This window comes from Lipotes vexillifer, unplaced genomic scaffold (genome assembly GCF_000442215.2).
Source record: "Lipotes vexillifer unplaced genomic scaffold, Lipotes_vexillifer_v1.1 scaffold756, whole genome shotgun sequence".
Classification (NCBI taxonomy): Eukaryota; Metazoa; Chordata; class Mammalia; order Artiodactyla; family Lipotidae; genus Lipotes; species Lipotes vexillifer.
This window is the reverse complement of record NW_006773042.1, coordinates 246,341-299,240: the sequence shown is the minus strand read 5'-3', so window position 1 is coordinate 299,240 and position 52,900 is coordinate 246,341. Positions and strand designations below refer to the sequence as shown.

At 38.6% G+C, this 52,900-nt stretch overlaps 1 protein-coding gene across 1 annotated transcript; it reads right to left on the bottom strand.

Annotated features, from left to right (window-relative positions):
- Positions 1-8,241: 8,241 nt before the first annotated feature.
- ECHDC1 (ethylmalonyl-CoA decarboxylase 1) lies at positions 8,242-24,900 on the bottom strand. The gene is made up of 3 exons (XM_007447964.1): positions 24,681-24,900; positions 21,580-21,722; positions 8,242-8,316 (listed from the first exon to the last, which is right to left on the bottom strand). Exons 1-3 carry the CDS (start codon positions 24,898-24,900, stop codon positions 8,242-8,244), a joined length of 438 nt encoding a protein of 145 aa, XP_007448026.1.
- Between the last annotated feature and the right edge of the window lie 28,000 nt (positions 24,901-52,900).

Below are 52,900 nucleotides of genomic sequence, written 5' to 3'. Positions count from 1 at the left end.
CCTGCCGATGCAGGGTACATGGGTTCGTGCTCCGGTCCGGGAGGATCCCGCACGCCGCGGAGCGGCTGGGCCCGTGAGCCATGGCCGCTGAGCCTGCGCGTCCGGAGCCTGTGCTCCGCAGCGAGAGAGGCCACAACAGTGGGGGGCCCGCGGCCCGGAAAAAAAAAAAAAAAAAAAAAAAAAAAAAATCTGTGAAAATTTCTGTCTGAGCCACATCTATAGAACACAGTATTATTTATACTTTTACTTGGAATATAAAAATTGTATGTATTTTGTAGCCTCACAGTGTACATATTTATGTGTATGCATACTGAACTAAGTTTTTATTATTATCAAGTTGGTTACATTAATAGATAAGTTAATAGATAATAGATAAGTCACTACAAATACAGCAGTGTTTCTGCTAGAAAGACATTATAAAGTTGTTTCCTGGACGAAACTCACTCAGTCCCTAAAGTAAGAGCTATACTCGCACTGGAAGCCCAGCAAATAATGATACACTACCTTTCCTCAATATCTGTTAATGGAGAATACAAAATATATACAATTTTTCATTTCCAAATAAAGGTAGAAATAAAACTGTGTTCTGTTATAGATATGGCTGAAGCAGAAGATTCCAAGTTGATTTAAAAAAAGAAAAATAGACATATATTTCTCTAAGACTAACTTAAGGAATATCGTGCAATATAAGTAAAAGCTGAAATATTTAAAAATTTTAAAGAAGGCAGTCCTGTTACAAAATTAAATCACATGATATAAAGTCTGAAATCATTGATTTAAATAAACTTTAGGGCCAGAAATTGCTGGTCCTTTTACATGGTATTAAGAACGAACCAGGCTTCCCTGGTGGCGCAGTGGTTGAGAATCTGCCTGCCAATGCAGGGGACACGGGTTTGAGCTCTGGTCTGGGAAGATCCCAAATGCTGTGAAGCAACTAGGCCCATGTGCCACAACTACTGAGCCTGCGCATCTCGAGCCTGTGCTCCGCAGCGAGAGGCTGCGACAGTGAGAGGCCCGCGCACTGCGATGAAGAGTGGCCCCTGCTCGCCGAAACTAGAGAAAGCCCTCGCACAGAAACGAAGACCCAAATACAACAAAGCAAACTGGTGATATGGGGAAATATGGCACATAAAATTATATAATAGCAACAACATATCTGACCACAAACAATACTTTAAAATCATGCTTTGAACACAGACACTTATTTGTGCATGTACTTTCCTGGCACCTCCTTCCTCATGTTTTCTACCTGCCATCACAACATAAGACAAATTATGGAAAACAGGAGGAAAGACTCCAAAGATTCTCCGCATAGCTCACTGTTCTGATTTCCTGCTCTCAGCTGCTTGTTCTCATGAGGCTCCGTGTATTTTATGCAAAGAGACTGCTTGACTAAGAGAGTATGGGGCTGAATGAGTGAATATTGTGTGTGTGTGTGCGTGCGTGTGTGTGTGTGGTGGTACAGTGAGATAGAAACAGTAAATGTTTGGGGAATATAGTCTGATTTTAATACTCAGTAATCCTAGCATGCTCAGAGGTGCATTTTCTTGATATCACAGGCTCTAAAATAAGTCTTTCCGCATAATATGGTGATAACTACAAAACAAAGCAACATGCGTGGGCAGCATGACTGCTTCCTAAGATGGACATCTCATATTTAGAGAACAGGCACTGCCGCAGCAAAAACGGAATTTGTTTTCTAATGACTCTGGGATGTGCTGGTTGGTGTGTGTGTGCACGTGCACATGTGTGTAAGTGTGTATATTATATTTTGTGTTTTACTTATTTAGTATTTTAAGAAAAGAGCTACCTACAGTAGCTCCCTTGGGACAAGGCTGTTTATAGCTCCCTTTGTAATATACTTTGAACTAATGGGTAGCAGCTGGAAATGCTAATACCTTTGGCTGAGGGTTATTTATATTCATGAAAGCAATGTTAGAGATTGAAAACAAATTAGATAGGCAGGCTCTAAACTGCATAATTGAGAATCTTATTTCTCTAGGGAGATGGAGGAATAAAAATGTTTTTCATCCAGTGTATAAACAGCTAAATCTTGGATACACCAAAGAAGAGCAAAAAGAAAATGCAGACAATTCACACACACACACACACACACACACACACACACACACACAGAGATACACATCAATGAACATGTGAAAATTTATGCCTCACTGAAACCTTTAAAAATTGCAAATTAAAATAAAATTTAATTTTTGATTATCAAAATTAGAAAAGATCTTTTAAAAGAGTAATACTCATTGTAAGAAAGGATGCTCTCAGACACTCATATACTGCTGGTAGTTGTATAAATTGGCAGAATCTTTCCTGGAGGATAACTTGGCATCATATATCAAACACCTTAAACATTTTCACATCCCTTGACTAAGTACTTGAACTACTTAATAAGTACTAGGATTTATTCTAAGGAAATAATCCAAAAGGACAAAGCCTTATTTATAAGGCAGTTATCACAGCATTAATCATAATAGAGAAAAATTAGGAACAACCAAAGGAGGATATTTTAGTAATCCAAACTGATGGAATATTTTAAATTTATTAAATTCATGTTTTCCAAGTACATTAAACTATATGTCATATGATCCTAATTTTTAAAGAATAGACAGTTATACGTCTGTTTTAAAAAGATGTGAAGAAAGCACACCACAGTGCTAATGCTAATTATCTTTGAATGGCAACAACTTTGATTTTTAGTCTATAACTAACTGTACATTAAAAAAACTTTTTTAATGTACAGTAAGGTATATTTTACAATATGTAAAATATTTTTGAAATAAGTATTTTCAAAATAATCTCGAACCTTGTTATTCAATGTGTGGTCTGTGGACCAGCAACATCAGCACCACCTCAGGCTTCACCCCTGAGATGAAATCACAACTGCATATTAATAAAATCCCCAGGTGATTCGTATTCACCAGAATGCACACATATCCTTTTACAACCAGAAAGCACAATAAACATTTTAAAACTATCATCACCTGTATTATTTACTACTGATGTTATAACACAAACTTATTGGCTTAAAAATAAATTATCTCAGTTTTGAATGTGAAGAACTCTGACAACTAAGTGCAGTACATGATCTCGCAGTGCAGGAAAAGTCCAGGAGTGCTATACTGGATATTACTGCTGAATCGACACAACTGGAATATGGATAGTATGTTAGATAAGAGTATGGCATTGATGTTAAATTTCCTGCATTTGACAACTGTGCTGGGGTTAAATAAGGAAATACTCTAGTTCTTAAAAAATAATATATATTTATGTGAGTACGTGTGTGTTTAAAGGAGTAAAAGGGCAAGACGTTTGCAACCTACTCAAATTTCTCAGAAAAAAATTATTATATATATATAAAACATATGTATACACACACACACACACACACAAGGTGAAAAACAAAACAGCAAAATGTTAAAAATCGGTAAATTTAAGTGATAATATGTTATAGGAAAATTCTCTGTCCATTCCACGATTGGTTCCGGGACTCCCCACATATATCAAATCCTCAGATGCTCAATTTCTTCATATAAAATAGTGTAGTATTTTTATGTAACCTACACACATCCTCCCATATACTTTAAATCATCTCTAGATTATTTATAGCTAATACAATGTAAATGCTATGTCAACAGCTGCAAGCACATGGCGAATTGAAGTGTTGCTTTTTGAAACTTTCTGGAATTGTTTCTCCAGAATATTTTCAATCCTTGGTTGAATCCTTGAATTTGGAACTCGCAGATACAGAGGGCTGACTATATTTCCAAACAAAAAATGCAATTCCAGTTTCTCTCTTATACCAAATTAAGTAGCAAAAACTAAATATCAGACATGTAATTAAACTGTTTACATGCTTTTGATTGCCAAAAGTTGATGCTGAAAAGCCAAGCAGTCTGAGTTGGTCATTTTCTATTTTCTAGGGTAGTTCTGAGAGATTTTCTTTTCTCTCTCCTTTGTCCCACCCCGACCCCCTTTTTTTGAATGATATGGAATAAGACAGAAAGCAGAATCAAGGAATGAGTGTTCTAAGTACCTCCTAAAACACATTCTGGAAACTTGAGCTTGAAACCAATCTAAGAAACCATACTACAGTTACACTTAAAATAATGTTTATATCAACGAACCTTTATAAATTTGGTGTATATAGGAACTCTTATTAATGTTTTCTAAAAAGTACCTAAATAAAAGTTTAAAAAGAGTTACAAAGGTAGCTTAGAGTAACAAAGTTACCAATTTTAAGTGGCGATCAAATAGGAATATAAAGGCAAAAAATCTGGCAATATTCTCTATGCCAAGCCCATATGATGTAGGTAGAATGGTCCCACAAAGATGTCCGGGGCCCTAATCCCTAGAAGCTGTGAATAGTAAACATAGTAAAAGGGACTGTGCAAATGTGATTAAAGTTATATACATCAAAATAGGGGCATTATCCTTGATTACCTGAGTGGGCCTAATCCAACCACATGAGCTCTTAAAAGCAGAAAACTTTCTCCAGCTGGAGTCAGAGCGATGCAGCAGAGGGGAAAGTGAGAAAGATTCAAAGTACGAAAGGAACTTATTAACCCACCACTGCTGAAGGGGGGCCACATGGAAAACATGAGAAGGAATGCAGGCATCCTCCAAGAGCAAAGACTGGCCCCTGGCTGACAGGCTGACAGAAAAACAGGGACCTCAGTCTTACAAGTGCAAGGGGCTGAATTCTGCCAGCTGTAACCACGATGAACCTGGAAGTAGATGATCCCTCAGAGCCCAGTCCAGCCAACATATTGATTTGGGCCTTGTGTGACCAGGTTTAGAGAACCCAGTTGAGCCCAGCCAGATTTCCAACCTATACATCTGTGAGATAAACTGATGTTGTTATAAGCCACTAAATTTGTGGTAATTTGTTACGGCTGCAATAGAAAACTAATACTCAAATAAATATTTTCTTAATTTATATTTCATTCTAGATATTTTAATTAATCAAGACAAATTTAAAAATTTGAAGCAAATGATTTTAATACAGTTCTAGCTTTTTATTTCCTCATCAATTTTGTCACTAAAGGGAAAGATAATGTTAGAGTGATGAGATTGTGAGCACTGTAGAATATCATTTTTAAATTCATAAGTTAATGTTTTGCTTTAGAAAATGTTTTTAAAAAGCCATTTTCTCTAAGAAAGTTTAAATGAAAATTATGACTCAATTGAAGGCAATTTAGTATGAGGGTCTATATATGCCATGTAGACCTGTTTCTGACATATTAATTCATTACATGTATTATCAGCTGGTGCTTAAAGGGTTTTGGGGCAGGGAGTAGGATAATGCTAGAATGGTGCATGAGCTCAATTCTTTGGAATATTCATATTAAGATTATTTCTCTTCTTATTCTGTCAGTGAGTGAATTCCAGGCAATTCTCCAAGGTAAGAAAGTTAAGCTAAAAAGAGCCAACCTAAGGAAGGAACTTATCTTTTTAGCAGAATGCTATGAAAGCTTTTGGTGTTTTTTTTATAACAAGCAGGTATTTTTATAATATAATTTGTCATAGAAGATAACTGACAGGGTACTGATCAAGTTGGGGGAAAATCAGCTAGAGTAATTTGTATTGATTTATCACTACCTTGTAACTGTGGCTAGTAATGTATTTCAGTATACAACCCTCTCTATTAGCCTTTATCTTTTAAGAACTCTTGCATTTAGTATAAAGATTTAAAAGGGCTGAATAGTCTAGGACAGTGCTTTTCACACTTCTATTGTGAAGGATCAGTTTCTATTTTTTTTAAATTTCTTATCAGTTGTGAATCAGAAATTTTATAAAATGTAATAAAACTATATTACTAGAAAAACTAAACAAAAACCCAAGACATACAAGTTTCTTAAATGGCAGTGCCTAGACAGCCATGGTGCTAAACTATGTTTAATGAATGACTCTACTGAATGCAATTTAATATGAGGGTCTGTATATGCCAAGTAGTTGGTCCACAAATGAATATGTCTTCATTGGAAAAGTGACTGTATCTGGTTATGTTACTGAATATATCTGATGAGGGCAGTACCCTCAGACAACTCATAATCAAAAAAACTAAATATTTTATGAGGCTCTAGGAACACATGACACTTCATTTAGAGAATAACATAGCAAGGTAAATTAGCAGTATTAAAGGACTAAATAATCTCTATTTTTTCTGTGATTTTGCCTTTTGGCCTAAACCCTAACTACACCCAAACACATGAATAAAAAGGATGATGCAAAAGTCTAATAAATGCTTAAAGATGAACACCAGACTCTTATGTTAGAGGGTACACTTTCTCCAGAGTGCATCTATAAAGTTTTAACTTGCACTTTTTTTTTTTTTGCGGTACATGGGCCTCTCACTGTTGTGGCCTCTCCCGTTGCGGAGCACAGGCTCCGGATGCGCAGGCTCAGCGGCCATGGCTCACGGGCCCAGCCGCTCCGCGGCATGTGGGATCTTCCCGGACTGGGGCACGAACCCATATCCCCTGCATCGGCAGGTGGACTCTCAACCACTGCGCCACCAGGGAAGCCCTGCACTTACTTTTATGCAAAGAATGTTTTTTTATGTAGAGAATTTTTAAGTGTAATAATGTATACTCACATATACCTTAGGATTCTTTAAATATATTAAATTATACTTAAATATATACTTTATATCTTATATATATTATATAATTATATATTTAAATTATATATTCCACAAGTACCTCTGTTTCAGGGTAAAGTGAGAAAGCATTTAATCCTTTCACACACAGAGCATTTATATTTAGTCTCATACTGTCCATGAAGCCAATAACTGCTTCCTCCTCACAGAATGAAATGTAGCCTCCTGATGCAATCTGCACTGATGACAGCAGAGGTCACTGTCATGTGAAATCACCATTTTTCATTGTATACAAGAATCCTCCCCAGTTAGTAAGTACTAGTTTTCAGAGAGACTGCAATCTTTGTAAATTGTCTTATACACCAAAACTATTTTAAAATCCTGATTTATGTGAATACAAAGTGATATATTTCAACTTATAAATTGAAACCTATCATAAATTTTAAAAAGAAAAATTAATATATTAATAAAATGTTACTACTTTGCATGAATTAGCTTACTGAATCTTTCCTCATAGTATTTCTATTAGTATATGATGCCATTTATATTAAGTTCAAAAAGAAAAAAAAACAGAATATATTGGTTACAGAATAGTTAACTTATAAAACTATACAGGAAAGTTAAGAATGTAATTATCATAAAATACAGGGTAATAGTTTCCTATAGATGGAAATGAAGGGTCTATGACTTAGAAGGTGCATGTATGGGGGTTCAGGAGTGCTGGTAATCTTTCAATTCTTTTTTTTTTTTGCAGTACGCAGGCCTCTCACTGTTGTGGCCTCTCCTGTTGCGGAGCACAGGCTCTGGACTCGCAGGCTCAGTGGCCATGGCTCACGGGCCCAGCCGCTCTGCGGCATGTGGGATCTTCCCGGACCAGGGCACGAACCCGTGTCTCCTGCATCGGCAGGCAGACTCTCAACCACTGCGCCACCAGGGAAGCCCCAATCTTTCAATTCTTGACCTATAATATGGTTACATAGGTTCCTATTTTGTAGCAAGTTATTAAACTGAACATTTATGTTTTATACACACAAAACCAAAATATAGAAGGCCTTATCAAAATTGTTTCATTCCTATAAAGTACAGCTAGCCAATACTAAAAAGAATTCTAGGGATTGAATGGTTAATTGGTCCCAAATAATTTTCTCTAATTGAATTCCCTAATCAGCCCAAAATCTCCACCAAGTTACTACAAATCACTGTAAAGATAGGAAATAGTTCTCAGAAAACCTCTTGTTATTTGTAAGAGGAAGACTTAAGCAGTCTCTTTCTCTATACTTTATTTTTCTGGGTTTTTTTAGTTCTTTTCTTTTCTTGTATAATTCTTGGGAATCTTAAAGTTTCATATATTTTCTTGGTTTCCTTCCCCAGGGACTTTGCTAATATGGATTTGATTCATTCAAATCCTTTTGTTAACTTTTTGAAATGCACAGTAATGAAATAATTATGGAGTTATACTAGACTGACTAAAATTATCTACTTTAATGATTGGCAAAAAGAAAATATTCACTAACTGATTATCCTGTTTAAGAATAAATAAAATATTGATATTCAGGCAAAAGATGAATTTGAGCATGTTAATTACACCTGTGCAAGGAGTCATACAATTCTTACCCTACCTGAAATCACACGCTGTAGTAACCTCTGCTCCTCCACCCAGGGCCCGACCTTGAACTAGTGCAACACTTATTAGAGGAAGTCTGTATATTGAAGGAAAAAGGAAAAAGGGATGTTAATATTTTTAATTTTGATATTAATTTACAAATACTTTTAAAACTTAAGATGCAGTAGCAACAAAATTACTGAACTATGTTTATAAAAATAATCACACCTCAAAGTATAGAACTATTAGCCAATGTATCATGAGCAAAACAGTATAATAATGAAGATAAAATAATTCACACTAAATGCTATGTAAGCTTATCAAAATACCTCCCCAAATCATTATATATTTTTAAACTACAGACATATCAACTTTCTTCCAAATAAATGGATGTTTTTGTATAATGCAGGCACACCTCATTTCATTGTGCTTCGCTTTATTGCGTTGGATTAGGCTTTGGCTAACAGCCAAACTGTGAATACAGAGGAAAAGTTCTTGAAGGAAATTAAAAGGGCTACTCCAGTGAATATATGAATAATAAGAAAGCAAAACAACCTTACTGCTGATAGGAAGAAAGTTTTATTGGTCTAGATAGAAGATCAAATCAGCCACATTTCCTTAAGTCAAAGCCTAATCCAGAGCAAGGTCCTCACTCTGTTCAATTCTATGAAGACTGAGAGAGGTGAGGCAGATACAGAAGAAAAGTGTGATGCTAGCAGAGGTTGGTTCATGAGAATTCAGGAAAGAAGCCATTTCCGTAACAAAAATGTGCCAGATAAAACAGCAAGTGCTGATACAGAAGCTGCAGCAAGTTATCCAGAAGATCTACCTAAGATAATTCATGAAGGTGGCTACACCAAACAACAGATTTTTCAATGTAGACAAAACAACCTTATATTAGAAGAAGATGCCATCTAGGACATTCATGGCTAGAGAGGTGTCAATGCCTGGCTTCAAAGTTTCAAAGGACAGGCTGACTCTCTTGTCAGGGGCTAATGCAGCTGGTGACTACTAGTTGAAGCTAATGCTTATTTACCATTCTGAAAATCTTAGGGCTTTTAAGAATTATGCTCAATTTACTCTGTGCTCTATAAATGGAACAACAAAGCCTGGGTGACAGCACATCTGTTTACAACACGTTTTACTGAATATTTTAAGCCCACTGCTGATCTACTGCTCAGAAAAAAAAGATCCTTTCAAACTATTACTGCCCAGGGCTTCCCTGGTGGCGCAGTGGTTAAGAACCCACCTACCAATGCAGGGGACATGGGTTCAAGCCCTGATCTGGGAAGATCCCACATGCCGGAGAGCAACTAAGCCGGTGCGCCACAATTACTGAGCCTGCGCTCTAGAACCCGCAAGCCACAACTACTGAGCCCACGTGCCACAACTACTGAAGCCTGTGCACCTAGAGCCTGTGCTCCGCAACAAGAGAAGCCACTGCAATGAGAAGACAGCGTACCACAACAGAGTAGCCCCTGCTCACTGCAACTACAGAAAGCCCGCACACAGCAACGAAGACCCAATGCAGCCAAAAATAAATAAATAAATAAAATAAATTTATAAAAACCAAAAAAACAAACTACTACTGCCCACTGACAATGCACCTGGTCGCCCAAGAGCTCTGATGAAAGTGAACAATGAAATTAATGCTGTTTTCATGCCTGCTAACACAACATCCACTTTGCAGTCTGTGGATCAAGTAGTAATTTTGACTTTCAAGTCTCATTATTTAATGAAATACATTTCATAAGGCTATAGCCTTATGTATGTATTTAATGAAATACATTTCATAAGGCTATAGCTGCCATAGATAGTGATTCCTCTGATGGATCTGGGCAAAGTCACTTGAAAGGATTCACCATTCTAGATGCCATTAAGAACATTTGCGATTTATGGGAAGAGGCCAAAATGTCAACATTAACATGAGTTTGAAGAAGTTGATTCCAAATCTCTTGGATGACTTTGAGGGGTTTAAGACATCAGTGGAGGAAGTAACTGCAGATGTGGTGGAAACAGCAAGAGAACTAGAACTGAAGCCTGAAAATGTGACTGAGTTGCTGCAATCTCATGATAAACTTTAACAGATGAGGAGTTACTTCTCAAGGATGAGCAAAGAAGGTGGTTTCTTGAGATGGAATCTACCCTGGTGAAGACTGTTGAAATGACAAAAAGGATTTAAAATGTTAAATAAACTTATTTGATAAAGAGTGGCAGGGTTTGAGAGGACTGACTCCAATTTTGAAAGAAGTTTCTCTGTGGGTAAAATGCTATCAAACAGCACTGTATGTTACAGAGAAATCATTCAAGAAAGGAAGAGTCAACTGATGCAGGAAACTTCCCTGGTGTCTTGTTTTAAGAAATTACCACAGCCATCCCAGCTCTCAGCAGCCACCACCCTGATCAGTAAGCCGCCGTCAACACTGAGACAAGACCTTCCACCAGCAAAAAGTTTACGATTCACTGAAGGCTCAGATGATGGTTAGCATTTTTTAGCAATAAAGTATTTTAAAATTAAGGTATGTACATTTTTTAAGACATAATGCTATTGCATACTTAATAGACTATGGTAGAGTGTAAACATAACTTTTATATGCACTGGGAAACCAAAAAATTCTTGTGACTTGCTTTATTTCGATATCGCTTTATGCAGTGGTCTGGAACCTAACCTGCAATATCTCTGAGGTAGGCCTGTATACAGCTCCTGGAACTTTTCAGCAGTTGGCAATCAGGAATAATTCAATGTGATATTGTCTTAGTACATTTTTATTGGTATCAAATTATGGATGGGAAAATTAAGGCTGTATCCAAAAGAAAGAATTGTGGTATAGAAGATTGAGCTCCAGAACTGTTATTGAAGGTTCCTATCAAAAACGTTTTCAGAGCTTCCCTGGTGGCGCAGTGGTTGAGAGTCTGCCTGCCGATACAGGGGACACGGGTTCGTGCCCCGGTCCAGGAAGATCCCACATGCCGCAGAGCAGCTAGGCCCGTGAGCCATGGCCACTGAGCCTGCGCGTCCAGAGCCTGTGCTCCGCAATGGGAGAGGCCACAACAGTGAGAGGCCCGCGGACCGCAAAAAAAAAAAATAATAATAATAAGTCAACCTTTTGTGTTTGCAAAGACCCACTTTGCAAAGTGTGTATTTAAAAGGTGAATTTAAAATGTTTTGAAGGTACAGAATTTTTTGTAGGTCTAACCAAAATGAAAAGGTGCAGGTCTAAAGTAATCGCAAATTTCTTAACACACACTGCTTCCAAATAAAAAGGATTTTTTTGGGCTTCCCTGGTGGCGCAGTGGTTGAGAGTCTGCCTGCCGATGCAGGGGACACAAGTTCGTGCCCCGGTCTAGGAAGATCCCACATGCCGCGGAGCAGCTGGGCCCATGAGCCATGGCCACTGAGCCTGCGTGTCCACAGCCTGTGCTCTGCAATGGGAAACGCCACAACAGTGAGAGGACCACATACCGCAAAAAAAAAAAAAAGGATTTTCTTTTTTTTTTTTTGGCTGTATCAGGTCTTAGTTGCAGCACACAGGATCTTCATTGAGGCATGAAGGATCTTTCGTTGCAGCATGCGGGCTCTTCCTGGCAGGGCACGGGCTTCTCTCTATTTGTGGCATGTGGGTATTTTTCTCTCTCTAGTTGTGGCACACAGGCTCCACAGCACGTGGGCTCTGTAGTTTGCGGCATGCAGGCTCTCTAGTTGAGGTGCGCGAACTCAGTAGTTGTGGCACATGGGCTTAGTTACCCTGCAGCATGTGAGATCTTAGTTCCCTGACCAGGGATCGAACCCACGTCGTCTGCATTGTAAGGTGGATTCTTTACCACTGGACCACCAGGGAAGTCCCTAAAAAGGATTATTTAAAAACAAAAAAACCCAAGTTTTAAGATTTATTTAAGAAAAAGTCAAATGTAATAGGGAGAAGTAGGTGAATAGGAGCTAAGACAATGAAGAAGGTATTTTAAACAGTAATGCTGATTCCACTTTTCTTTCTAGACTAACATACAAAGAGTACCAAAAATACAGTGATGTCCAATTAACAAGTATGCTAAATAAATATGAATTTCCTTAGTTTTAATTATATTTAAATTGTTTACATTCAGAATATAGAAGTAGAAAGCTAATCAGTCCAATCATTTCACAGTTTGTAACCCCAAATGCAAAATGACAGGCCCAAAATTTTCTTTTTCTTCCTCATCTAGGTGCAAAGTGAATCCATCTTCCTCAGAAATCTGTAAAGGCCTTCTCCAATTGGTAACTCTTTTTCTATCTCCTTGCGGATACAGACCACTTCACTATACATTCTACCAATTTTGAATATTAGGTAATCTTTATGTGTCATCTCTTGACCAGTGTCTATTCTGCTCTGGTAACAGTATTTAACTTTCCCGTGTCTATACCTAAGTATAGCCAGATTATACCTAAATATTAGCTCTTTAGGGGAAAGTGCTATGTCTTTAATTCTTTTTATCTCTCATCTCTTATTTTTTAAGAGACATACTTGTATGTCCTTCAGTAACATTTAATTATATGACAATCCTTGATGGCACAAATAGTTCATCATTAGAATAAATATGATTAGAAAATCAGTGACTACTTTTTAACTACTGCAAATCACAGAATGAAGAGCTATTTTTGGTCTATTAGAAATTATATTTTAAAAACAAAGATACATTACCTCATAAATCTTGTTAAGGTGTTTTGCATGAACATGCATACGGCCATTCCATCCTTTAAATAAGAATAAGCACAAAGATACAATGCAAATGTATTATATAAGAAATTATTAAAAAACACTTTCAGGATTTAGAAAGTAATAAAGCCAAAAATATACCAAACTTTATAAAATGAGGTTATCATTTAAAACTCTTTGAAGCTGTCTGAAATGCAAATGATGCAGTATTTAATTGTGTGGATCTTCTAGGGTTCCTTGAGCTCAGCTTTGCATGAGCTATTAGTAAAGACTTAGGTGTGAGAGAGAGTAAATCTCACACCTAAGTCATATACCCCAGAAAAGAGGGGAGTTCTACTCAGGGTAATTTGGAGGAAAGAGGCATAAGACAAACCCACCTATTATCCCAAACTCTGATCCCCCAAGAATATAAACATAAAAAACAAGTTTCCTAATAGTAGTATAAACTCATTGCCTCTTCTTTTTTCCCTCATATACTTTCTTCAACCTAGTATAATGTAGTCTTCAGCCTTCTCTCAAAAGACTCTCCTCAAAGGTTTCTAATAATCTCCTATTTGTTAAATTAAATGGCTTTTCCTTATCCTTATCTTCCTCTGTGTCTCCATAATATATATAGCATCTTGCTTTGACCAGTTTCTGCATTTTGATATTCTCAGTTTCCAGCAACATCTTCACTCCTGATCCCCTTCCTGTTTCTTTGATTGTTATTTTCCAGTTCCGTTCTTTCTCTCTTTTTATTCAGCTAAATGCTATTACCAAAAATCCAATCCATGATTCTCTTTCTCTCCTTTATCTACAATTTCTCCCTTGGAAGTCTCAACCATTCCCATTGCTTCAACTACTGTTTTCATGTAGAGTCCCAAAACCTGCTAGAAATTTCACATTCTACTCATACTTCAAATTCAGCATGGCAAAACCAACTGGTTGTGAAAAAGCTGGGTTTTAATCCTAGCACTGTCACATAATAATAACATAAACTTGAGCAGGTCATATCTACGAACTTCGGTTTTCTCATCCATAAGGAAGGAATGAAAATTGTAAAAACCTATTCTATTTGACTTAAAGAATGGTTGGAAAGATGAAAATGTACCTAGATACTCTGTAAAAGATCACAGAGTGAGTTCTGAGTTAATAGGAAAGGTTTTCTGGTCCAAAAGGCTCAGAGTTTTGGTATTATCTTTAACTCTTCCATTTCACAGTTCTCCCATGCTCCATGAGTTAACAAGCATGTCCCCTCAATCGTTCCTTTGAAATATTTCCAATGCAAATCCCTTCTTTTTCTATTTTCTCTGCCACAACACTAGTTCAGACCTGTGTTACTCATGCTTAGATTATTACCAACAGCCTTGCTTCCTAACTGGTCTCTCTATATTTAATTTCTGTTTCCTCTGTGATATATCTTGCGTACTGCCTGAAAAACCTCCCTGTAGATGATAATTTCATATCACCAATAAAATGAAGTCTAAATTCCTCGGGAAGGACTGATCCCAAACTATTTTACCAACTTTATTGACTACTGCACCCCTCATCCAAGCATCTGAACTTCTGCAACGACAAACTATTTGTCATTCTTTTAACACTTTACAGTTATGGTTGTTCCTACGTCTTTGCTCACATCATTCCCACTATTTGGAACAGCCTGTCCTTTTCTCTGCCTATTTCAAGGAATGCCCAGATCAAATATTTTTCCATCAAGAGTTTCTAAATCCCACAGTAATAGTTTTCTCCTTCATGTTTCTGCAGTATTTTTATGTTTCTAACTTAACTACAGAATTTATAGATTGTATACACTGTGTTTGGATTTATTATCAGTCACATCATCTATACAAAATAAGGATAGGGGACATAATCAGTAGAATGTGGTCCCAGTTCCCAGTCCTCAAAAATCTTGTGAGAAATAAAGAAATGCAACATGCATCAAGGTATACAGTATAATAAGTATTTTAAGAAATGCTTGAACAAGCTGAGAACAGTGGCAAATAAGAAACAATTCATTTCAACTGGGTTGGGGTAGTTGAGAAGGCTTTATAGAGGAGAAGTGGAGATGGCATTTGCTAGGCCTAGATAATAAAGTCTTTGAGGCTAACAAAATGCCTTCTTTATCCTCAGAAGCTAGTAATACAATGTTCTGCATATAGTATGTGCTTGCTGAAGTTAACTGACTCAGATGAATTTGAGATGGAGAACTATGTTGATTCATAAAACAAAGGCAGTCAATTAGTGGTAAAAACCAGTATGATACAAATTTCCTAACTGAAAGCCTTTATCAGGAAGGTCAGTCTATACAATAAAGTGATGAGAAAATTAACACAAGCACAAAGAGCTAGAAGGTTTAAAACTAGAATAGTTTATGTTCTATTAAAAATCTGTCCTATAAAGCCTGTTAAATTATCTCAACAAAGTAATTTTAATAGGCTTATTTTCTATTACTAGATTTTAGAGTACTTAAAATACTGATGGAATTATTTAGAATTGGTAGAAATGAAAGTGAAGCGGGTATTAACCTATGTACTATTATGCTTCTCATTCAAAAGATAAAAGTCACACTAAAAATGTTTAAAAGCAATATGGAATAATGGACAACAACACAGGCTCTAGATCTAAACTGCCTAGGTTTGAATCTGGGCTCTACCACTTAATAGCTAGTTTGAATTTTGGCAAGATACTTAACATCTCTGTGCCTCAGTCTCCTCACCTGTAAAATGGTGCTAGTAATAGTACCTATATCTCATTAGGGGAATTAGTAATAAATAAGTTATAACACAGAAGAGCTTAGAACAGTGCCTGACATACAGTACTAGAATAAGAATGTTATCTATCATCATAATTAATATCAGTAATAGCAATCAGATAATAAGTTATGCTTTGGCTTTAAATGTATCATAAAGTAGAGATTACACTGCACTAGCCAACATGACCTAGGAAGAAGAAATATTTAATTTATTAAATTTATTCCCCAAAGCTATTGAGCCAACAATGACTAAATGTTCAGGCCTCTTCCTAGGCTACAGGATGAAAATAAGCCAGTGACAGAGAAACCCTGACTTGTGATAGAATAAACTGAAAGAAAGGAACCAATGGAAATCTAGACCTACTCTAACGAATGAAAGTTGGGAGCTCGGGAACTTAAACTTAATAAAGGTTTTCAGAGCTGCTGCAAAAGGGGATACTTCCATCCTATCTGGATGATAGCCTGAGACCCAACCCTCCTCTTCCAGCTCCTCCTAGAATAACAAAGATGAGACACACGATGCCCAGCCTAAGTGCCAAAGGGAACTATCAACATCATATTTACTCTAAGCCACATGTATCCTGAGTGGAAAAATGCCCAGCCTGTAAACATATCTTATCCTAGAACTGTTAGGGAACCACTGACAGAAATCATCTGCCCTGGCCAGGCAGGGTAATAACTGCTTGAATGAATTATCTCACAACAGGAGGTCCCGATAAGGAAAACAGAACTAACAAGCTACCACCAGCCGGAAGAGGGGCCAAAATGAGGGAGGAGACTCCAGCCCATAGTATGTCCTGCCAACCTCCCAGAAATCCTTACGCTGGAAACCATCTTGACTGAGATGTATGCGCTGCCAGGAAGTGAACCAAATATGGGCACAAGCAAGACGATTATCCAGAGACAACCTGGAAAGCTAACTCCATTACCATAAAACCTGAGACTGCAAGCCATGTGGCAGAGCAGTTTCCTGGGTTCCTTATACCCGGCTGTTCTCTGCCCAGGCACCCCTTCCTAGTAGTCTTTTGCTTTGTCAGTACAGGTGTCTCCTTGGACAATTCAATTCCGAGTGTTAGACAAGAGTCCACTCTTGGGCCCTGGAAGGGGTCCCCCTTACAGTAACATAACCATAAATGAGCCTCTTTTTTTTCCCTAAGTGCTTCTATGAATTTATTAATTTCCTCAAAATACATGGAAGGGTTTCAAGAAAATTATAATAGCTTGTCTACAAATTAATAAGGCTACAATGGAACTGTACAATAGTCATAGCGAAAGCAAAGAAGTTAGACAAGAACTTTGAGGTCGCTGTGGAAAGTTAAGCAACAGAGAAAAAGGGGGCAACAGATTGGTAGAAAAGTAACAAGGGAGGTCAGCGGACAAAGGAGGATATTATCTTCCAGTTAGATTAAGAGTATAAAGGTTTCTAAAATGCCAGACTTTTCCTTGAGGCATTAAACCCATTCACTGCAGAGTAAAGCAGGTTTTTATTACCCCAAATCTTGAAGCTTCTAATTGGATTTTGATTATTTCTGCCCTCTGAAAAAAAACTTTTAGTCTGCAGAACACTGGTAGTATCAATTCAAACCTTATAGATGGGTGAATACTTACACTAGATTTTTTCCTATTTTATTCTTTTTTTCTGTCCCATAACTTTTCAGGGCTAATGCTTGTGTTATGCTAATTCATCTCCCTGCCTGGACCTTCTCAACCAAGGATTAACTGCCTAATAGGAACAATTAGAGCTCTTTTCCTGCTCATTAAACAAAGGGTACCAATATGAAACCAACCTCTTAGGAGACCACGTACATAAAGAAAAAAAAAACTAGAATGACAGATAAGCAAATATAATGTTGATGACCGTTGATACTATTATGAGTACATGAGGGTTTCAACGTATTAGTCTGAGAAGAAAAATATTGCCTGTCATATCAGTAAACAAAGGATGTCACAGCCATCAGTCACAGCAGCCACCGCCGATGGTGAGCCCTGAGGGAACTCGGGATGGAAACAAGGAATGCCCCCCATCTAGCAGTCATTAGACTGCAGCCACCCCAACAGTGCAGATTTAAGGAAACTCAGGATGAGAAAACACAGGACACTGGCCCCAGATAGCTGAAGTGCCTATCTAAGGAATGATTTCAGTGAGCCCAGACTCTTGCACCTCCCTATACACAGAAAAGCAGTAAATTCCTTAACTTGAGATATCTGGTTTTCTTTAATTAACAATAATCTTTTGACATTCCGACTACCTGCCCTTTGTTGCAAATACTCCTATATATTCTGGTTCCCCCTCACCTCCTCAGAGCAGTTTCTCAGGGTTATATGAGATGCTATCTCCAGGCTTGAAGTCCTAAGAATGTCTGCCGAAAAAAACGTAACTCTCAACTTTTAGGTCATGCGCTTTTTTTTTCAGTGGACATGTCTACTTTCGTTTATATTTGGTAATTTTCATTAATAAAATATTTTTTCAAAACTGAAAACATACAGTGGCAAAAACATCAACATAATTATCTTTTTAAAAAAAGCCATTTAATAATCACTTTCATGTATCTTATTATAATGAGAAGGGAAAGTAACCCAATTACTAAAATCATCTATTCTACTCATCTCATCATTCTAAGAGCAAATTCACCAAATAAGCAGATGCAATGACACATTTGCAACAACAAAGAGTAAGTATATTGGATAAAGAAGAGCTTTGTTGAGAGAAAGGCTGTTTATACTTAAAGTCATGTTAAGCGTCTCAGAATCTCTCAGCTGTGAGGGACAGATGCGTTTATATGTGCAGCTGCAATTCATAAACATGTATGAGCCTCAAAAGTCCCAAGGCCATTGAAAATTTCAGTTTTACACATATTTATAGTTACTTCTCAGGCATACAGGAATATGTGCTATATGAGAAATGGAAATAGTTAACAGGAACTTTATGTAAACTGTTTCCAGTTCTTATTAATTTTAAAAATCATCATGTGACAAATACACCATACTTTATAAATATGACTGTGTTTCTTAATATTATCCATAAAGAGAATTTACTCAAATTGTTTATTCCTATGCTATACACTTCCTATAATTATGACTAAGAACATTTCATAAAAGTACAATAAAGGATCCACCTACACAAAAAAATGCTTTAAATAAAATAAGGTATTTTAAATACCAATCTGGGCTTGAAGCATACACACTGTAAAGCAGAATCACAATTCCATATTTTTTTTTCTTATGAGACTGGCAGATGTGCATAACTACAAGGGACGAACACCAGCAGTGTTATTTAAGCATTGGGGTAACACCACCCGAGTTCTCAGCTGTTGATCAAAAGTCAATCTTACTCTACTGCAGGCATTCAAGACAGAAGATTACTTGGAGAATGTCCTTACTGGAAAGAATAAACTTTATTTAGTGATCCCTTACCTGAAGTCTGAATAAAAATGATACATATTTTCCTACATGATTTACATCAGACTGGCTACATATATGTGAAACAATTAGCATGTCTCTACTTTTAGTTTTTACATTTATAGGGAAAAAATTCCTGGCCACGTGATCTAGTTAGACAGCAACAACCTTCTAACTAGAAGAAAGCAAAATAACCTTTCACATTTTTAGGGGTGTTTTCCTATCTGACTGTAAGGTCAGGCCACTCAAGATGGGTGTTCTCTGGCTCTCTATACATTCCCTGCTCCACCAGTGCCTGCTTTACCTACACCCTACTCACATGACTGACCTTCCTACATACCTGCCCCAGGCCCCAGCTAGTGACAGTTCTTAACAAAGGGGTGGTGAGGGGTGTGCCCCTCTGCTAGTTTCCCTGGTAACCAATGAGCCAACCTGAGGTTAATTCCCCTTAAAACTGGCAATCTCCCATCTCCCCTTGCCCTTGGAGTGAAGACTGTCCTGCCCTATCCCACCCGCCATCTGCTGCAGATGGTGGGGTGTTGCACCAGGACCTTGCTTCAGACGCTCCCCCTATCCACTGAACCACTGATGTCTCTGTCACTGACTCCGGGCTCTTTCTTAGGTCTTAAAGCTGGGCAAATACAGGCCTTGCAGGCCTGCAGGGTGCAGCCCAACGCTGACAACACACCAGACCCACAGTAATCTATTATCTCATTCTACAATATCTTTATAGTATCTTTTGTGAACAAAGTAAAGAGCTTAGCAATACAATTATTCTAGAAATGAAAAATTATAATCAAATGACTTGCAGGTCACATAGTTAATTATCAGTAAAGCTTGGGCAAGAATCCATATATTCAGATCCCCAGCTTAGTGCTCTTGATAGGGACAGATTAAAGGGACAAAGTAGGTGATTAAATAGTTAGTCCCACTAGGGGATTGTAAGTAAAGACAAAGTATGGGAGACCCTGTAAGTTAATGATCACTCAAGAAAGCAGGTTTGCTTCACCACAAAACCAAGCAGGCTTGCTTAGCAGCAAAATCATGCAACTGAAGCATGAGACATGCCCCAAACAATAAAATAATGGTGGATTGAGACCCATATCCTGTCCAGTGAGGTCAGTAAATTAATGATTTCTAGGACATGCTTCTCTGCATACACTGAAAATAAAAATATAAGGAAAAGGTGACATTATACTGAAAGCTGAGATGATTTACCATATTTTAGCATATGTTACCACCTTTTTGCTCATTTCCATTACACCATGACAGCCCCAGTTTGACCATGCAGGGACAAGAAAAATCCCCCGCCCAACATGGAGGAGGAACCAATGTTGGAAGCATGATGTCTCCTCAAGAATGAGGAAGAAAAAAAAAAAAAGAATGAGGAAGAAGGTGGTCTTCTCCCCCTCCCCACTTTTCCTTTGATTATAAAACTGTAGCCCACTAAGTTCTCAGGGCAGCACCCTCCTGCCTGCCTGCTTGTAAACCTATAAGCATCCTATTCTAATAAATCATTTCTTATCTATCACTTTGCCTCTTGCTGAATTCTTTCCGATCTGAGACATAAAGAACCAGAGCTCCTCGGAGCCCCCGGCCCTGAGATGCATTTCTGCAGTTTCACTCTAACCATTCAGAGGCATTACAAATTTAAGGCTAGTGCTGCTACAAATTACGGATCATCATGGATGATGATCTTTGAAATAAAAATAATAGCTACCTTATTCAGACACCATGCTAGTAGGCACTTTATATATATATCTTGAATCCTCACAGTAGCTCTGTGAAATATACAATTCTTATTTATAGATTAAGAAAATAAGACTTAGAAAGAATAAGTGATTTACCCAATCACTTAGCCAGAAAATGCTGAAACCAGCATTCAAATACAAACCTATCAAAACTTCCAAAAGAGAGATCCTTCCTCATATATTATGCAAATGAGAGATCATTATACTACATAGAGTGGTATGAGAGTTGTGCAATAACATTAAAACATTATTACCTACGTACAGCTCACATCTATAATTAAATGGCAACAGATACCTTTTTTTCTTTTTCTTCTCTCTCTCTCCTCTCTCTCTCCCTATCTCTCTCTCTCTCTTTTTTTTTTCTGCCTAGGGGATGTTAGTGGACAGCTGAATTCAAGAAAAACAGGTTGCTTGGAGGACAGATAATGAGAGATGATTCGGATTCCTTTTCTGTAATCATAATTAAAAAGAAAATTTTTTAACTGTTAGCATTTTTTGAAGTCTACCATGTGCCAAAGCTATGCTAGGTACCTCATGGAAAACTCCTTATCATGAGATGCTAAGGGACTTCCACTTAAAAAATTAAAATCCTTGCTGGCTTTAATAATGAACTTTTTATTGCTAGTCTTCCTGTCCTTCGTTTTATTCCTCATTACTTCACACTATTACAAGCTAATCTTTACTTTAAGGAGCAAAACAAAAACTCTGATCCTTGGAAAGCTATTAAAGAAAAGCCCAGATGTCCGACAAACATGTAGAACCTATTGCATAATTCATACAATACTTGCCTCTGGAGTTCCTAGTGCTTTCACAGCATTCAGATCAGATCCTGAGGAGAAAGTATTTTTTGCTCCGTGGACAATGAGACCTTTCCCCTCTGTCCAATTTTCCAACTCAATCACTTTTTCCAGAAGTTGTAGCATCATAACACCTGCCAGAGGGGAGGGGGAATCAAAAACACATAAAATATTGGACAAATAGAAATAATTTAGAAACTGTAAGGTGTCAAACAAGACTCTTAGGTCACAAATTTTACAAATATTTACTGAATGTCTATCAAATGCCTATCATGTTGGTACTAAGGAGTATATACAAAAGAGGCAAGCATAACAGTCTCTGCTTTAAAAGTTTACAACTTGATAGTGACCTCTTTCTCTCTCTCTCTCTCTCCCTTAATTAAGAAGTCACATAAATATGTGGTTAGGTAGAAAAAATAATGCTGGCCCTAAGTATGAGAAATCTGTACCAGTAGTTAAAATAATCTTTTTGACTTTGTAAAATAAACATAAGAGTTGAAACAGACCTTAAAGAGTATCTGTTTGGCTGATTTTCAAACAAGGGCCTTGAGAGTTGTGTGGTGTGGGGCTCATTCATCATCTCACAACCCAACCCAACCCAACCACCATCATCCAAATCAAAGCAGCTCTGCTTGTATTAGTTTTAAATATTAGGCATCAAATTAATACTTGTTTCCATTTGAATAAAAAGTTTTACTAATATAAATTATAAATTGTAGCTATTCAGTAGTAAGTTAAAACAAGGATTTATCTAGTCTAAATCTCTAGAGCAGTCTTACCTTTCTAATTTTATTTTTCCTAGGCTAATATAAAAATTGGCTTTTATTCTCTGAACCAGTTGAAGGTATGCAGCTGCACTGTCCAGTAAAGTAGCCACCACGCACATGCAGTCATTGAGCACTTGAAATATGGCTAGCCTAAACTGAGATGTGCAGTAGTGTGAACAGCTTTTGGCAGGAAAGGCCTCTTTGCAGGAAAGAGCTCTCTACAGGAGGCCCCTTTTGTCTTGTCACTAACCTTAAGCCAGGCACCCCCATCCTCTACTCATCTCTGGCCCTAGCACAACTTTCAGATCTTTTGATCACACAATATGTTGCCTAACCTGCTGGCTCTTTCCGTAGATCAAAGAAGTAGAAATGAAGAATAAGTAATTAAGAGATGACCAGATCTCTTCCCTAGCTTCCCCTTCAGAAATCTCGAGAACAAATCTGTGTGGACAAGATCGCATCTAAAGAAAAATCACAAGAAGTCAACAAGCCTGCATACACTGGGGGATGGCGACGATTCTGACCCCTTGTCTCAACGACTGAGATTACTTCCCCTTTTCCCTTTAAAGCTTTCATGGCTGAGCAGAATCTTCAGAGATGGTTTTTGGGGGACAACTGAGTCCAACATCTCCCCAGATTGCCAGCATTCTGATTAAAAGCTACTTTCCTTTCTACCAACATCTGTCTCTTGGGTATTGATTTTTGAGTGGCAAGCAACCAGACCTGATTTGGTAACAGTAGTGTAAAATACATACCAGATTTCAGAGAACTGGTATGAAAAAAGAAAAGAGGAAAATACCTCATTAATAATTTTTGTATCAGTCATTTGTTGAAATATTTTGAGTATACTGGGTTAAATAAAATGTTATTAAAATTAATTTTACCTTTCTTTTTCCTTTTTAAAAATATGGCTACTAGAAAATTTTAAATTACATATGTAGCTGACACTTGTGTCCTGCATTATACTTCTATTGGTTAACATTAATAGAGACATCTCTGAATTCTGCTGAATGTAAAGAAAAGTCATCTTGTGTTTAAAGACCCACCACTAATAATTTACAAAGTTTACAGTCTACTGAATTATGTGTATAAGTATGATTATATATAGACACAAGAAACTTTACTGGGATATTTTTGAACCCAATATTGCAAATGCTACTATAAAATATAATTTGCTCCCCCCACAATAAGTATGTAACTAACAAATAGAGATTGCCAAAACCACCTGGAAACACGAGTGCTGGGTAGTCAGGAAGGTAACTCATGAGCTCTTGTATAACATCATGGTAGAATAATTCAAATTTGAGCTTTGGCAAAAAATTACAAATTATCACAGGTCCTGGACCTTGAGGTCTCTTAAATATAAAATTCTTATATGCCAAGAGTGCTGCCTAGTAAATAGAAGGTATTTACCTGTATCTCAGAGTTAGAAAGGGGCAACAAGTAGGCAAGTGCAGTGTTTTCAGTGATTATTGGAACTACATGGTTAAAATGACAGACTTATTTCAGTTCATAGAAAAGAAAATTTAAGCTAAATAATTCTTTTTTCATTTTAGGCTTTACTCTTTAGGTTTTAAAATCTTTGAAACATCCTTCCCTTTGTCTCCCAGTGACATTAGCTGAACACAAACAAATGAAGCTATTAAGCAGTCAAAATTTCAATGGAAAAAATAATCAAGATTAATTTGATGGTTTCCTTTTTTTTTGCGGAGCACAGGCTCCGGACGCGCAGGCTCAGTGGCCGTGGCTCACGGGCCCAGCCGCTCCACGGCATGTGGGATCCTCCCGGACCGGGGCACGAACCCATGTCCCCCGCTTCGGCAGGCGGACTCTCAACCACTGCGCCACCAGGGAAGCCCGATGGTTTCCTTTTTACCAACATCCATACTCACGGATTTTTTAAAAACATTAAAATAATCACAATTAGTAAAAGAGTTCCTGGTTCAGGTGATAGTTTTGTTTTGTTTTCTCATGTTCTACAAAGAGTACCATGACTTTCAAGAATTCTTCAACAGATTTAAGGATAAAAGCATGGGATAGCAGGTTAGATTTAGTGTCATTTTTTTTTTTTTTTTTTTTGGCTGCACCACGTGGCATGTCCGTTCCGACCAGGGATCGAGCCCCTGCCCCCTGTGTTGCAAGTGAGGAGTCTTAACCACTGGACCGCCAGGCAAGTCCCCTCCTACAGCGTCATAAGCAACAGGGGAAGCAGGAAACGGGGCACGAACCCGCGTCTCCTGCATCGGCAGGCGGACTCTCAAGCACTGCGCCACCAGGGAAGCCCTAGTGTCATTTTTTTAACTAACAAAAGAAAGCTCTCTATACCTGAGAAGGCATTCATTTTACTTGGATTGTTCAGAGTAAGAATGCCAATGCCACTGTCTTCCTTCTGAAGGTCAATGGATCCACCAGGAAACTGCTCAAGTTTTCTTTTCACTTCTTCCTCATGGAAGCCATGAGAGGTGTTATAAAGTGACAATCCTATTTGATGTAGCAATTTTGTCTTCATAGGGATAGGTGATGTCTTCAAAACATGTCTTGCCATTTCTGGAAAAGAGAGATAAGTATGCAGTAGTCTGGATAAACACTTTTAGAATATTATACATTAATAGGCTTTAGTGAGAGACCTTTCTGTTTATTGCGAGGACTTCCCTACTTCTCAAAACACTCTCTGAGAAGTGTATAGGATTGCTTCCCTTCCCCCCCGCTTCTCAAACCAAAGGATATAAGTTACATTATTTCAGTATATCATCAGGAGATGATGACGTAGTTATAGGGCATTTACTGAGATCCAACACGCTAGGAGGATTTAGAAAAATGTTGCTGTTCTGTGGTTAGCACCATCTCCTGCCTTCAGGGAGTCTTCCTCATGACAGCAGTTCTTCTTCCTCTAACTCTAAATCTAAGAATAAATTCAGTCCAGAAGTCCCCTTGGAAACAATGTCTATGCAGAAATGCTACAGAGCAGTTCCAGTCTCTAACAGAAAATTTATTTTTAGCATTATCCTTACCTTATGTAATGCTTTATAGAAAAAGCTGGAAGGGGTCCTGAGGAAAGTGGGCAAAGAAATAGGAATGTATGTGTGTGATTTCTGTGTTCCCCAAAGTTCTGTCACTCTTCTCACTTTATATATCTCATCTCTGGGTCATCTCCTATCTGCCCAAATGCTTTTTTGCCCTATGTAAGTACTTTTGTTCACATAAAAAATACATTCAGAAAATTATACAAACCATAAGTTACAGTTCAATGAATTTTCACAAGGTAAATACATTCAAGTAAATAGCATTCAGATCAAGAAACTGAACATGACTCCAAATAAAATTAACAACTATCTTGACTTCTAATACCCAAGATTAGCTTGCCTGCTACTGAACTTTATATAAATTGAAAAATATAGTAAATATTCTTTTGTGTCTGGTTTCAACTACGTTTGTGACACCCATTACTATTATTATGTGTAATTAGATTCTAAATATCCATTATTTTCATTGTTGTATTTTATTATATGAATATACCACAATTCATCTATTCTAATGTAAATAGTCATCTGGGTTGTTTCTGGTTTTTGGCATTACAAGCAGAGCTGCTGTGAACATTTTAGTATCTGTCTTTTGGGTCAACAAGTATGCATTTCTGCTGGCTATATCTAGAAATGGAATTAGTGGATCAGGCAGCAGCTGGCTAAAACTGCTTGTTAAACACTGAAGAATTTTGCAAGTTGCTTTTTAAACCATAGGTAGCTTGAAATTAACCATGGTGAGAGTATTATCAAACTCTACATATCAATCTCTCCCCGCCACCACCCCCACAGCCATTTTCTGGGTACACCACTGGTCATAATGATCACATCTGTTCATTTATTTCACTTTAAAAGATAATGCCCAAGAGTTTTCACATCCACAGCTAGTGAACGTTCCAGTTGTTCCACAACCTTGTTATCACTTGCCAATGTCTTTTTTTCTCTTTCTTTCCATTTTAGGCATTCTAGAGAGTGGTATATCATTGTGGTATCACTTTGCATTTCTATGACGTCTAATGAAGTCAAGCTCCATTTTCATATGCTTGTTATTTGCATATCATCTTTTATAAAGTGCCTCTTCAAGTTTTTTTGCTCATTTTTTTGCCTTTTTAGTACTAATTTGTTGGAATTCTTTTACTCATTTGCCTACAGTTTTTATTAAAACTCATAAGACAACAAATTCTACATTTCCATCTCTAGTTGAGACCTTATGCCCAAGTACTCCTAAATCAAACAAAAATCTACTTCCTTACTCCTCATCTCTAGATGTACCACAGGTTTCTCAAAATCACTGTTTAAACCTAACTCACACTTTTAAAACCTGTAACTACTTTATTCCTTCCCTTAACTATCCACAGTATCCTCAATCCAGAAAGCCACAGCAGAAAACCCAATCTCCTTCCCCACCTTCATTTCTCATATGCAACCTTTTTTATTTTTCCCATCCTTTACTTCTTCTATGACTAACATAGTTCAAACCTATGTACCTGGATGAATACAGTGGTCACCAATTAGTTGTATACTGCACCTTAAAATCAGAGCTATCTTTCTACTGTATGCCCCGAGAAGTACAAATCTTCATATACATTTTCAAAGAAATTGAAAAGATTTAAAATTAGTCCTTCTCAGGACTTGAGCATGAACCTAAAAAATGAACCTGTAGGGGAAATAAAATGATAAAGGTGGGAAAATTTAGGTCTATGGGAAATGAAAGGGATGGGGGGGGGGGAAATACAATGTTTTTACTAATTAAAAAGTACGAAATAGTTATGAAAAAATACAAGGATTTTGGAGGCTTCCTAAATTATCAACTAAATATAAGTATCAAGTTCTCTCAAGATTCTTAGCTAGCAGAGGAAATCGACACTCAAAATTTCAGGAGTTATTGAGAAATTACAAGCAATGAGGCTAGAAATAAATTAAATTAGCAAAACTTATATTCTCAGGACAAGATATATATGTATATTTATATGTATGCTCACAACTCCAGCAATGTGCAAGAAAGCCCTCTCATCCCCAACCACTGTTCTTTCTTTTTCATCTCCCCTTTCACTATCCCTAGGTTCAAGTTCAGTGATCAAAGTCTGTGGGAAAAATAAGGTCAAAATATATCATTCAAAATGAGTTTGGAAGGCTTCTTTGCTTTTTAAAAGACAAATTCCAAGAAACATACATAATAACTAGATTAGCAATTAAGATAAATCTTTTAAAACAGGACAGTATTCTTTCTTGGATTATTTAAAGTAGATAATAGCTTCATTCTAAGAATAAAAAATGGTTGAATAGTTTCTTTGCATAAAAGCCATTAAGTAAATTACACCATGTGTATATAGGTTTTTATAGCCAAGAAGTTCAAAGGACTGGGATCCTAGTATATAAACATACATGCATATGATAAGAGCATTTGGTAAGATATAATTGGTAACAATTCAATTGGTATTTATTGAGTTCCTATTTAGTGATCTCCCCTTTGCTAACTAGCTATTTCAGAGAGAAAAAAAAAAGTATTTTTAGTTTTATCAAAGAAACAAAATACATACACACTCAGCAATAATATTCAACTCTCTAGTTGAAAATAGAACAAAATCCCTCCTTTTATTAAGCTCTATTAGAGACTTGCATCAAATTTAAAATATAGCCATAACTTCATAAAAGGATTTTTTCCTCTTCACCAATAAACTTTTATCATGAAGTCTAAGAATTTTCTATAGGCAGAAATGGATCCAAAGACATTAAATCAGTGCATGGGATTATACTTTATTTCCCTTCATTCTTTCGAAGTTTTAACATTCTAAGCAGAAGTAGAACAAAAATCAAGCAACATCCTAGTTCTGCTGGGGAGTCACCAAAGAAAGAAGTAAACTCAGATCAGCTCTTTTTTTGCAGTGCTGTGGCCAAAATATTGGCAGAGGGCTCTACTTTCAAAATACTCTCATCTTACATATTTCCAGAGTATCAGTTCTTCACCTGATTACATTAGCACTAATCTATTAGAATGAAAATTCTATAGTCCCACTACCCTCCCAAAACAAATCTAGAAAACAGACAAACAGAAAATAGGGCCCACATTTCCATTTTACAAGTAATGAAAGCGTACCTTTATGTGAAGCTTTCCTCTAGAGAGTGACCTGCTTACTGTCAAATTCTGAAACAACAGGAAAGCTCTCGAAGTTCTCACTCTGCTTTTTCTCCAAATAAATACATGTAATTTTTTAAAACAAATTATCAATTTATAAAAACCTTTAAAACTTGAGACACTATTTTAGGTAACTAAATAGCTGCCTAGAATCACAAGTCTTTTGAATAGACAAGAACATACTTTACATAAAGGCTATTGGATGAAATCAAAACATTTATGAGGTTATATGAAACTGTGCGACACTACTATTCATGTATTACTTCTATAAAAGATTGCTTTCATTTACTTACTTTGAAATCAGGTTGTATTACAGTTAGCCAGAATGAAAATAAATGTAGACATGAAGAATGAAGAAAGCTAACCTAACATACTTTTGAAAGTTAGGTTTCAGAATGAATGTGTTGTAGTTCTTAACCTAAGTAATGGATACACAGGTATTTCTTTTTGTTGTTGCCTTTCTTTAAACTCTTCTTATGCTCTTTTTACTATATGCATGTATGCTACATTTCTCACTAAACATGTTTTTAACTGAAGGACATCATTCCAAATTTAGGGGGGATGGTCTCTACCTTTGCCAGTAATCTCTCCCAACCTTCTAAACTGCCAATTTCAAAACTAGTTTTCTAAGTACTCTGTTTTTTGCATAGAAGGTATTTAATAAAGAACACAAATATTGCCATTGGTGGCCACATAGGTGTCTGAAGGTTCTGGCAGGTCTGACAACTGAGCAAGTGTCCTTATTAAAGGTAATGATATTTCTTTAAAATTGATGTACAACCAGAAACCAGATAAGAAAGAATTAGAGATGAAGCTCCTGCCTCCAGTAAATTCAAAAACTCTTATGGGTAGGGACCACATCTTATTCATGGCTTTAGCATACAGAGCTTTACACTTAATATTTGCAGTACTAAATGATACCTAATGTGGTTATTACCATACAGGGATTACTGTACCTAACCATCATTTCCCAAACTAAATAAAAGATCTCTATTTGCCAGATAGAAAAAGTTTATTTCATTGTTGGAATTCTAGGAAATGCAAGTCCAGGATATGTAGCTCCAAGTGCTCAAGGGTATTACAGTCAGCCAAAGAAGGAGATCTCCTTTTCACTGGCCCCTGGTCAGTTTGATCCAGGACCACCACTCCACCGTCAGTCCTAGCTTAGGAGCCCCTGCTCCTTTTCACAAAAAAGACAAGAGCTGTGGGTCTGATATTTTTTTTCTTTTCATGTTTACAAATTGGGTTTGCATACAACACAATCTCTATTGGATCATTAATGAAAATACTAACACTTTTTAAGAAACGATGGTAAGTAACAGATAACAAAGCATCGCTCTACCTATTTATAATGTCTGTAGTTGGTAATACATATTTTACAAGGGTCTGGTTAGTAGTATTCTTCATACTTTAACTATATAACCAGATTTCCCTCACAAGGGTTAGGACTAGCCTGTTACATTCTCTAACTTTCTAAGAATGAGAGGCTATTTACCCAGTGAGTACTGAGGTTAAGACCATGTCACAACTAAGACCCGGCGCAACCAAAATAAATAAAAATTAATTAATTATAAAAAAGACCTAGTAACTGTTCGTGGCAAATTTAAATGGGGAACCCATGACTTGCCCTATTTTGCCCTACCTTCCCCACTCCTCCTTCAAAGGAAGATACTATCGGTTTTGAGCCAACGACATTCAAAGTACTACAGCTTTCTGTAGAAGGCAACAGAGTGAAACTGTTTCCATTGGCACTGCTGCCACTTTGGATTTCTTTGTTCTCATCTCCCTCCTTTCCTCCTTTTCCTCTCTACTAGGTTCTCTCTCTCTCTCCTCTCTTTCTTTTTCAGCTTGTGTGGTACATGGAAGCAGGAGCTGCCTTATCTTCGGAAGGCATCTGAAGAAGGTTAAAGGCAGTAGGGCTCAGGGCTCCTTAGGCCTGCTTCTAGTCTAAGAAAAATAAGCTCTCAAGGTCACCTGCCAGGTCAGTTCACAAAACTGAGAGGTCTACATAGAGGGTCAGAGCCAAACACAATATGACCAAGCTTGCTTTTGCCTAGAATATGCTCTAGGCATGTTTTGCCCCTGGGGATAAGTCATATATAGAAGAGACCACTCAATGGAAAATTCAGTTGGGGCAGAGGTCTTTTCCACATTGACCATGACTTCAGTATAAAAGAATTGTGCCAAAGAAACTTGATGAGAACTTAAATGGCTATTTAAAAAAATAAATAAATTTCCCTATGTTTTCCACAGTATTCTGTTTAGGAAGAAGAATAAGGAGTTAAACTAGAAAATAAGAAGGGGTAAGGCTTATAAAATCATTAGCATTTTTAAGTATTATGAAGGGATAATAGAATCAATAAACGTTATCTTCTCTCATTGTAAGGAGTCTGTCTGTTCCGTCTTCATACACTTCCCCACCTCCAATAACCAAAACAAGGGCAATTAGTATAGACATCATCAGATCTGTATCTCCTCATACTTAAATCATTACAAATTTAAATATTCATGTTACTAATAGTTTTGCCTCATTGGACAACTTTGATATGCTGATTTTTCCATGGAAGCCTTATAATAAAAACCTCATTATCCTTTTTCTCTATTGATTCCATATTTTTTTTCTTTTCCCCCCCTCACTCTTGTCCCCCTTCCACCAACTCTCCTTTCTTTTCTCTCCTCCCCTCATATCCCCTTGTCTGTGCCACACACTAGTACCAGAGAAACTCAAGGGCACTGCTTAAGCCTATTAGATTTGCTGATCTCAAGTTTAGGGATCCAATTCTTGACATTTGAAATAGCCTATTATGGATACTTTCATCCCAATTCTAAACTCAGAGATTAAATTAGACAATAGTTCAGTACTTAGAAGATGACAAGGTGTAAACCACTATTAAACTACCATATTATCTGAAAGTATAAGTGAACAAACAAGGGCTGAGATTCTGGTCTTTTATAAGCATGTAGTTAAGCAACTGGCATTTTGGATTTGTTCCAGGATCAGAGGCAACGAAAAGGTTCGGAGGCATTTTTGATTTTATAAATTTTCTTCAGCACAAAAAGTATGTTTAAGGGCTTCCCTAGTGGCGCAGTGGTTGAGAGTCCCCCTGCCGATGCAGGGGACACGGGTTCGTGCCCCGGTCTGGGAAAATCCCACGTGCCGCGGAGCGGCTGGGCCCGTGAGCCATGGCCGCTGAGCCTGCGCGTCCGGAGCCTGTGCTCCGCAACGGGAGAGACCACAACAGTGAGAGGCCCGCAAACCGCAAAAAAAAAAAAAAAAAAAAAAAAAGTATGTTTAAAACTCATCCTGCAGGATGCTTTGCTGTCCTACCACAAGCAGACTCAGCCTAGCTGAACAAGCTCACAACCATACCATGGGAAAAGGAAAAGAGAAGAGAGCCCTGTGTACATCTCAGATCAAAGGTTTCACTTTCTCCACTTTGTTTTAAAGTTCTTCAAAGGTGATCAAATAGCTCCCCTCCCTGCACAGGATCTAAGCTAGCTGTTCTCTTAGAAGCCATAACCCGTTTTACCAAGTGCTGAAACTGCTAAATCTAGACAATAAACACAAACGCATACTTAGTAAGAAAACAATTAGCTTAACGCAGGGAGTAAACAAAAAATCAAAACTATTCTACTTTAGACTGTCAGTATATGATCTGTTTTTCGTATTTTAGTTTGGTTTTAGGCTGTCATTTATTATCCTACCTTTCAAGTTTCATTATGTGCCACACATACCCTTCTTCCTCTCAGCTGACATGAACTTCTTTCAGTTTTTCAAATCCTTCAGGTGTTCTCTTCATTCCAAGCCTCTGAATATGTGCTTCCCCCACCCATTACACTTTTTTCTTCCTCAGAGTAACTCCAAGTCATCTCCTTTAATACTCTACACTATACAAAATATTTTTACTATCTGTTCTCACAATATTTATATCCTTTATTAACCCTCACTCACGCTTTCCTGTAATTACTTCTTTAACCAAATCTTCCCACTAGATTTAGCTGCAAGAGGGCATTTGCACTGCCTAGTACAGTACGTGACAAATAATATTCACCAGTAATAATTTGGCACACAGTGCTTGAGAATCCATAATGCCATACAAGGCTTAAGAAGCTGTCCACAAACCAACTCTACCTACCCTGTTTATTATTCCCACCACTCACCCTGTTTCGGTTCCATTCTTCCTTGCAAGCTGGTCTCTCTTCTTGGAATGCTGATCACTGCCTGTGCCCCAACTAATTGAAATCTGCTCATCTTTCAGATCAGACCAATAAAATATCAAGAAAAGATCCTCTGTTTTATTACCATGCTCCTCCCTCCCCCAGCAGATTTCGCAGTTTTATGTGTTGTTAAGAAAACGTATCTTTGTAACAAAGGTTAAAACATTTATTTTTTTTCTCCCGTCCTGATCCCTCCAGAATTCAAAAACTTAAGTATGTTTTTCATGACAATATGTGTACTTGCATAAATTCAGTGAGAATCTGTTCTCCTCATAACAAGACACAACTGGAAATACTGGCTATATTACCAAGGCTTTGGCTGGATTATCATATTCAAGAAAGACATACACAGACAGATATGACCAGACAGCTTTAAGAAACTTATGAAAAATAATAAATAAATCAGCCTGGTACCTTGCTTACAAGATTCCAGCAAAACAATTTTGAAAAAGAGCTTATATGGTCAATCACTATTCTTGCTGCATTTACGTAAATAATCAAACCAAGTTTAATACCAACAAATTAGTTTTACTATGATTATCTTTGATAAAAGTGAAGACAATCATAGAGAGAAAAATCATGTTTGCACTTATGTAGCTATTAAGTTCTAGTCCTATCAATTATCTCCAAGGTTTTGTCATATACCTGCACACTGGACTGGATCCTAAATTCTTCTAGTCTCCAATAATGTCTGGCTACTCCTCTCCAGACTAATGTTTTCAATTTTCTTCCACTCTTCTGATTTGAAATCAGTAAGAACAAAGACTGCCTTGAATCCTCCTGGAAAGGACTATACCAGGTCCTCCTCACTACCTAGAAGGCAGCCAAACTTCAGGGACTCGAACCTTGAGTACACATCTCACAGCTAGAGAAGACCGCACCTGACATGTGGTCCTATACAAACACTGGAAACCTCCAAATCGAAATGACTAGGAAGAGAAGCAGCTGACAGCGGAGGCATACAGCTTTCCAAAGATGACCTGACCAGGCCTGTATACCCTTTTTCTCACTGTTGCTTTTTTTTTTCACTCTCTCTCTCTTTCACAGAAAGACAATGCCCTTGTTTGTATTTCCCAAATCCTCTTCTTTTGATTATGGCCTTTCAGAAACTACCTCATCATGACCCCATAACAAATTAGTCTTTTCACCTTTTTTTTTTTATTTTTTTAAAGAGTTAGAAGGTTCAGAATTCACTGAAGTCTTTCTTTCATCTGGACTATTAACTGTTTCGGGATTCTTACCTAGATTCACAGTCTTTGAATTTGCAAGCTTACAGGCTGTCTTATTGGATAACACACTTGGTTCTAAACAGCTCTTTTGGGATAACAATACTATTTTAATATGTCTTTGAAGTTCTGCCGTTCTTGCAAAGAGCTCATCAGCTATTGCTCCATGCTTATTCCTGCCCTGTCTTCCCAACACGCTCAGTTAATTCTTTCAGTTTGTGCTGTTGCTGTATTCACTGTTCTATTTTCTCTTCAATACAAAACAGAAGCCTCCCATTGATCCATTTTACTAAACCTTCATGGCCACCTTGAGTGGGAACTTCCAGGAGGCATACATGACTCCACGTCTGCCTCTGTAAGAAGGGCCTTTCCCTCAGGTCCGAGTAAGTGCCAAAGAAAACATGATTAGAGCAGCATAAACTCAACTGCATGGAAGAATCGAGGAGAAAGAGCACTGGTTGCAACAAGTCTCACCTGACCCTCCATGATTTGTTCGGTTGGCTACCCTCAGGCCTAAGGTCCTAGTTTAGACCACCATAAAATTTGGAGTTATGTTACTTTTTTTTTTTTTTTTTTTTTTTTTTTTTTTTGCGGTACACGGGCCTCTCACTGTTGTGGCCTCTCCCGTTGCGGAGCACAGGCTCCGGACGCGCAGGCTCAGCGGCCATGGCTCACGGGCCCAGCCGCTCCGCGGCATGTGGGATCTTCCCGGACCGGGGCATGAACCCGTGTCCCCTGCATCGGCAGGTGGACTCTCAACCACTGAGCCACCAGGGAAGCCCTGGATATGTTACTTTTAATTCCTGTTTGTATAACTATTTTAAGTTCTGTATTTTGTTTCCTGTAACACCTTTGTAAAACTGATGTGTCCAACAGGTAATGCTGGCTCAACATTTCAAAATGATCAGAATGGTCTGCAACGCTTATGACCTTAAGAAGACACAGACTTTAGATGGTAAGTGCCTGAGATTTCCCCCTCCTACTCCTCGTTACTTGAACATGACCTCAGTCGTTTCCAATCTGTGCACTTTCCCTTTAAGGTGGGACACAACACCCAAGAAAAGTCCTTCCTGGCACCAAGGGACAAAGGCCACTGAAGATGGAAAACCTGACTCTTGATCAGCGATGCTTTCAGAGAAAAGCAGAAAATGTCAAACTGAATAGAGGAAACCTCATTTAAAATAGCTGGGAGTCCAGAAGGGGGAACCCTCACACACTACCACAGGAAGCATCAACTACTCCCGTTAATTACATACTCCAACAGGAAAGCATCATTCACAGACCTACTAGGAGGGAAGATTTCCTGTTCACCCACCAACTTTGCCTACGAGGAACCATCACCACCTGAACTCTCACTTTCTACCAGGGGACTTTCTTCAGAACAACCCCTCCCAACTTCCTCCTTTGTCTCTGTAAACAGAATGGGCCTCTCCCTTGTTTGCTGAACTTATCTATGGCTTTTCCTATAGTTCGCTTGTCTCGAATTGCAATTCCTCTGCTATTCCCAAATAAGCCCATTTTGCTGGTAAAATAAATGGCAGTTTTATTTTTATCTTAAAAGCTTCATGCCTTCCACCTTATTTTGCATGTCTCCAAAAGGAGACTGCCCACTTCATGTCAGTGTGAACTTAAACTGTATCACCTAAATTATTTTCTTTAGTCGTTTTTTTTTTTTTTAAAACACTGCTGAGAAGAGGGCCTGGAAAGTATTCAGCATTTAAATTAGTGCACTGAAATCAGGCCTCCCTGTTCTTTTGAAAACGTTTATGTCAGCTGTTCTCCACTCTCCCAGGAAAGTTCGACTCGTCTTTTCCCATCACCCTCCCCTCACCGGGCAAAGGGCTCTGCGTCGCTGTGCGCTGCGTCCCCACGCCCAGCAGAGGGCAGCGGGCCTGCGGGGCGGCTTCACACGGACCGCGCCGCCGAACCCCCGCGAGTCGCCGTCTGGAATCCCTGTGGAGAAACACTAAAGTCTGTTACGCAGAGACAGCTAGGGTCCTCTCCTAGACGGTACTTACTTAAAGTGAAACCCCTACGGCCTCAAGGTTCCGCAGTTCCCTGAGGCGCCGACTTCTCCTTCCGCCCCGCCGCGCCCCCCTTCCGCTCCGCCCGGATCCTGTTCCGTTTCCCCGCCCCCGACCCCGCCGCGCCCGCTGGGCTCCGAGCTTCCGCGGCTCGTTTCCTGTCTTACGCGTCGGTTCTTTCTCCCGGCGCCTATGTGCCGCTCCAGGGCGGGCACCCCAGACCCAGAAGCCCCGCCGGCGCCGCGTAGCACCCCGTTGTTGGCCGGCTGCCCGCCCTCGTGTCGTGAGCGAGCCCTGAAAGCGGGCTCCTATCTGCCGAGCTCCGCGACGCAGGGCCGGGGCTGGCGCTGTTTCAGGCTCCTGTGTAAACGTGGAAAGAGGGAAGGAGAAGGACCAGTTTAGGAGAATTTCGAAACGGAAGGGGAGAGGAAGTTATCTCGGCTGTGCCTTCTTACACATGTCATCTGTGTTATTGAGTGGAGAGAAGGCATTTTTGTGTTTTTTGTTTTTGCCAGAAAGCATATGCACCGCGTGTAATAGCGTCAGTGTAACGCTCAACAAGCTTAAAATTATTTGCCAATCCGAAGTGCTTTGGAAGGTAGCTGAAAAGGTGCTCAGGAGTTTGGAGGAAGGGGAACAAGTTTGACAACTAGTGAAGACTCATGGAAGGTAGCACAGAAGATGACAGTTATGCATTTAAGTACAGTGACTAATACGCTGATAGACCAGTATTTCTTTTCTCTAATCGCACTTCGCCCACAGAAGTGCCTCTTCACCCACAGCTATGGGCATATAGTTAGAGTAGATGGGAATCTGCAATGACGTGTCAGTGGTGGTAGGCAGTGGGCCTAAATAACGAATTCTATTGATATTTACTTGAATTTCATGTTGGAATTCCCTCACACCCCCTGCACACACACACACACACACACACGTGTACATTTGTAATTAGCCTTGATAAACTGGAATCTACTATGAGGCTAAAACACAAAAAGTGTTTATTTAAGTGTCCTGAGAGGACAGGAAGGTGGGAGCTGGGAGGGCTGAGACCAGGATATCTGATACTTGCTTCCCATATCCTGTAGAAAAAGTTTTCTATTCCAAGAGCTAGTCTTTCACATTTTTTTTATTTTCCAGTAGTGTTCTGGTTGCCCATTTGTATGAATAGCATTTCAGTGTACATTTACATACAACTTAGTGTAAAAATACCGTTTACTACAATAACTGTTGTGCCGAACTACAAAGTTAATGTGCTGTAATATTAGTATGTCAGTGCCTAGTCTAACTGCTGGCTCAATGTGCAAATATTGGATGGCCATTTCTTTAATCATTTGAGTTTTCATAAAATACATATCCAGTTATTCTTCCCCTCCTTCACTTGACTTGCTGTTAAACTGCGTTTCTTCCTTTTACTCCATCTCATGTTCTACAGTCAAGACTTTTCAGTATCTACTCTTCTGAGAGATTGGCTCAAAATAGCTTTCAGTCTTGAGGCACATAAAATTTTCTGTCACAATTAGTTTTTTTCTGCATTTTTATAACAGTTCCAAAGGACTTTTTGGACCTTAAAAAGTATTATGACCCAACTTTATATCTGGATAGGTCACCATTCATCCCTTTCTAAAGAGTTTGGATGTCCAAGAAAAACCCAATTGAGAGATAAAAGTAGATATTTTTATCAAATATGAAAAGCATCAAGTGACTATAACTTCTGTTTCTTTGCGATTTTCTTCTCTCCTCTGTCTCTTCCATGCCTTTCCCCTCTCCCTCTCTCTCTTTCCGACACTTCCTCACTTCCTAGATAGTAAGAGGTATTCCCTCCCATCTATTTTTAAAAGAGTGTAATTTTCTGTTGGCATTAGAAAAAAATGTTTTTTCTATTTAGGAATATAATGTTACTGTGCACATATGAAAATTTTAAAGAACAACAAAAACCTTCCCTAGTCCCATTCACAGAGATAACTGCTAATATTTGAGTATATTCTAAAAATATAAATTGATATAGTCTATGGCAATATCTATGTCTGATGGCCATATGTATATATATGTATATGTATATAAAGGAATATTATTCAGCCATAAGAAAGAAGGGAAGTCCTGCCATTTGCTGCAATATAAATGGATCTTGAGGGCATTACAGTAAGTGAAATAAGTCAGAGAAAGATAAATACTGTATGATATCACTTATTTGTGAAATCTAAAAAAGCCAAAGTCATAGAAAAAAAGCCAAAGTCATAGAAACTGAGACCAGAAAGGTGGTTACAAGGGGCTGGGGGATGGGGAAAATGGGGAGATATTGGTCAAAAGGTACAAATTTTAAATTACATAGGATGAATAAATCCTGGAGATCTAATGTATAGCATGATGACTATGGCTAGTAATACTGTATTGTATACTTGAAATTTGCTAAGAGAGTAGATCTTAAGTGTTCTCACCACACACACACACACACAGTAACTGTGAAGTGATGGATATGTTAATTAGCTTGATTGTGGTAATCATATCACAATGTATACATATATTAAAGCATCACATTGTATACATTAAGTATATACAATTTTATTTGTCAATTATACTTCCATGAAGTTGGGGGGGGAGGAAATAGGATAATGACACCTTCAACTATTGCTGTTGAATTGTATTTTTCTAAGTCTGTTTCTCCCTTCAATTTTGTAAATTCTTCCTGTATTTTGTGGCTCTAACTTTAGGTAAACATGTGGTTATGAATGTTTTATCTTCCTAAGGGTGACACTGTTATCATTTTTAAAGTCCCTCTTTGTCTCTTGTAACATTTTTTAAAAGTCCAATTTGCTTTATATCAGCATACACATTCCAGCTTTCTTATTGTTACTATTTACATGATATATATTTTTCCATCTTATTACCTTCAACCTATTTGTATCTATAAATCTAAATTTGTCTACTCTCACAACATATACTTGGTTCATGTTTTTTTTTTAACCAGCGTCACAATCTCTGCCTTTTTATTGGATTGTTTAATTCACTCACATTTAATGTTATTATTAATATAGTTGATTTACACCTGCCATTTTACCTTTTTTTTTCTGGCTCCTTTCTTTCCTTTATTTTTCCTTCACTTCTTAGTTTTGCATTGATTGTTTTCTCTTGTTACAATTTTTTTTCCTTTTACAGTTTTTTCATTATTTGGGGGTTATTTTTTTAGTGGTTGTTCTGGGGTTTACCATATACATCTTACCTTATCAGAGTCTACTTCAGATTTATACTAACTTAATTCCAGTAACATATAGAAATGTTACTCCTATAGAGTTCTTTTTTCTGCCTTTTGGTTCCATTATTATTATACATACTGCATTTATAAATGTTACAAACTGCACAGTACATTGTTATACGTGTTAATTTATATAGTTGTATATCTTTTTAAAAAAACTGAGAGAAGAAAAGAGCAAATGTATATTTATAGCATTTATTATATTAACCTTATTTATCATTTATGGTTCTCTTTAATATTTGAGTTACCATCTAGTATCATAGCCTTATTCCAATACAGCTTTGCTCCCACCAATCTCCTCTGTGCTATTATTGGCAAATACATTACATTTCTATATGTTATAGACCTGCTTATATACATGCTGTTTTACATAATTGCTTTTTAAATCAACTAAGAGAAGAAAGGAGAAACAATACACATTCAATGTTTTATCATTACATAATTATTTTATCAGTATCTTTTTTCTTTTTTTCATATGGTTTCCAACTACTGTCTGAGGTCACTTGCTTTCAGCCTGAAGAGGTTCTTCTAGTATTTCTTGTTAGTTGGATTCACTTACAATGAATGTTTTTCAGTTTTTGTTTACCTGACATTGTCTTTATTACAGCTCCATTGTGCTGCTTTCAAATTTTTCTCTTTAGACAAAGATGTCTTTAGACAAAAATGTCTTTGAACATTTAACTATCACGTTGCTGGGTAGCTCTCTTTGTGTTTTTCCTACTTGTAGTTTGTTGCGCCTCTTGGATATGTAGATTGTTTTTTATCAAATATGAGAAATTTTCATGATTTCTTTGAATAAGTTTTTGCAGTTTTGTTTGCTTGCTTCTTTCTCTCTCCTTTCTGTGCTCTGGTAATTCTATTACGTGTATGTTGGTGAGCTTAGTGATGTTATGCGTTTCTCTTAGGCTCTGTTCATTTTTTCCTTCATTCTTTTTGTCCTCTGTTTTTTTGGATTGTATACTTTCTATCAACCTTTCTTTATATTTGCTATTTTTTTCTTCTGGCAGTTCAATTCTACGGTTGAGCCCTGTAGTGATTTTTCTTTTTTTGGTTATTGTATTTTCAATTTTAGAATTTCTATTTGTTTCTTTTTTGTAATTTCTCCTTTTTGATATTCTCTCTTTGGTGAGGCATTATCATTGTACCTTTCTTTAATTCTTTAAGCATGATTTCCTTTGATTCTTTGAAGATATTTGTTATAGCTGCTTTGAAGTCTGCTATGGTCAACATCTGGGCCCCCTCAAATAAAGTTTCTATTGCCTGCTTTAAAAAAAAAAAAAAAAAGTATTTTTCTCCCACCTGGGAAGAAAATCTCCACTGTTAAAAAAGAAAGAAGGAAGAAAGGCAAAAGTTTCTGAGGATGAAAAAGGGCTTCCCTGGTGGCGCAGTGGTTGAGAGTCCGCCTGCCGATGCAGGGGACATGGGTTCGTGCCCCGGTCCGGGAGGATCCCACATGCCGTGGAGCGGCTGGGCCCGTGAGCCATGGCCGCTGAGCCTGCGCGTCCGGAGCCTGTGCTCCGCGACAGGAGAGGCCACAGCAGTGAGAGGCCCGCGTACCACACACACACAAAAAAACAAAAACAAAAACAAACAAACAAAAACTGTGTATGTGTCACAGTTTACAATTTCTTGCATGTCTCCTTTTTTTTTAACTTTACATTTTAGATAATATATTGTAGTAACTCTGCATATGATTCTCCCCCACCCATTTGGTGCTTATCATTGTTTACTTGTTTATTTCTTTAGCTACTGGTGCTGCTCTCTTAGTATGAAGGCTCTGATGTTGCTCCTGAGAGAGTACTGCAAACATTCCTGGGATGATAGTGGTTTTAGTAGGGCTTTCTTTGTCTCGTTCCCTGATCACACCCAGATGTTAGACTCCTTCAATTTCTGGCTGATCTGCTGTATTGTTTTATAGTGCCCTTGGGCATAAATTGCTCCACAGTTTGATGCAATTAAATTGGGGCCTCATTTTAGGGGTAGTGTCTGAAGCCAGTGTATGAAGATTGCTCTGACTCCAGGAGTGATTTTCTTGGGCATCTCTTTTCCTGTTTCCCTCTAGCAAACTTGCTGGCCAGCCTTTTAGCTTAGCATTCTCACTCCCAACAAATAGCTCCATTGTTTCCAACAGCACCCTTAGGTTTGACCTTTCCCACACTCTGTTTCATATAAAGTTAGTTCATCTGGTAGAGCTTCAGAAATTTCTGTTCTAAAGGCCTGTCTGTCCTCCTGAGGAAAAAAAATCTCTGACTTCTCTATGTATGGTATCTTTCCCTCAGGAGGAAGGCGCTAAGTGTAGGCAGTAGCCTCTGGTCCTCTTGGCTTGCCTCTCCTATAGTAAAACCTCCACCTCGAAATGAGCTAGCATGAGAGAAATCAAGGGCCCAGTCTTCTCAGCCTACCGCACTTGTGGTAGAGCCTCTGGCCTATGAATTGAGGCTGGGTGAAAGAAGAGAGCCTCTGACCTCTATTGCAGTCACCTGGAATTTAGCTTCTGCAAAATGTAGCTGGGGTATTTGATAAACACTGGCAGCCTGTCCCTTGCACAGCACTTAAGAGGAGAAGGAACCCTATGTTCTTGGTTGCACTTGTCTGGAATGAACTTTCTTTCATGCTGATGTGGAGCAAGGGACAGAGGGAACAGGTTGTGATTCAAATGGCACAGGTTCTCACTGTTCTGATTTCCTTTGATTCTTTGAAGATATTTGTGATAGCTGCTTTGAAGTCTGCTATGGTCAACATCTGGGCCCCTTCAAATAAAGTTTCTATTGCCTGCTTTAAAAAAAAAATTTTAAAAAAATAAAAAAGGGCTTCCCTGGTGGCACAGTGGTTGAGAGTCCGCCTGCCGATGCAGGGGACAACCTCCAACAACTTCCTGTAATTGCGAATTATTGTGAGGGAAACAGAAGGAAAAGATTTCGAAATTATGAGCCATTATGCTCCAGAGAGAGAGGGAGAGAGAGAGGGAGAGAGAGAGGCAGGGGGAAAAAAAAAAAAAAAAAAAAAAAGATTTCTGGAGGGACTTCTCTGGTGGTCCAGTGGTTAAGACTCCATGCTCCCAATGCAGGGGGCACGGGTTCGATCCCTAGTCAGGGAACTAAGATCCCACATGCTAAGATCCTGCATACCGCACCACATGGCCAAAATAAAAAAAATTTTTAAAAACAGCATAAGATACCTGGAATTGAGGTAAAAATTGCAAGAATTCATATGATTCAGCATCATCTTTCACATACAGGAACATTAGGTGTTCTAAGGAAAAGAAGGGGATGAGTGTAGCAGTTATCAAGGTTTATGACCTGATTTTTTTTTTAACATCTTTATTGGGGTATAATTGCTTTACAATGGTGTGTTAGTTTCTGCTTTATAACAGAGTGAATCAGTTATACATATACATATGTTCACATATCTCTTCCCTCTTGCATCTTATGACCTGATTTTGTAAGTTGGTGGAAGGTTAGAGTCTAGGGACTCAAAAGTGCTGGGAAAAAAGGGCAGAGTTGAAATGTGCAAGCATGGAATTAGGCTAAATAGAAAAGTAAGAGAGGCCAAAAGGGGCTCTAATGTACTGAAAAGATACAGAAGGGGAAAGGACACGAGAGGTCTTCTTGAAGAGTAAATGCAACAAATATGAGAGGAAACAGAGCAGGAGGAAAGGATTAGATAGAAGTGTAGTCTTGAGATTTAATCTTCGAAGTGGAGCAATTCAGAGCTGTAAGACTGACTGAAATGAAGTAGAGATAAAAGGGTTTTGGAAATATGGAGCTTAAGAAATTATGAGGCTAGACTTTCTGATGAGTCATTTATATACATATATAACAGCAGGAGATGAAAGGAAAAAGAAATTCTCAGCCTAGTATTAAAGGTGTGAAAGGAGATGATGTGGGATGTTGGGATGTTCCATAACCAGGAGATGTTGCAAAAAGATTCAGAAAATGATGCATCACATATCAAAAGTATTTTGATATTTGACACAGAGATATAATCTGTCTTATTTAGTATTATCCACAACATTAGTCTTTCTGATTCACACAGAAGAAATTCAACCAAGAATAAATTCTTTAATTTCAACCATTGTTTTAAGATTTACTAATTGGAATAATAACTTTTTGAATTTTATAGTCGGCTCCCATAGAGCATTTGCTCCAATATGGAAACAGTAGGCTCAGTCTTCAAACTATGAAGGCATGTTGGGAAGTGATCTTTAAATTTCAATGGTCGCTTTCAAGAACCTAATTATTTCAGAATTACCAGTTAAGCAATCAATTACTAAAGTGGAGCCTGCATAGCAGGATTTCAAGACCTTTCACGTCCTAAGAGGCCTTGTTCTAGGCACTGAAGATCAAATAGCGAACAAGATAGACATGGTTGCAGGTGTATAGGAGGAGGAGGAGATGACATTGAAAGAAAAAATAGGGGTTTCTTTCTATATAAGTTTCTACATCGGTTTATTCCAAATGGCTGTAAAAAGATGAACACGAAGACTGAGATGAGAAAACAAATAATTTTCCTTTCAACACCTAACTGAATTCCAAATGAATAAACTACACACAAAGTTTTACTTAATGATTTGTAAACATAATAAAAGTAACTTTTTATTGAGCACCTACTATGTATACAAGCGATTAACATGGCATTAACTAATTGGTGGCAGTACCAAAGTGGGCAATTGCTGCTTTCTGTGCAAACATGAGTTTAGTTCTCATTCTCCCACCCCCAACCAGCTTGCCACCCCTACGTCTGATATATGGAAATCCTTGCAGCACCACTCAAGGTAAGTATTGATATTATTAACTTCGTTTTATAGATGAAGAAACTGAGGTCAAACTGGTTAAATAAACCTCCAAAGAGCTCATGGCTTATAATTGCAAAAGATGTAATTTGAACCCAAATCTTGTGGGGGGTTTTCTTTATAGTGCTTCAATAATGACTACATTTCTCCTTTGTATCTATACTGAGCTTCATATATATAAAACTCCCCCTCCATTTGGTCTCTTATACCATTTTTAGAGCTTCCTCCACCTCCTTTTTCTCCTTTCCTCAGATCTATGTCTGAGTAAGAAGAAGGAAGAGTATTTTAAGACTGGCAGTGAACATTTCTGACTGTGTGGCTACATAGCCAGGCTGATGTAGAGGTAGGAAGTGAGTAGAGGGTTCAAAGCTGATATCCCCAGTACATTAGATATTTCTAATTCTCTATATTCTTTGTGCAGGTCCTGGGTCAATTTGCCCCCAAATCTCCTTCTTGGTCTGCTCTATTTAGCAAAAAGGTAAACTCCCATGCCAGTTTGTTTACTGCCAATGATGACTACTGTAGAGAAACTGAAGGGTGGGAGGAAGAGGAAAGCCACGGCATTTCCACATCTCCTGGCCCGTGGTGTCATAATTGATGGAAGTTGTGTTTCCTAACATGGCTCCAGTTCCCACCAGGTGACCCTGGCCCCTGTGCTCTCATAATGCCACCTCTGCCTTTTGTCCCTTCAGACTGAAGTGAGGACATAATGGGTTCCTATTGTTGCCAGCTTCTAGATAGCCTCAGGGTCCTCAGGGTCCTCTGTTGGGCTTCTCAGTTTTTCATCATCTGTGTCACCATTCCTTTGCAATAAATTTGTGCTGTTTTAAATACTCAATGGTTTTTGTTTTCATGATTAGGTCCTCACACACACCCAGTATACTTTATACTTCATTCCAAGGCTCAGTGTGCATGTGAATATATATTTAATAAATGTCTTCTTAGCCAAACTCTAAGTTTCATGAGGACAGAGACCATTACTATCTCCTTTAGCTCTGAATTGCCATGATTACCATATGAGAGGTGCTGGATAATTATTTTTGAATGAACGAATGGATGAATAAGATGCGCAGTAGTTTTTCTCTCCTCAAACTATCTCAGTCACCTCCTCATTTCTTATTCTTGCCTTGGAAAAATGAGTTAAAATAACAGACAAAGCAAAGTTCTTCTTGTTCTATACTTGCTGACACTTCCTCATGTCTTTCAAGCACCTAGAAAAGTCAACTCACACACAAAAATCAAGTAACATCTGCCCAAATAATTAAAATAAGAGTGGCCTATTTGAATGTACCAAAGGAAAAACTTTATGAAACTCACTTGAGAAGCTGAGAGAGAGAAAGCTTAAAGATGTAGCTTTATAGAACCAGAGGAAAACCCAGTGAGCACTGCACAAGTTTTATTTTAACATGGAAATGGTTTCTTCCTGTCATTTTTACCTGTCAAATAATTTGGATTTGACTGAGTCATACCAGTGATTCAAACAGTTTGAAACGATATTACTATTTACCAAATTTAGTAGGAAAGAGGGGAGAATGTATTTTGAAATTTCAGAAATCTTAAAAGATGTATTACTTGGTCAGAGTGCAAAGTCATGACTTCTCTAGAAGTCACAGTTTGGACAGTGCTTGTGCATTTTTCAGATCTGTTTTCATCTCAGCAGAGATCACTGTGTATCCTTCTGACATTTTTGGAGGACCTTCTATCCTCCCTTCTTTTCCTTCTTTATGAGGACAACAGGAGGGGATCATGGTCGGAGGAGGAAAGGAGTTGTCAGTCCGTCTTTTTCTTGCCATGATTTAGAGAAAGTAACCCAGTTCCTGCAAAAATTAAGTGGCAGAAAGTGAAGCAGTACTCAAAGTAAGCAAAAATCATTTGGTCAAAAATGTCAAAAACAACGAGCTGAAAATGATCTTTGTGTAAAGAAATTGCACGTTAAATATCCCTCTGGAATTCAAATTCTCTTATGTCAGTGATATGTGTGAAGTGCTACTCTTGGTGTTCTTATGCTCAACTTAGGGAGAGGTAAAGAGAACTTCCAACTGTTATCTAAATGTAAAATACAGGCATATTGAGAGAGTGGTTCAAGATGGCAGAGTAGAAGGATGTACGTTTACTCCCTCTTGAGAAAGCACCAGAATCACAACTAACTGCTGAACATTCATTGAGAGGAAGACACTGGAGCTCACCAAAAATATACCCCACACCCAAAGACAAAGCAGAAACCGCAATGAGACAGTAGGAGGGGCGCAATCACAATAAAATCAAATCCCATAACCACTGGGTGGGTGACTCACAGACTGGAGAACACTTATTCCACAGAAGTCCACCCACTGGAGTGAAGGTTCTGAGCCCCACGTCAGGCTTCCCAGCCTGGGGGTCTGGCAATGGGAGGAGGAATTCCTAGAGAATCAGACTTTGATGACTAGTGGGATATGATTACGGGACCTCGACAGGACTCGGGGGGACAGAGACTCCACTCTTGGAGGGCACACACAAAGTAGTGTGTGCATCAGAACCCAGGGGAAGGAGCAGTGACCCCGCAGGAGACTGATCCAGACCTACCTGCTAGTGTTGGAGGGTCTCCTGTAGAGGTGGGGGGTGGCTGTGGCTCACCGCAGGGACAAGGAAACTGACAGCAGAAGTTCTGGGAAGGACTCCTTGGCATGAGCCCTCTCGGAGTCCACCATTAGCCCCACCAAAGAGCCCAGGTAGGCTCCAGTGCTGGGTCACCTCAGGCCGAACAACCAACAGGGAGGGAACTCAGCCCCACCCATCAGCAGTCAAGAGAATTAAAGTTTTATTGAGCTCTGCCCACCAGAGCAACACCCAGCTCTACCCACCACCAGTCCCTCCCATCAGGAAGCTTGTACAAGCCTCTTAGATAGCCTCATGCACCAGAGGGCAGACAGCAGAAGCAAGAAGAACTACAATCCTGCAGGCTGTGGAATGAAAACCACATTCACAGAAAGATAGACAAAATGAAGAGGCAGAGGACTATGTACCCGATGAAGGAACAAGATAAAACCTCAGAAAAACAACTAATTGAAGTGGAGATAGGCAACCTTCCAGAAAAAGAATTCAGAATAATGACAGTGAAGATGATCCAGGACCTTGGAAAAAGAATGGAGGCAAAGATAGAAAAGATGCAAGAAATGCTTAAAAAAGACGTAGAAGAATTAAAGAACAAAACAACAGTGATGAACAATATAATAACTGAAATGAAAAATACACTAGAAAGACTCAATAGCAGAATAACTGAGGCAGAAGAACGGATAACTGACCTGGAAGACAGAATGATGAAATTCACTATCACGGAACAGAAAAAAGAATGAAAGGAAATGAAGACAACATTTTTCTGAGGAGAGACCTTCAAGGTGGCAGAGGAGTAAGATGTGGAGATCACCTTCCTCCTGATAAATACATCAAAAATACATCTACATGTGGAACAACTCCTACACACATACTGAACGCTGGCAGAAGACCTCAGCCTGCCCAAAAGGCAAGAAAATCCCCACATACCTGGGTAGGGCAAAAGAAAAAAGAAAAAACAGAGACAAAAGAATAGGGATGGGACCTGCACCTCTGGGAGGGAGCTGTGAAGGAGGAAAGGTTTCCACACACTAGGGAGCCCCCTCACTGGGGGGGGATGGGGGTTGGGTAGGGGCGGGAAGCTTTGGAGCCACGGAGGAGAGCGCAGCAACAGGGGTGCAGAGGGCAAAGCGGAGAGATTCCCACACAAAGGCTGGGTGCCAACCAGCACTCACCAGCCTGAGAGGCTTGTCTGCTCACCCGCTGGGGCAGGTAGGGGCTGCGAGCTGAGGCTCGGGCTTCGGAGGTCAGACCCCAGGGAGAGGAAAGAGGTTGGCTGCGTGAAGACAGCCTGAAAGGGACTAGTGCACCACAGCTAGCTGGGAAGGAGTCCAGGAAAAAGTCTGGACCTGCTGGAGAGGCAAGAGACCTTTGTTTCAGGGTACACGAGGAGAGGGGATTCCTTTCCAGTGTGCCCACAGAAGACAGAGCACTGCCTAAGTGAGCTCCAGAGATGGGTGCGAGCGGCAGCTATCAGCTCAGACCCCAGAAACAGGCATGAACCACTAACACTGCTGCTGCTGCCACTAAGAATCCTGTGTGCAAGTGCAGGTCACTATTCACACCTCACTGGGAGCCTGTGCAACACGCCACTGCCAGGGTCCCATGATACAGGGACATGTTCCCTGGGAAAACACATGGCATGCCTCGGGCTGTTGCAACTTCAAGCCAGCCTCTGCTGCCTCAGGCTCTCCCCACATTCCAGCTCTGACTACCGATCCCCTCCCTCCCTGCGGCCTGAGTGAGCAAGAGAGCCCTAATCGTTTCTTAATTAAGCCCCTCCTCTCTGGGCAGGGAATAGACTCCTGAGGGGAACCTACATGCAGAGTCAGGGCCAAAACCAAAGCTGAACCCCAGGAGCTGTGTGAACAAAGAAGAGAAAGGGAAATTTCTCCATGCAGCCTCAGGAGCCACAGATTAAATCCCCACAGTCAACTTGATAAACCCTGCATCTGAAGAACACCGAATAGACAACAAATGTTCCCAAAATTCAGGTGGTGGACTTTGGGAGCAACTGTAGACTTGGGGTTTGCTTTCCGTGTCTAATTTGTTTCAGGTTTTATGTTTATCTTAGTGTAGTATTTAGTGCTTATTATCATTGGTGGATTTGTTTATTGGTTTGGTTGCTCTCTTCCTTTTTTTTTTTTTTGCCGTACGCGGGCCTCTCACTGTTGTGGCCTCTCTGGACCCCCGGGCTCAGCGGCCCCGGCTCATGGGTCTAGCCGCTCTGCAGAATGTGGGATCTTCCTGGACCAGGGCACGATCCCATGTCCCCTGCATCAGTAGGCAGACTCTAAACCCCTGAGTCACCAGGGAAGCCCTCCTTTATATATATATATATATATTTTTTTTTTTCCTTTTTATCTTTTTGTGAGAGTGTATGTGTATGCTTCTTTGTGTGATTTTGTCTGTATAGGTTTGCTTTTACCATTTATCCTAGGTTTCTCTCCGTTCGTTTTTCTTTTTTTAATCTGCTTTTTGTTTTTGTTTTTGTTTTCTATCTCTCTTCCATTTCTTCTGAGCCGTGTGGCTGGCAGGGTTTTGGTGATCCAGATGGGTGTCAGTCCTGAGATTCCGAGGTGGGAGGGCCAAGTCCAGGATACTCGACCACCGGAACCCTCCCAGCCCCATGTAATATCAGTCGGCAAGAGCTGTCCCAGGGAAATTCATCTCAACACTAAGACCCAGCTCCACCCAACGGCTAGCAAGCTCCAGTGCTGGATGCCACATGCCAAACAACTACCAAGACAGGAATACAACCCCACCCATTAGCAGAGAGGCTGCCTAAAATCATAATAAGTCCACAGACACTCCAAAACACACCAGTAGATGTGGCCCTGCCCACCAGAAAGACAAGATATAGCCCCACCAACCAGAACACAGGCATCAGTCCCCTGCACAAGGAAGCCTACACAACCCACTGAACCAATCTCACCTACTGGGAGCAGACACCAAAAATAACAGGAGCTACGAACCTGCAGCCTGTGAAAAGGAGACCCCAAACACAGTAAGTTAAACAAAATGAGAAGACAGAGAAATATGCAGCTGATGAAGGAGTAGGGTAAAAACCCACCAGACCAAACAAATGAAGAGGAAATAGGCAGTCTACCTGAAAAAGAATTCAGAGTAGTGATAGTAGAGATGATCCAAAATCTTGGAAATAGAATGGAGAAAATACAAGAAACGTTAAACAAGGACCTAGGAGAAATAAAGAGCAAACAAACAATTATGAACAACACAATAAATGAAATTAAAAATACTCTAGAAGGAATCAATAGCAGAATAACTGAGGCAGAAGAACAGATAAGTGACCGGGAAGATAAAATAGTGGAAATAACTGTCACAGAGCAGAATAAAGAGTGAAAAGAATTGAGGACGGTCTCAGAGACCTCTGGGACAACACTAAATGCACCAACATTTGAATTATAGGGGTCCCAGAAGAAGAGAAAAAGAAAGGGTCTGAGAAAATATTTGAAGAGATTATAGTTGAAAACTTCCCTAAAATGGCAAAGGAAATAGTCAATCAAGTCCAGGAAGCGCAGAGAGTCCCATACAGGATAAATCCAAGGAGAAACATGCCAAGATACATATTAATCAAACTATCAAAAATTGGACTTCCCTGGTGGCGCAGTGGTTGAGAGTCCGCCTGCCGATGCAGGGGACACGGGTTCACACCCTGGTCCAGGAAGATCCCACATGCCGTGGAGCAGCTGGGCCTGTGAGCCATGGCCGCTGAGCCTGCGCGTCCGGAGCCTGTTCTCCGCAACAGGAGAGGCCACAACAGTGAGAGGCCCATGTACCACAAAAAAAAAAAAAAAAACTATCAAAAATTAAATTCAAAGAGAAAATGTTAAAAGCAACAAGGGAAAAGCAACAAATAACAAACAAGGGAAACCCCATAAGTAAAATTACAGTTTAAATAAAATACAGGTTTGATTTCTTCTTGGATGAAAATATGATGATCCTCTGAGTTTTAAATTCTTAAGTGATTGATTTTTGTTGTTGTTTATACTTTTACTATTGCATTGGTTTAAATGCATTGTTTTCAATGCATTGTTTTCAGAGAATATGTCCTATGCCATTTATGTTTTTTGTAATTTGAGCTTCCTTTGTGCCCTGATAAATACTCAATTTTTGTAAATTCTCCATGGTTTTTAAGAAATAAGTTGTCTTGTTTGCAGGGCACAAGTTTAGAAAAATTAATGTATTTTATTAATTACATTATCAGATTACCTTCACTATAATTTCTGCCTACTTTATCATGGACTGAAAGCTACATTTATATTGTCTATTACTATTATGTTTGGGAATTGTTTTTCCTTTCAACTGAGATAGTTTTTATATCATATATTTTGATGCAATATTTTAGTACTTATAGATTTCTCAACACACAAGCGCACATGCACACACACATACATACACAGAGTTTATTGTGGATTTTATTAATATAAAATGACTGGCTTAATTCCATTAAATGCAATTTCCTTGAATTCCTTTCTCCTTGCTAATTGTAATATCACATCTGTTTTAAAAATTATATCCATCTATTATATTATTTCTGTAAGGGTGTGTATAAATTTAAACGGATAGCACAATTTTTGCTGGGGAAAGGCTTAATGTATTGACATTTATTGTTATTCCTGAGGTTTTGATTTTATTTAGATTATCTTGTTTTATACTTTCTCATCAGACTTATTTGCTTTGCTTTCTTTCTTTTACTTTGTACTCATTCTTTTTATATTTTTCCACAGAATATATTTTCTAAAAATATCCATTCTTTCATAGAACTTTATTAATATTGCTGTGAAGGAATCAAAACTCCATGTAATTGAATAACTTATTGCCATAATCATTCACACATTATGAAGGATTCAAAATTTGAAAATAACATCATTCACACCATATCAACCTATTACTTGGCACTTTAGGCTGAAATTTTAGCATCTCATTTTCTATAACACTGAGGCAAGTGAAAGCTGATTAGAATGGTCCCACTTTTACTATCTCCAAATATCATGCCCATATTTCATCAACCAAAATTTAGGATAATTGGGAATATTTAAATATTCCCAGCAAAAGGCTCTGGAGGTTTTACGAAACTTGGGATGAGGAGAGAGCAAGGGGGAAGGGCTAGGAGTGGAAATGTACAGAGTAACTGAGTCAGGCTGGTGGAAAGTGTCTTCAATGCTTCCCCTTCCTCCCCCTGATAATGAGGTCCCAGCAGAGGTGCCTGAAGAAGAGCCCACCCAAAGCCTCAGATAAAGAGGCTTGGGAATGAAGGCTCGTGTGGAGAGCACCGCCTGCCAGAGGAGCCTGAGTCGTTGACTGCGACTCCCTTCAGAAGCTGCAGAGGGAGGGCTGTGTGCCAGATCCGGGGTGGGGAGGGCAGTTGTCTCCATGCGGTCTGTGGTCAGGCCTGAAACATCACACAAAGAGTTTTATCCAGGAGCCGGACTCCTCTTATGCTGCAAGTCTTCCTCCTGTATTAGGGTTAATTTTCCACTCCTTAAGGACGTTAAACTTCTTTATTGATTCTTGTCTGTCCCAAAGTCATACAGTGCTCCCTTATCATTCAAAAGTCTTATGCTTCTGCTTACCGTCTTTAAGACTTTAATTTGATATTGAGTTTTATGTATGGTGTGACTTATAGATATAATTTATTTTCCGTGGTTATAACCAATTATTTAACACCATTTGTTGAATTGTCCACATTTTCACTACTGATTAGCAATGCCACTTGTCATATATGAAGTTTGTTTGTGTGTGGTTCTGTTTCTAGGCTTACTGTTTTGTTCCTTTGATCCTTTGTTTGCTTCTGAGCCAACACAGTATTGTCTCAATTATTATTGCTTTGTAATAAGCATTGGTATATAACTAGGCAAATCCTTCTATCTTGTTCTTCATTTTCAAAATTGTCTGACCTGTTCATGGCCATTAGCTGATACATCTGCATTTTCAAACCAGTTTGTCAAATTGCATAACAAACTTGTGTGGGATTTTGAAAGGAGTTCACATTAAATTTACAGGTTAAGATATGATTATATAAACAGCTTTGCTATATAGGAGTCTTTCCTTCAGGTCCTTGATTTATCTTTTTAATATCTTCCAGCAAAGTGTTCATATTTTCTCCACTAAGGTTATACATTTATATTATTAGGTTTCTTCCTCCTTGCTATTTTTCTGTTTTGTTGGTGTTATGAATGCTATATCTTTAAAATTATCTTTTCTAGTTGTCTTTTTTTTGGATATATATATATATATATATATATATATATATATATATATATATT

Coding starts and splice junctions, on each gene's coding strand:
- ECHDC1 (XM_007447964.1), bottom strand. CDS start 24,900: ATGGCAAGACATGTTTTGAAGACATCACCTATCCCTATGAAGACAAAA. Junction 21,723..24,680: donor TAAAATGAATGCCTTCTCAG/GTATAGAGAGCT, acceptor CCCCTCTGGCAG/GTGTTATGATGCTACAACTT. Junction 8,317..21,579: donor AAGCACTAGGAACTCCAGAG/GCAAGTATTGTA, acceptor TTCAATATACAG/ACTTCCTCTAATAAGTGTTG.